This window comes from Argopecten irradians, chromosome 14 (genome assembly GCF_041381155.1).
Source record: "Argopecten irradians isolate NY chromosome 14, Ai_NY, whole genome shotgun sequence".
Taxonomy (NCBI): Eukaryota; Metazoa; Mollusca; class Bivalvia; order Pectinida; family Pectinidae; genus Argopecten; species Argopecten irradians.
The window spans coordinates 11131586-11203674 of record NC_091147.1 but is presented as its reverse complement, the minus strand read 5'-3'; the positions used below and the strand labels follow the sequence as shown (position 1 = coordinate 11203674).

General features: G+C 35.3%; 2 protein-coding genes across 2 annotated transcripts; one reads left to right on the top strand and one right to left on the bottom strand.

Annotated features, from left to right (window-relative positions):
- Positions 1-25916: 25916 nt before the first annotated feature.
- Positions 25917-49467, top strand: LOC138307337 (mucin-22-like). Its single transcript, XM_069248026.1, has 12 exons — positions 25917-26053; positions 27667-27736; positions 29303-29602; positions 30019-30138; positions 31313-31744; positions 31902-32366; positions 33204-33323; positions 33719-34996; positions 35328-37752; positions 42625-44672; positions 45470-45577; positions 47104-49467. Exons 2-12 carry the CDS (start codon positions 27679-27681, stop codon positions 48081-48083), a joined length of 8334 nt encoding a protein of 2777 aa, XP_069104127.1. The 5' UTR covers positions 25917-26053; positions 27667-27678; the 3' UTR covers positions 48084-49467.
- A 5098-nt stretch (positions 49468-54565) lies between these two features.
- LOC138308156 (uncharacterized) lies at positions 54566-62107 on the bottom strand. The gene is made up of 5 exons (XM_069249094.1): positions 61956-62107; positions 61684-61738; positions 57510-57664; positions 56776-56983; positions 54566-56362 (listed from the first exon to the last, which is right to left on the bottom strand). Exons 1-5 carry the CDS (start codon positions 61992-61994, stop codon positions 55212-55214), a joined length of 1608 nt encoding a protein of 535 aa, XP_069105195.1. The 5' UTR covers positions 61995-62107; the 3' UTR covers positions 54566-55211.
- Between the last annotated feature and the right edge of the window lie 9982 nt (positions 62108-72089).

The window sequence follows — 72089 nt, the reverse complement described above, 5'->3', positions numbered from 1 at the left end:
AATTAATACACATATTTGATTAATATATTTGATCTGCATTCATTATTGAATTTAAAAAAAAAAATTAAAAAAAACTTTATAACATAGCAAAGGTACATGGTTTGTCATTTTAATCAAGGGAGATAAATCCGATTTGAAGGATTTTCCACAAAGTGGAAAAGTTAAAGCCGCATAATCCGTATCTTTCAGGGTCCGTAAATCAACAAAAGAAAATTAGGGTACATATATTATAAAAAGTTATCAACTTTCCCTTAATTACACACCCAAAAAGTCCCGAGTTCAAAAGAAATTAATGATTAAAAATTCGATATCCAGAGTGTTTGAATAATTCACTTTCCATGCATTATTCAACCAAAATTTAGACTGGTACATTTCCTGGTCAACATCAATTATAATTTCAACACAAATTTATTAGATGATGTTTCAAGTAATTGTCGAGTATATATACATGAACTTTGACATCTGCCATGGCACAACATGTAATCTTCAATTTATCAATGTTTCACAATCAAAGTCTACTCTAAAGCCTTCTGTTTCAAATGGTGGAAATGAAACCACGATCCGCGGGGGATTTTCCCAATAATGGCACAAAACACGCGTTCTTTGTAGTCAAACGTAGTAAAACAAGTCACGTGATTATACCTCATTCATGCCATTGGCCGAAATAAATATGGAATTGTATTAGTGGGTAACTAGTGGTCATATGAGTGTGTGTTTACTTCCAAATAGAGTGATTTCTCTGACCTGGTATTTATACATAATTAGGCCTTTTGAAGAAGATCTTATTTTCTCTGTGTTATATGTACATGTATATGTTCTGAAACCTAAAGCAGGTAATAATATATATAAATATAATTTTAGAATTCTACGAATTTAGCCGGGAGTAGCCGATCTTCGCTGATCCTAGATTAGACGGTTAGACCTATTGAATTGGTCAATTCGCATTATATCATTTATTTACAAAACGTGAAAATGACAGTTTTATAACTCATTTCAGATCATTATTTATCGTAAAATAATACATATGTGCAAGTCAAAATGATATGCATGCAATATTAATAACATTTTGGAGTCTAAATATTTTCAAATAAATCAATTTCTCCGAAGAAATGGCAAGCAAACTATCACCATATTTGGAAGTAAGCACACAATCACGTGATCACTAGTTACCCATAATACAATTGTATATTACGGCCAATGGCATGAATGAGGTATAAGCACGTGACATTTTTTACTACGTTTTTACTACAAAAAATAGATGCAGATATATCCCGAGTTTGGAGCTAAAACCGCGTCCCGCGGGAGGATTTTTAGCACAAAGGTTGAATCTGGCCATTAAGACCGTAACAAAAATTCGTTGTGCCTTTATATAAGTGTATCGAGGGATGTAAATATTTATGTATATATATGGACAGGGCAAGCTAACAAGTAAAGCTGGTTTCCAAATAGGTATTGCGTATCTGTACTGTGACCTTTTTGGCTTTTAAATTACGTAACTGGTATTTTTCGTGATTCAAAAAAATGAAATCTTGAAAAAATTATTGTAATATAGTATAGTACGGTATGTACCACATGGACTTAGTACGAATGCTAATCCACAAAGCACACACACAGCTTTTAAACAAATTTTCAACCCACGGTTATATATATTAATAAATGATTATTGCCAAGAGGATGGAAATTCGTTGCACAAAGCAGAGTCCTTTTGCACTCTAACTTCCTCAGCTCGGACTAACAGCTACAATGTGTACGTACACGCAGGCTACAGCTGCATGGCCGGGATATGCAGGATCACAATTTTTAATTTTGTAATCAAATATATAAAAACTTTTCTGAATTAACAAAATCAACGTCGAACCCTGCTGTATGGCGCCTTGCTGCATATACACAGTGCCCTATGAAAGGATGGCCTTTGAATTCCACTTTCATGACCAGATGTCGACATCTTTTAGTTTAGATGTCGACATCAATAACTGACAAGTCGGTGTCACACCCGAGCATAAACACGATTAATCGCCTAGTTACCGACTTTCTACATAATTTTCTTGGAATCATTATGTGGGCAGGTTCATGTGGTAAGTCGACATATTCTTCTGTTTATGTCGACATCTTCCGATATGATGTCGACTTAATGCCTTAATTATGTCGACATCATTAAGTCGTAAGTCGGCAACTCGATGGCAGAAATATGCCACCAATATGGTCTATGGTACAAGCACTGACTTCAGTTTTCTATATTCAAAGATAGTGGCTATTTCATATGATTTGCGCATGAGTAACAGGAAGGCGACAAGTCGACAACTCGACAACACGACAACTCGACAACACGACAAGTCGACATTTTACCGCGACAACACGAGATTCTGAACGCGCTAATCAGCGTGTTTGAAATGTCGACTTGTCGTGTTGTCGACTTGTCGTCTTGTCGTGTTGTCGACTTGTCGCGGTTCGAAAACGCGACAAGTCGACATTTTAACTGTTAAATCTCGGGTTGTCGCAGTTTGAGACCGCGACAACTCGACAAGGCGACAACACGACAAGGCGACAACACAACAACACGAGATGGCCGTAATCAGCCACCATAGCTGATTATAAACGATAAAACGTTACAAACTTTGAACACTAAACAGAACGCATGTAACTTCATGATTTTATAAGAAAAATGCTGACAGATAAAACGTACGTTAAATGATTAGAATGTTTTTTGCTAGAATTGCTAACAGAAATTTCAATTTATTAATGACTTTGTATATAAGACATAAGATACAAATCAATTTAGATAAATACAGTGATATTCCTTTTCTTCGGATTTCAGTTTTGAAACTAATTTTCAGGTAGACAGAAAATGTCCTTAGAGTATCTTTTAAATATTGACACACCTTAAACAAGACAAAGTTCATTGGTTCGTTTTCGTGCTTTCCCCAAAGTGTTACATTTTTGAAAAAAAAATCACTTTCCGTTAAAGGTATATAAAAAATGACTCAGATATAATGTACACTGTCTACTGAAATGATCGGGTTGTGTAGTGGTTAAGCCGCTCGCCTTTCACCTAGCCGGTCAGGGTTCGATCCCCTGCACGGACGTGAAAAGATTAGGGGTTATCTGTCCGATCACGTGGGCTTTCTCCGCGTTGCCAGCCACATAGAGGAAAAACCCCTCCACCCACAATAATAAATCAATAATCCGACCCCTCGCGCTTAATCCGGGCCATCGAGAGTGATTTGCATAAGTTGTATAACTTGTTTCCTAATCGATATAAAAGAAATAAAGTTTATATTTACTGAAATGATTTATGAAAAGTAGAAACATTTAGCAAAGGATGTCCCATTTTGGTATGTTTGTGCAGATATTTTTTAATGAAAATGAACACAAAGATTTCAAGCCCTTCGGACATTTTTAAAATAACTAAAACAATAAAAAATGTTATTTTAGAGGGACAACAAGAAGTAATTTCGATATGCAAAGTTTAAAGAAAAATTTGCTGTAGACAGTTTCTATTTAAGCATTAAATTGCCTTCTTGGGGGATTTATGCTAATATAATTCTCCCAGGATTGCAGACAAATTGAATAACGCGTGTTATGCTTATATTTCCGTTTTCTGGTATTTTAAAGCAAACCTGTAATGCACATGGTAATAGATATTTGCCCCCGACAGTGGAGCCCGTTCTTGTAACGTCAGAAGTAACTCCGACGTCATATGAAAAATATGTCCATGGAAATAAACATACAATTATCAGTAGTCTACACTTATAACATTTTAATCAATATGTTCCATACTTAGGATGTCCAACATTTTAAAATCATAACTACAAATGTTTTTGCGAATAATATAGAATAATTGAAAAAATGAAAATTTTCATTGCAGTAGCACGCAAACTCACAAAAATGCGCAAATTGTATTACACGTCTGACGCCGACCAGAACGACGTCACAATACATATGAACATATCACTTCAGGTTATAGGAGAATTATGATCTCATAAATTCCCTTTCTCGTTGGTAAGGTTATACAGTGTCAGTACCGAGCAAATGGAAATATAATGTCGGATTGGATACCACTTTTTCCTAATTTTACACCAAATATTGCTACAAATGTAACTCAAAGCGTTGAATTTGTTCTGCAAATAGTCACACACACATTGTCATAATTCATTATTAATTAAATCATATTTTATTTCTATAGCGACATTGTGTATATATTATTAAAAGAAAGAAAGAAAAAAAAAAACACATTGATTTCTGCTCACAACAAAAAAGTGACTTTTTATTGAACCGTACTTTCTGTACGAATTACTTCCCTTCTGAAAGGCGTACATGTAGATATATACCATGTTTGTATGTCGATAGGTTCGGGGCCTATTTCTGGCACTAAATAGCCATGCCAGTATGATGCATTTTATTTTTATTTCATTAACGTCTCATTCTCTACCACATTACATACAATCTATCAGATTAAACAGATGTATATCATAGACCATCCATATAGATCATATCATTTCAATTATAAGATCCATTCAATAAATGAATTATTAAGAGACGACGAGTGCAGACAATCAACAAATTGTTATATCAGTAAAAGAAATCAAAACTATCACATTATTAAATACTAATAGTATCTTTAAACAAACATTAGATAACTTTAATATATATATATCAATAATCTACTTAGTATTTTATTAATAGGCATTAGAATACTTTAAAAATAAATCTATTTATCAAAAATCTACCAAGTATCTAATAAATAATAATTAGAATACTTTAAAAAATATATGGAGGATCTTACATGAATGGCTATGTAATATGAAATTTATCAAACGAGTTCAATAAATTGATATGCCACGAGCTTTTATGCAAGTGGCTATCAAATTATTTAACGAGTTTCGTAAATTTCATATAACATACTGAAGAGTGTAAGATTCTATTTATCACATAACTTTATTAATTGAAATATAAGTGAAACTTTTTAATTTTGTCTCTATATAAAACAGTAGAAATCCGTGTCGAAGGTAACTTTTCCGTCTACTGAGACAATCATTATGTCCTTATTATAAAGAATATGGCGTCAAAACTACAGGTGACGTAATAATAGTGTTATTACACATGTGTCTTACGATATGGATGATATGGCCGTATGACATGGCTAGACGGGCCCGTTATTTGTGATAAATATATTTCATTTAATTTATAGATAATTTACTTAGATTAAGTATGTTTGTTAGTGTCTATAGAAGGTAAGTAAATACTATCATCGTTTGTTTGATTTTACCATTAATACAATCATTCCTTTTGGCTCTGGAGTGCAAATGTATTGTAAATTACATCACACAGATATGGCAAACATGGAGGCGTTTTAATTGATGCAATTGTACATTTGTACCTTGTGCATATACACTGCTCTAATGATATAAAGGTAACATTGTCTAGTTCACATTCAACACAAAGGTTGACAAAACATTGAGTATGCATACATATAAAATACATGAGTTATTTCATGAAACGGGTTTTGTATATCATAAATAATATATCATGTTATGTAGATATAAGTCAAATTCATACAAGGTCACAAGATTTTACAGAAGTAAAGAAAATAGCTGTAAAATATCTAATGATGAACTAGATTGAAGAAAGATAAATAAATAGACAAATAAATAGGTAAATAAATAAAAACTTATAATAATAGATAAAATACCCCAAAAAACGGCCACTGCCGATATGTAGATTGCTAATGTGCTCCAGTAAATCCCACACTGATGCGAGGATTTTGAAAATGTCATATACATCGTGCGATGCTTTCAGTTAACACATTAAACAATCTGCAATCTAATTATTAAAGAACTACTATAAACTATGGCGGGGTAACACTTTACTGACAAACTTAAGTCGACTTACACGGATCCCGTTAGAAAATGAAAAGAAGAAAACATTTGAAATATTAACACGAGGGTACTACTTGTCTCAGGTATAGTTATATAACAACTTCAAAATATTCATTAAAGATGTCTGTCGCCTACGTAAAGCAAGAAGGATCTTAAAACATCGCTGTGAATAATGTTAAACCGACTGGTATCTAGTTTAGTTTTCAGTCCTAATGATGACGGCGTTATCTAGGTACAGACGAGCCGGTGTGAGATGTGGACTGTAAATGCCAGTCAAACTTCGGTAAGTAGGACCCAGAGGAAGCAGGTGATTAATACAACATAAATATAATTATTCCTGTGCCCGTCCCCCATTATGTCCGTTTCATATATCATTTGTATAAATTAGATCTGCATAATTCTTTATGTAGGCTGCCCTTGTATAAGTATATTGTACTAAGTCTACTTTTATCGTCCTGGTGTCCCAGATAGAACCATTCATCACGCCTAGACTACTAGCGCTACAGTAGTCTCACATCAGAAATGGTTATCATAATATATATATATATAGTGAATGTTACTTATTTATAATGCATTAAGGAGGAAATAGCTAGAGGTACATTCCCGCCATGACTGCTGCACGCTTCATGCAAATTCAATCACGATTTAGACATCATGTTGCTTACATATTGTTTTAACTTCAACGGGATATTTATTAGGGACGCTTCAACTACGAATATGTTTGTATAGATGTTTCAAGTTTCGGCATAAGTGCATAACATACGACAGACAAATGTACTAGGAACATGACATCCGACAAGCCACAGTCATAGAGGGTATGTTTGCATGCCTTGTCAACAAGTGAAAATTGACTTTAGTTTTGGGATTAGTGGACTTGGCCTATCTAATGTTTGTTTTCTAGGAAATAACGAATTTATTTCTAATTTTGAAGAAATCACAAAAATCAACTACATTGTAACTAGATGAAATAAATAAATAAAGGATAAACAAATACGATGAACTGAAATTCTGTAATAATCTGATCACATAATGGTAGGAGTACCCTTTACATTTCAAAATTGACCGGGTTCTTTAGTCCACACACACATCTCGAAATGAGAATTCTTTTTACGCTAAACGATGAAAGATTTATTAAACGAGATGAAATCTATGTCACTACTAATGTTAATAAATGGATAAAAGTATTGTAATAATATGACGATTAGCATATGAATAGTCTTAATAGGATGATAAATTACCCCCAACAGAATGAACCAATATATCAAAATCTATAAAAAAAGTCCCAACCTTTTTCATAGCCAAATTGACAAGATAGTGCTAAATGCAATACATTGTATATTGTATTGTAAATTGTATATGTCAGGAAACACAATAAGATCACACCAAATTTCTGCATAGCCATAAGGTTTTACCAAAGACTTCTTTTCACCTTCGCGATTATTTGTTTATAGTTTGAAGGTCAAATTTGTATTCTTGTTTAAAAAAAATGTATTTTGATTTATTAAGACGACATATTCTAGATCGAAAATGTTATATCGCTTTTGTGCTTCAGTATTAATACACATTGGTCTAAGATATGTAATATTGGTTTTATAAAGCCTGTCTTACAAAGCAGCTGGGCATGGCTTATTTCCATATTCATTTTTGTTTCATCTCTACACCTTAATTTCAATTTCAGTTCATTTCTACCCTATTGTTCGATGGTCTTTGCACCACTGTGTAGTTCCGGATGGACGAGGCATTTTAATGGTGGTCCATCAAAATACGCACTTTTGTTTCTTGACGATTGTACTGGGGTTAAGCATGCACTAAACTTACCTTTCTGACATGAGACTGTTACAAAGTACTGATGACTCGATGGTGTTAACCTTTAACATAACATAGCCTTTGATAACATCCCTGACTATTAATAAGTTGTAAAATAAAACCCGAACCCACACCACCGTAGAGTTTTGATATACTATATAATGTAAAAATGATTAAAACATGGCTGTAATGTCATCTATTGTTATAGCTTGAGGTATAGTCGGAGCAAAGTCTTCTATTATCACCTTCTACTGTGGAATAGTTACCTTTTGCTGTGGAATAGTTTTTGAACTATTTCACGGGAAAAGGTGACTATTCCACAGTTGAAGGTGAATGAAGCGACTGGTAAACATAGCCTAACATGTAGTCAGAAATATATCCTCATTCATTAAATCCTCGGAGAAATGGATTAAAGATTAACCCATGTACTCGTCAACGTTATTGTGATGTATTTGTGAACTTATTTTCACAATACTGATATAAATATATATATGTATAGAATTTCCATCACTTCATTCCAAAATAAATTTCATCAATTCTTTCACAGCCATTGTATCTATAACCCAGAAAAGAATTCACTTGAACACATTCAGAAGTGAGAAGATTAAATCCCATGAGACAAATGCTGAATTATCTGGCAAAATGAAATTACAGATGCTTGACATGCTTTTTTCCCATATTTTGTATATCCAAATCACTTCATATTCTGTAAAAGTGGCATCAATCAAACAAATTTACATCTCAACACCTTTCAAGAAGGAATACTTAAAAAAACACCCTTTTCCTACATGATTTCACTATTTTGTGTATATATGCAAAAACATTGGGGAATATTTTGTTGTTTTTCCTTCCAAGGCCTGTGCTGCATGAAAAAAGATTTTTGCCAAAGTCATCTCAAAATTTATATAAAAAAAATCAACACTACTGCATATACAGAGCTACATATTTATGGTCCTCCATGTTGAACAGTGAAAACAAAACTGAGTAAATGAATCAGTGTGAGTACCATATAGTACCTGTGCATGGATATTTAAAAAAAATCATGCAAATCATGATTCTTGTTCGCAGACTGAGGTAAATAAAAGAATCACAAATAGGTCTCAAGGTTTAAATAGGTAGTAAGGATTTACCTGGAGCTGTGGAATAGTTAAACAATACCAGTGTAATAGTTGAGAGTGACAGTGACATTCAGTGCCTACATGTACAATGTTTAGTCAAATAACGAAAACTATATTATACCATGTACTATATATAAAACATCTCTGTTGCTTTTCGTTCCGAAATATATCATTGCATTCTCCCGTTACAGTAAACATTATGATAAATAGTCTTTTTGTTACTAATTGGCTCTTCCCTGATTATTGAATGATGGGTCTAAGTTTTAACGATCGAATATGGAATTTTGGCATGGATTTATTTTTTGGGAATTTCGGTACTATTCTCCCTCGATATTTTGGTCATCTGCATCACTTTCTAGACACAAAAGAACTTTTTTTATTAACTTTGTGCAATTTTTTCCAATAAACTAATTTTGAATTATATAATTATCATAGTTACTCTCCCTCCTTTTTCCGTCATCTCTCCCACGTCTGCGAACGAAGGCTAGAAAATGACGAGCGGATCCGATTGTATTGAAGGAGTGAAACGAAGGGAAGTAACACTGAACATGTCAGAATGCAATAATCAATATAATTAGTATCAAATAATCACGGGATGTTGGTTTAATATTTCTTTTACAATGTCATGCACGGTGTTAAACATGCATAAACCCTACGTTATTGCCGTATTAGGAAACGATAATCCATACCGAACGTGATGAAGCTTTTAATAGAACATAAACTGTCTATCAGAAAACAAAACCCCTTTATTGTTGTTCGCATAAGTTGATTGACAAGCTGACTAAATTATTCTGAATCATTTCTGAGGCGTGTTATAAATATTGCTATTTTGATAGAAGGTGGCGTAGGGGCTGTAAAATTAAGGATCAGCATGTAACTGTTTTCTTTAAATATATGATAAACATAATTTTAAACTAACTTAGAGAGATTTTAAGTTCTATTTAGCATATATTTAGAGACAAACGATACATGCTGCTCCTTTACATAACAGCTGAAAACTGTATATACAATTCATGAGCCATTAAAATTATTTCCTGTCCTTTTTACTAACTAGAAGGTAGTCAATAGCATTTGCATAATTGTATGCCATTTTTAATATAAAAATGATTTGCATGTATCCTAATTTGATACAGAAATAACAGTAAGATGAATGACATTGTTAAAATGGAAGAGGTCTAGATCAGCTGATTACCGTCACTTCATCAGGAGCAAATGTATAACAGAAACTACTTAAGTCTACTGGTAGGTATTGTAATATATATCATGGGAAAGATTTTGAAGGCCTAAAGCCACGTGGGACGCTGAAAAAAAATGATGGTGGTTGGGGAAATTGATGTAGGGTATAAATAAAACACATTGATGCCTTAACTCATTTATTTCTTACGTAATATTCCTATCTTTACATGTTTGAAGCTGTTTTTAGACTCAGATGAGTGAATAAAGTAAATTAGAAATTCACATCCTTTCAAACAGCAAGGACTATGCATTTGAAACATATCTAAATTAAGCAATTGCGTGGCAAAACATAAGATTTCCAACTTATATTAAAATTATGAAGCTCTCTACACGCAACCCATATTACACATTTAGAAAACATACTCGAAAATACGGCGTGCCATATTTCTCTACCACAAACACACTATCGAAAAATAGGCCGCCTTTTTTAATAAGCCCGTACTTGTACATTAGCCTACACTATTTTACTATTAAAGATAACAAGCCGCGAGTTTCTGGGTTATACTGTTTCTGTTCTCGGAATTCCCCTCCTAATCTAGTATGCACTGGAAAGTGACTTTCAGTGTATGGTGCTGATTTCGTCAATTACATTATTGATTTTTTTTTTTTTTTTTTTTAATTTCAATGATTCACGTCATTGCATATTAATGTCATTTCACAATTGATGTCTTCAAAGTGCATATCTTACACACATGTCATAGAATGGCATAAACCAAGTCTGCGTATAACTACGTAATTGTAAGCTATGTTCTTGAGGTAAAATTCGCTGTTACTTCCGAGTATCGTGGAGCTGACGTCAGATATGCAGATGTACTTTACCATCGATCGATCAATCCAGTCTAATCGATACTGTGGACACTACACATGTAACTTATCTTCCCATTTTTTTTATCCGAGTATGAAGCTTTTGATATAATTTAATATGCGTAATCAATCAAAAGCAATTTGCGTTTTTCAAAACATAATCTATATTTCATCCTCCGACTGATTTTTAATTAACTGTCTGAACCGTCAGTCGTGACGTATGGATTACAAGGTATTCAACATTTCAAATGTACTCATCAAAATAAAGATATGAACATGATGCACAAGACACTTGTCAGGCCGAGCGTTCATTACTTTATAATTATTTGTGACATGTTCTCCGTAAAGGTCAGCGTTTTTGTCACGCGCGCCAATGATTTCATAAGTAAATATTAAGATCCGGTGACGCCACGTACAATTGCTACATACCAGAAATAATTATACCTAAGTAGCTATCAAGTATCCCTATAGGTATAAAACTATACTGCTGTTAACACTGATAAATATATCAATCTGGCGTCGTCACCGCTGACCTCGGTCTATATCTAGTAGGAATTATAGGGCGAAGATTAATATATGGTATCCACTGATTCGTTTTTATGATGTTGTCGGAAGAGTATGATTAATTGGCGGGAACTCTGTACCTGGTAGGATACGCCTCTTGGTCTGTAACTGTATATATGTAGTTTGTATAAAACAATGATCAACTAAATACCGGAAATAACATTCCGAATGGCAGGTAGCTACGGTGGGTAAGGCAGTATTGTCATGGCAACACTAGGGATGCCAATGACGACACTACCATAACATCAAAATAACTGTGAAAGTGTACGATAATATAAACTTAATCATCTGGAATTAATTCACAAACATATATCTGGGAATGACGTCGACAGGCACACTGCAACACAACCTCTGATCATCAAATCCAACGCAAACTGATCACTAGGTTTCCTAAAAGTTAACTCACCCTATACAAATACAATATAACATATTTACAAAACGCTTACATGACCCAAACAGATTACTACTCAACGTATGGGACACGTACCACGCATTCAACGCAGAGCAGCACATTATAATTAAAACAAATATCACAATACAAACTCAATTACAGATGAATCTAATGCCCACACTACCACCACTACCAATCTGATTGAAATTCAAATCCTTACAGCCACTCCTTTCAATGAGGATCTGACACCATCCCATTAGGGGTCATGTCCAGATGACCTTTTGAAATGGCTTATCAAATTGCCACTGCCAGAATCTTGAATGTGACTTGAAGGGGACTAAATTGTTTGAAAAAGCTGTCAGAATTATTTTCATGTACGAATTCATCTCGTCCAAACAGCACAACAAAGCTAATTGTATATGTTTACTGGGACGAAATAGCGTTGTCGATTGATATAGCAATGTGTAGAAAATGCATTTAATCAGAAGTACACATGGTACAAAAGTCATCTGAACATGATCCCTTATTGGATGTTGTCAGATCCTCTTATCCAACGCATTGATATTAAGGATATGTATTTTAATCAGATTGCCATCAATACATACACGTAGAATACATTCCAGACTAACAATCATTTTAAAAATCATACACAAACAAGTCTTGAACACCCCAACCAGAACAGACTGCAGAAGCAAACACACACCAATACGAATAGAGATACAGATCTTTCAAATTCAACATACAATAAAAACGTAAAAAAGTCACATACAACGGCCAAAAATCATCGACAGCCTGGTCGAAGCAATAACAAAAGATAACGGAGGTGAAAGCTGGAATTTGCACGAACATACATTGCTTGCCAAGTCCCGTGAACACCCAATCACGAAAAACAACTCCAGTTTTCGACTTCTTTTGTCTCGTCTTCTTTAAAAACATTTATGGTACAATGTATCTTTTATGTACGTTTCCATTTGTTGACATAAACAACGACAGAAATGTATGTTATGCACCGCATGATCACCCAAACTGACAAACACGACTTGTTTACGTTTTGATTTAAGTATATTACTACACATATTGACGGAACCATTTTATAGTACAAACTGACATATAATTACAATCTACTTTACAATCGTAATTAGACCAAATCTCGGGAGACTCACTGATGGCATTATGACATTTATGACTCCAGTGATTGGAAGACATATTTATGATCTTAATAAAGTGGGAATTAATGTTGGAGGTTTAATTCCAATGGTGACCACAATACGCCATGATTTTAACTTTAACGACAAGACGATTGACACATTATTAATAAGTTTGATATGGCAACTTACACAATTTTATATCATTCCCAGGAAATGAATTTTTCTGTTTTTAAGATAAATAACAGGCTAAATTTAGGCTTTACACTGGTGTCCTAATTATAAAAATGTAGAAAGGACTTTTTAACTTATGGAAGTCAACCACGATCTCTCCCTTTGTCCATTTAATGTCTGAGATATTTTCACTATTTGCGCAAAGTGATAGAAATGTGTTATCTCTTCGACAAAATATTTCCATTAAATTAAGTGTGATCAGTTTGTTAAATCTTAGATGCAGTAGAAAGCGTTAACGTGAACTGCTTGACGTTTCGTGATGAAGAAGAGTGATCAATTTGATCAATGTATTCTTAGTGGGTGTAAATAGCGTAGGTGGGGTTGATTAAATTAAGCAGGATTAGACACAGTGGGTTTGAGGTTTTGTGTTAAAATTAACTAAGGGCTTTTCATAAGACGTTCCGTGTTGAAATAGGTGTTTGTCTAACTAATCTGACCTTTTTAGGAGCCGTTGTGGCCGAGTGGTTAAGATGTCCTGACATATTACTACAAACCCTCAACCTCTGGGTTCCGTGTTCGAATCCCATGTAGGACAGTAATGAGGTATTGACCGCTGGTCAATGGTTTTTCTTCGGCAATTCCAGTTTTCCTCCACCAACAAACCTGGCACGTCCTTAAATTACCCTGGTTGTTAATAGAACGTCAAACTAATAAAACCAAAACCAAACCTTTGGGTAGATATTTACTTTATCTGGCTCCGATTTCGCGAAACAAAATTGCAGAATTAAGTCAAACTTAAAGTTTTCTCCTTATTTAACTTATGTGACAAAAATTCACATAAGTCCGTACGTTTTTGACTTTTAAAACATCTGGGCCAGCTATCAGACGGGCAGGCTAGGCTTTACATTGCTTTAGAAATAATGATACATTGTATATGGTAATAAACGTCGTCTGCTCCTCTGTAAGACGTAGTCCTGATAGTTAGTCTCCTGGACGTTGGATACACATATTATTATTTCGGGTACATGCGTATTTAAGTAAATTGTTTTGGTTAGAGGAAATAATTGATGTTGTTATTCTAGCATCGATGTGTTTGACCTTTTCCTCTTTAGGCAAAGACAATTTTTTTATTTAACGAATTCTATTTTCTCATTTCTATATCCTGATACTTATAGGAAAAAAGGTGTCAACTTCCGCGTTTAAAAATAGTCCCTCAGCCTAATTATGTTGACAAGCAATAAATGTCCCCTTAGTTTGTGACAGTTACTGAGTGAGGTACACAGAACCCTGTCACCATCTGATTATCATGTCGGGGTCATAAGTCTCTACTGATACCATTTCACCATCGGAAGTATAATCATCCACTTCACGGAAATACACGTTCCACATCAGCGGATATATGAATACATAGCTCTATTATTAAATAAGATAATCGTTCCCCATTTCACGATCCAGGAACAATGTCATCAGGAAAAAGCGGAAGCCCGTTGACATTAATACTGGGAACAGACACGTACAGAAAGAACGGGAAGCCGGAAGTTCATGAATGAAATAAAATTACAAAATAAAAACAATACTTATATATGAAATACTAATAAGATATTAATATGTAATATCTTATTGTTATAAATTACTAAGCTACAAGATACATAAAATCCAGAAAGCAAAACATTATCACAGACAGCTAACACACGGGGAATTAAATCCTAAGCAAATGGAACAAATTGTATCAGTATGTTCATTGATCAATTGGCAGGATTTCCAATCAACATGTTGGCTGTTCCGAAAGCCTGTCAGAGCCAAACGATATAACGAAAAAGTTAAGATGGTAAATATAAGGATTAAGATTTCTCCAATACTTGACAGGGTTATCCCGCGGTTGCTAACTCTGTCGTTTACCGAGGTAGGGAAAAGACAGCTGGTCAATGACGTGACGTCAGCGATACATGCGGAAAATATTGTCAAGGACGTTATCAAATTCGACGCATTGAGACGTTTCTGTGTGTCCAATTGAAGTATGGGAGAAAAATAATCAACATTGCAACAACCCTCGGGTTGACCAGCCATAATCTTTCACCCGGCTTGTGATATCCCAGTCCACTTGACAGACGTATGTAAGATTCTTTAGTCTTTACCTCGAGGTCCATTCCGAATATCGATACCCCACTGAACCCTATCATTCGATAGAAACACCAGAAAGATATTTCAGTCCTTAAAAAGTCTAGCAGAAGAATAAATAAACCAGAACAAAACAATTCACATAATTAATAACATGAGAGTGTTAATTAACAATTTTGGGCAGAATTTTAATAGTGAATTCGCTTGTTATACCAAAGTTAACTTTCCTCGCTAGCACACAATTACAAAAGAACAGATACGAGAACTTCAATGTATGATTTATGATTTTATATGGCATGAAAAGAGGGCAAAAAGTAAAGAGAAACATCGTGATTGGAAACTATGAGCATGGAGGACTCAAGGTTAGAGATATAGAATCCCATATCGATATGTTAAGACTAAGTTAGATAAAGAGATTGAACGATGGAAATTCCGCTAATTGGAAATCATTACCAAAATTAATGTATGAAGAATATGGAAAAGATCTTTCAATTTTCAAAAAGAATTTAGGAGACTTAAAAAATATATCAGGCATTAAAAATTGTATCTCAGAGTTTTCTTATGATATATTAGAAGCGTGGGTAAAAATTAAACCTACAACTGTAATTAAAAATGGGTATATTGATATACGTAAATCATTACTATGGGGAAATAAAGACATTCAACTTAAAAAGTCGTTGATAAATAAATCGTGGTCAGATAGTGATATACTTTTTATAGATGACATATTGCATGAACGAGGTGAAATTGATGAAGAAATTATATATAATAAATTAAACAATGAAAGAGATTGGATCATTGAAACACTGAAAATAAAAAAAGCAGTTCCAAAGAAATGGCAGGATATTTTACAGAGTGATGAATCATGTAAAGCAAAAGTTAGAAAAGATAGATGCATAAAGTTATACATAAATAAAACTATTGAAAGCAAATGCCTTGCAGATTGCAATAACACAGATTTTTATAACATCGCGGTTAACAAAAAGATTAAACAGAGTTACTGCGAACATTTGTGGCAAGATCAATTCAAATCAGACTTAAACATGTGTAAAACTGAAAAACATGAAATCGAAAAAGCATAAATCCAGAATGCTAAACGCATTCAGTGCGGAGACTGCTCAATTGTACCGACTGCTTACGTAGATGTGGATAGAGTTGATATGCCCAACACTCACACCTAGCTCTTGGTATAAACGACAGTCTATCTGTAACTGGTATGATTTGTTTTATCAACTTTGAATTGTTTTTAGTTTCTTTAATACTTCCATACATGTAAGTGTATAATTGAGAAGAACTATAACAATAACATATTAAACATGAATGTGAATAAAAAGAAAATAAATCATTGTGAAGCACAATGATGAGGAAAAACAGGTACGTCAGTAATACAAATTCGAACTGAAAAAAACCATGAATTCGAAAAGAACATAAATCGAGAATGCTAAACGCATTCATACAATGGTTTGAATGATGTTTGGTTTGAGTGCGGAGACTGGTCAATGGTACCGACTGTTTACGTAGATGTGGATAGAGTTGATATGACCAACACTGACACATAGCCCTCGGTAAAATTGACCAGTCTATCGGTAACTGTTATGATTTTTTTTTATCAACATTTAAATTGTTTTAGTTTTGTTAACACTATATATGTAACTGTATAATTGAACAGAACAATAGCAATAACATATTAAACATGAATGGCGAATAAAAAGAAATATTGTGAAACACAATGATGAGAAAAAAGAGAAAGTTATGGAAATCGGCAAAAGTAGAAATAAAAGTTGGTAAGGCGAGTTTATGCAAATTTAACGGTAACGAACAATTCCATTAGAAATTGAAGAAAAAAAAGAAAAAAGGAAATGCCTAGTCATATTCTCCACCTCTGAGTGTAAAAAAAAAACCCAACATGATAGTGTAAATTAATAGAAAGCAATTATGTAGAAAGTTAAATTTAAAAACATAGATATAGGGCTTTAAGAAATATGTCGTTGGTAATATACAAAGTAAATAAATATCAAGTCACACGTGAAACTGAAGTCTTTTCGCAGCATAACATTGCTGTAAAATGTAACTTAATTCATTTGTACGGAAACACACGGAATTAGTGACAAGGAGATAACCGAATGAAATTATAAGTTGACAAAGGATTAATCAAACATGGTAGTAGGTATCCAGTTTTTAACAGAAAGGGATAAATCGTATAAAGAATTGACAGTTAATATATCAATAGAACAATCAGGTGACTATTATATAGTATAACTAAAAGTGAATTTTGATTTTTCCGAAATTCGATCGCACAATGAACCATATACCTGTAAGCCTGTTACTTTTTTACAGAATCACTTACTGCGTAATAGATAATTAACAAACAAACACTTATTTATAATCATTACTAAACCTCATTTACATACATTAGGGCTATCAAAGAAATGTATGTAAATATGTGACCCCATACGCCCATCACGATATTGATATTTTTTATTTGCTAATTTCATAATAACATAGGTTTACTTACTGTTCTCTGTTAACATTCATTAGATCTTTGTTGAATTGTATATAGATATTCATATCAAAATCCATCTAATGCTGGAAGACGACCACTCAAAATATACAACAGTCTCACAACAGGATAGTGTATTCATTTGATTATGTCTGACATTACTTATCTTTTTCAATAATATTTGTATCGTAAAAGCGTTCCTTATGAAATCAGTTTAAAATAATACGTGCCAAAAAATGGGCGAATATTTATCTTCAGTAATTTATTGAAAATCAAACACGTGTTTTATAAACATCTGCATCAACACATAACGCATGCACAGTAATATGCATTGTTGCTATACTTTTGGTGCAGTTTTAGATGTAATAATATATACTTTTTAGACACTTTATAATTACTTATATCCATCTAAAATGTTAATGACAGACCAAAGCTTGACTTTTTTGGTTAAACCATGCGTGCTCATTTTACTGTGCTGCTGACATAGATATCATGAGATTTGGCAGTACTGGTAACATTCACGTTGTAAAATTATAACCTATGCATTGCATGTATTGTAATTTTCAAAACGTTGGAAAATTTGTTGGTGAATAATATATCAAATAAAGAAATCAAACAAAAACATCTATTCATTTGAATTTTGTTTGTAATATTCCGACTAATATAATACACTAGCCACTAGCACCAATATTGAACAAAAAGAATTATAACAAAGTGGTATTTGTGGATATTGTGTGCTAACGATAACTCAATTAGCTTTATTCCATTGAAAATCGATCGTATCGTTTTGTGAGGTAATGAAAGTCTATAATGATTTGCCATTTTTAATTGTAACATGAATTAGTTAACATTGATACCTTATCCTATTTCCTCATACAAATCAGATGATTTTTCTGTTTTTTTTTTAAAACTGTTATTATTTGATGAAAGTGATCTAATTGTCTTCTTATTTCTCATTTTTACTATGTAAATTATATAACATGAAAATGTATTGTAGATTTTCCACGTGAGGTAAGACTAATGCATAGTTGACCGATGACTTGATGAACGTTGGTGTTTAGTCTAGCATTTGTACATTTTATTAAATTGATTCATATTCGAAATCACTATTTGTCTAACGAATTCCTTGTTGATCATTACTGATAATTGGAAAAAATACACCCACCTGAATATGCCTAGTAACTTAAATATTTTCAAAATGGAAAAATATGAGAACGCTCAACAGCAAATTCTGTTTTAGTTAAACACAAAATAGGAAAGGTTCTTCTGGACGATTAAAAAAAGGCATTAAGTGTAAACATCACACAAAATATATTTTTGTTTTTGTCTTTAAATATTTATAATAGTTATTTATCTTAAATGGGTGCTTTATTCAGCATTTGGTTTTTAATAAATTAAATATGGAACAATGTTTTTTTCCGATACGAACATTTGTACATGTACATTGTATGTCCCATAGGAATGTCTTAACTCCAGTGTTCTATCGGGAAATACGGTATCAACGCTAATGTGCAATAATGAAAATTTGACATAGTTATGACATAATAAACGTGGCACAAACACAGTCATTAAAACGCTCTGAAACTTTTGATTTTACATGTCAAACATACGTATTGAAATTTTAAGTTATTAAATTAAGGAAGTAATATCAACATGTAATCGCACAATAATAATGATGACAGAATGTTAATTATACGTGACAGGTGCTCATCAATAGGCATTCATATACATCTGGTTGTTAAAGTGGAAAATCTTCGTTTGAAAGAGATATTAGGCAAGAAACTTAAAAGTGAATGGGGCACTTGTCTCTGGCCGAACATAGAAAAGTATAACCTTTACATGAATAATGCAATGATACATTCAGGTTGATATGTTTTTAAGCGTATCATGCATCCAAACATTGTTAAGTAGACTAGTATCCTGAATTACCGAACAAAGCGAGGATCACTTGAATAAAAAGTTACTGATTCTCCGCCGCGGACAGAGCATAAATGATACTCGTCATTTGAACAATAATCGGTCTTTAATCGTGTACACATATGTCTAATTAACACAAAAATAACATAAAATAATGTATTTAGCTATCGGTGCATGCGCAATCAGTTTTTCATTCAATATAAGGACATAGTGCCATGGATTTTTTTTCGGGATGCAATAAATTATTTTCAACATTTTTATCTTGAAGAAAAATTAGAAGCTCAAACTTTCCAATGGTGGTTATGGTGTAAAGTAGGTAACTTTTGTAACTGAAGAAAAAACAAAATCGTCTGCTCCTGTTTTTGATAGGGAAAATATAATTTGTCAGCGATGGAGCATCTTAAATAAATGCAGGACTTCAGATATTGACTGTGATCTGGGAGTTTGGTATTGCCGTATTACCCAATAGTACCATTCATTCACGTGATATTGTGAAATTGCATTCATTTTTCATTAGTGAAAAATTCCAAATGAGGTCATGACGACCTTTTGCAGAATGGATTCCATGAATAAAACATATATCCATATATAATCCTAATCACTTTAAAGCAGACGAATGCCAAGTTTCACCTGACACTGGCCTTGTACAATTAATATGGCATTGTGAAATCGCGTGGTTTATTTGCTTTGTAATCAACAAAGCATGAACATTACATCGAATGTGTCTTGATGAGCTTCGCTTTTGACAGTGCGTGTGGTTCACTAATGATTTGAGAATTGACATCACCAGACACAACTGTACATCAAACTTAACTTCCAATTTCATACATTTTAAAATAATCAAGGTTACTTTTAGACATACAATCTGTGTACGCGATGTATCATAAATTAAACTAATGCTGGGTTTATAATGCTATTACCAGCTTACAACAAATACATGATTATCACGTAGCCATGATCATTTTCCGTCTAGGTTGCTATAATATGTCTGTAATACTTGTATGTGTATTACAAAATACGCTTACAACGAAGTGCGTTTGTTGGTCCCTAGATGTTAGTTACAACCGTACCTAACTGTTATTATATGATATACATTGTATATGCAAATCATTGATAGTACATCTGATAGCGAATGCCATGTAGCTATAAATAAAATGTGTACTATAACACCAGTGACACATTACAAATGGACATCATTATACTGTAACACCAGTGACACATTACATATGGACATCATTTTACTGTAACACCAGTGACACATTACATATGGACATCATTTTACTGTAACACCAGTGACACATTACATATGGACATCATTTTACTGTAACACCAGTGACACATTACATATGGACATCATTTTACTGTAACACCAGTGGCACATTACACATGGACATCATTTTACTGTAACACCAGTGGCATATTACATATGGACATCATTTTACTGTTACACCAGTGACACATTACATATGGACATCATTTTACTGTAACACCAGTGACACATTACATATGGACATCATTTTACTGTAACACCAGTGGCACATTACATATGGACATCATTTTACTGTAACACCAGTGGCACATTACATATGGACATCATTTTACTGTAACACCAGTGGCACATTACATATGGACATCATTTTACTGTAACACCAGTGGCACAAATAGACATATTTTACTGTAACACCAGTGGCACATTACATATGACATCATTTTACTGTAACACCAGTGGCACATTACATATGGACATCATTTTACTGTAACACCAGTGGCACATTACATATGGACATCATTTTACTGTAACACCAGTGGCACATTACATATGGACATCATTTTACTGTAACACCAGTGGCACATTACATATGGACATCATTTTACTGTAACACCAGTGGCACATTACATATGGACATCATTTTACTGTAACACCAGTGACACATTACATATGGACATCATTTTACTGTAACTGTAACACCACAGTGGCACATTACATATGGACATCATTTTACTGTAACACCAGTGGCACATTACATATGGACATCATTTTACTGTAACACCAGTGGCACATTACATATGGACATCATTTTACTGTAACACCAGTGGCACATTACATATGGACATCATTTTACTGTAACACCAGTGGCACATTACATATGGACATCATTTTACTGTAACACCAGTGGCACATTACATATGGACATCATTTTACTGTAACACCAGTGGCACATTACATATGGACATCATTTTACTGTAACACCAGTGGCACATTACATATGGACATCATTTTACTGTAACACCAGTGGCACATTACATATGGACATCATTTTACTGTAACACCAGTGGCACATTACATACTGGACATCATTTTACTGTAACACCAGTGGCACATTACATATGGACATCATTTTACTGTAACACCAGTGGCACATTACATATGGACATCATTTTACTGTAACACCAGTGGCACATTACATATGGACATCATTTTACTGTAACACCAGTGGCACATTACATATGGACATCATTTTACTGTAACACCAGTGGCACATTACATATGGACATCATTTTACTGTAACACCAGTGGCACATTACATATGGACATCATTTTACTATAACACCAGTGACACATTACATATGGACATCATTTTACTGTAACACCAGTGGCACATTACATATGGACATCATTTTACTGTAACACCAGTGGCACATTACATATGGACATCATTTTACTGTAACACCAGTGACACATTACATATGGACATCATTTTACTGTAACACCAGTGACACATTACATATGGACATCATTTTACTGTAACACCAGTGGCACATTACACATGGACATCATTTTACTGTAACACCAGTGGCACATTACATATGGACATCATTTTACTGTAACACCAGTGGCACATTACATATGGACATCATTTTACTGTAACACCAGTGGCACACTTCATATGGACAACATTGTACTGTAACACCAGTGGCACATTACATATGGACATCATTTTACTGTAACACCAGTGGCACATTACATATGGACATCATTTTACTGTAACACCAGTGGCACATTACATATGGACATCATTTTACTGTAACACCAGTGGCACATCATCACACAAAACCAGTGGCACATATATTTTTGTTTTTGTCTTTAAATATTTATTATAATAGTTATTTACTGTAACACCAGTTATCTTAAATGGGTGCTTTATTCAGCATCATATTTGGTTTTTAATAAATTAAATATGGAACAATGTTTTTTTCCGATACGAACATTTGTACATGTACATTGTATGTCCCATAGGAATGTCTTAACTCCAGTGTTCTATCGGGAAATACGGTATCAACGCTAATGTGCAATAATGAAAATTTGACATAGTTATGACATAATAAACGTGGCACAAACACAGTCATTAAAACGCTCTGAAACTTTTGATTTTACATGTCAAATATACGTATTGAAATTTTAAGTTATTAAATTAAGGAAGTAATATCAACATGTAATCGCACAATAATAATGATGACAGAATGTTAATTATACGTGACAGGTGCTCATCAATAGGCATTCATATACATCTGGTTGTTAAAGTGGAAAATCTTCGTTTGAAAGAGATATTAGGCAAGAAACTTAAAAGTGAATGGGGCACTTGTCTCTGGCCGAACATAGAAAAGTATAACCTTTACATGAATAATGCAATGATACATTCAGGTTGATATGTTTTTAAGCGTATCATGCATCCAAACATTGTTAAGTAGACTAGTATCCTGAATTACCGAACAAAGCGAGGATCACTTGAATAAAAAGTTACTGATTCTCCGCCGCGGACAGAGCATAAATGATACTTGTCATTTGAACAATAATCGGTCTTTAATCGTGTACACATATGTCTAATTAACACAAAAATAACATAAAATAATGTATTTAGCTATCGGTGCATGCGCAATCAGTTTTTCATTCAATATAGGACATAGTGCCATGGATTTTTTTTCGGGATGCAATAAATTATTTTCAACATTTTTATCTTGAAGAAAAATTAGAAGCTCAAACTTTCCAATGGTGGTTATGGTGTAAAGTAGGTAACTTTTGTAACTGAAGAAAAAACAAAATCGTCTGCTCCTGTTTTTGATAGGGAAAATATAATTTGTCAGCGATGGAGCATCTTAAATAAATGCAGGACTTCAGATATTGACTGTGATCTGGGAGTTTGGTATTGCCGTATTACCCAATAGTACCATTCATTCACGTGATATTGTGAAATTGCATTCATTTTTCATTAGTGAAAAATTCCAAATGAGGTCATGACGACCTTTTGCAGAATGGATTCCATGAATAAAACATATATCCATATATAATCCTAATCACTTTAAAGCAGACGAATGCCAAGTTTCAGCTGACACTTGCCTTGTACAATTAACATGGCATTGTGAAATCGCGTGGTTTATTTGCTTTGTAATCAACAAAGCATGAACATTACATCGAATGTGTCTTGATGAGCTTCGCTTTTGACAGTGCGTGTGGTTCACTAATGATTTGAGAATTAACATCACCAGACACAACTGTACATCAAACTTAACTTCCAATTTCATACATTTTAAAATAATCAAGGTTGCTTTTAGACATACAATCTGTTTACGCGATGTATCATAAATTAAACTAATGCTGGGTTTATAATGCTATTACCAGCTTACAACAAATACATGATTATCACGTAGCCATGATCATTTTCCGTCTAGGTTGCTATAATATGTCTGTAATACTTGTATGTGTATTACAAAATACGCTTACAACGAAGTGCGTTTGTTGGTCCCTAGATGCTAGTTACAACCGTACCTAACTGTTATTATATGATATACATTGTATATGCAAATTATTGATAGTACATCTGATAGCGAATGCCATGTAGCTATAAATAAAATGTGTACTATAACACCAGTGACACATTACATATGGACATCATTATACTGTAACACCAGTGACACATTACATATGGACATCATTTTACTGTAACACCAGTGGCACATTACATATGGACATCATTTTACTGTAGAGGTAGTTAGTTTTCGGAGGTCAATTTTTCGTCGATTTGGGTTTTAAATTAGAAAATGAAATTTCATTGAAGTAAGGTTTTTGCGATTTAACTTAACAGGGTATAATTATGTATAATGCAACAGAACCTTTACATTTCACAGATAAAAAGTTCGCCACTATGGCAATGACACGTGAAAATATCACCCTGCAAAAATAGCCAGTTATAAGGTATCAAAGATGCTTTTTTACTTTTGATTTGTTATACTTATAATTTCATTAACCACATACGCAGCTTGTTTGGTATGCCTTGGCTTCAATTTCTTGTTAGGAATTCATTTTGAATGCCTATCAACTACAATGTATTCTGCGTTTTATGGTTATGCTTAATAAGAAATATGTACGTTGAAAAAATATGGTGAAATGTTACTTTAATGTGATGCTAAACCTTGAGGATTAACTGTTAATATGATTAACATTAATGTCCACCACATTGCAGACGTTTTGAAGAAAGACAAACTCCGATGACGACATATTTCCTACACTGATATCTACATTAACTTATAGGAATAGCAAATTAAGCACCATCCCTTTATATATTACCTTTGTTTTCATATAAAGATATCATGAATTGTATAATTTTACATATTTAATGCATTCATTTAAGTGCCAAACTAAATATGCAAATATCAGTGAAACCTTACAGGTTTTGCATAGTTTTGGCCACTTTCAAGTTTGAACAAAAATGAAAATTTAAAGCATGTTTCTCTATGTTTTACATTAGTAAAACATGTTTAACATACCAAAACATAACTTGGTCAAGTATATACAACAATATTTCAGTATTAATACTTTTTTTTGTGTGGTAGAAACTTAGAATTTGTATTCAAAACGTTCAGAAAAGGGATTCTCAGAGGAATTCTGAAAAGGCTCTTCCGATCAAATTTTCTTTGTTTACATATGAAAATATTATAAATGAAAAGCTGAACCTCAGGATCATGTCTAGGATTCGATGGTTCTATAACTAATAGAACAGAGTTCATGCACGTGAACATTCAATTTTGCACTTACAATTTCATTAGTCCACCTTTACTGCAATTACATTAAGTAATAGACGCACATTTGCATGGAAATAAGATAAATTTCATTTTCGTTTTCAAACTTTTACAAAAAAGCTAATTCAATTACCCAATTAGGCCTGTAAGAAGTCGTTAACGCCGAGCACGATATTGAGTGACGGCTCTTGGTACTGTGGATGTGACGCAACGTGTCAGAGTGGTGATAGATAACCCACCGTCTTCTGACATCTGTGGGCACCATCCAGTTATACACTACACAGCCGGCCCACGACCGGCATCTTCCATAGATCGGCGCACCTGAACAGGTAAGATCGAAATCTTAAGGCGTCGTTCGTTTAATTACGGGATCGATACGTGTTAGAAAGCGATTGTGGATTAGTAAGCTAACAGACATACATTATTTTCAATACAAAAATTGTGTGATGATGGATAACAAAAAACTGTTAGTGCGCAGTTATATTTCCAGTGGATGTAACGCCAACTGCGATGCATGTAGATATGGCTTTATGATCGTATCTTTGTGCTATTTTCTTCTTTATCTGTTTGATATCTCCAATCATCAGCGGGATATATTGTACAAAATTATATTTTGATAGTGAAGTTATTTCAATATCTACAAAGGGAATATTGATAAATATCGTCTAACATATAATTATTTAGAAATTGGAAGCGAATATATAGAAAGGAGCATTTTCGCATTTTCGAGCGGTCTTGTTTGAACGACGATTTTCGTAACACAGGATAATTTTGAATGATGTTCTCCATTTCAAAGTGTTTTACTTCTTGATTTGTTTGGTTACATTTTAACATTGTTATCTATTTCGTAAAACTATTCTTTTAAGTGTGGTAACTTTCTGGTAATCATACTGATCGCTTTCTTGGTTATGATTGAGAATATAGAATTAAAATCGATTGTCTGAGACAAAACCTGGAAAATAATAATTCAAAATGACTGTTCAGTGGTAGAGCCGGATGGTTTGCAATTTAAGACCCGTTAACGGCAAACAATAAATAATTTACTTGATTATGTCTTAATTTTAGGAAAAAATATCAGATATCCAGTGATAGTTCAAAAAGTCATTATCAGTACATCTAGCAATCTGGCACGGATTTCGTAATAAATAATGCACACATAATTATATCAGCAGATACTGTAGAGCCAAATACTTACGCGAACTAAACATTTCGCGTTGTCCGACGCAAAAATGAGAAAAGTGAATTTCAGCAGTTTAAACAGCTCGCGATTTGTCTATGAATGTGTATTTGATTTAACCATTCCACTTTTATCAAATTTTCGTTAAAAATAGGAATGTTACACAAAAGCGCAAAAATATCCCCGCGAAAATAACGAACTTCATATAGCTTTTATTGATATCATTGCGCGCATTCTCGATTTCCTAGTGCTATCTAATAGAATGTCGTTGGTATTGCAAACTCAATTCCTATCTGTTCGTCCTTTCACGAAACCTCGTTTTGCGTTTGCTGTGTTCTCCGCGAAATAGAACGAAAACTGTAATTACAATTTGTTTCTCTGATCGACTTTTAGTTGATTTGTCTCTCTCACAATAGTTTTAATACGGATTCCAAATTCAACTATGCTACAAATCTAAGTCATTTTCTATACCAGCTAATTACCCGATCTTGACGTAAAATACGTAGTTCAGCGATGTTTTTAAAGCTTAAAGCTAATCATAGTTCCAATGTTGTTAACTGTCCTCCTATTGTCCTCTCTTAGCACTAACGGTTTGAGGTATAGTTTCCACTGTCTTATAACATGGATAATTGTTATTTCTGGTAGGTTTGGAAACATGACAAATATGATTTTTATTTAAAATATAAGCCCTATAAAAGATGGTGTATTATTCTGTCATCATCTAAATCTCTTTAATTTTGAATTCGTTTCCTTTCTTTATTTCAGAAACAGTGCGTCATGGCCGTTTCGACATATCCCGTTTTGTGTGTCATAGTTGCTTTGTCCTTTATTCAAGGTAAGTGTTAGCAAATATTGAAATAAAAAAATTCTCATTTTATTTCATATTGAACAATATTTAAGTCAATTTATATGATAAAATATCAAAAGAAATTGAATAAAAATCCTCAAGATATTTGAATATAAGTTTAAAATGATATTAGAAAAGCGAGCTTGCTATTTGCCTTTTCATTATTTATTCTGGCTTCACGTATGACATGCCAACTCTAATGTAATTATATACACTCCGCTATCTACTGTAAAGTGAAGTATATTATCCATTATCTGATCAACTTGACAAAGGATGTCTATGTCAACAGCGTGACGATTTTGTTAGAATTATGTAATAACATGAATAACATTTATACGAAATTAATCTAAAATGTCATATTAAACAACGGAAATGCCGCAAAAACGTAAGGTGAATACATTTCCTAGTTTCGGGGAAAATTTTCAAATGTATACATACAGGCTGCGAACAATAAACGATAGATAATTAATATTCACAATGAGATATTGTTTAAGCTCGTACAGAATGAAAATTTATCACTTGAATTGTCTTTGACATATAAAAAGATGAGTTGTTTTGACAGCTTGTTGATATAATGGCATCATAATGGTCCAAAATCATTTAAATAATTCCGTCACACTGGGCATGTCTCGGGATGAAAAGTATATCATGTATGTGTCACTTGTTTCTTGCCGACACCTAGAGAGGTCAGGTTGTTTGACCAAGTGTACATATTTAAACATACATATCTGTCTGTAAATAACAGCCGTAACCATTTAACTTCTTTAACAAAATTAATCATATTTTAATAAGGAAAACAGCTTTAAGACACTTAATGCCACCATTTGTAAAATATTTTGTATGAGGTTGATGGTATTTTCCTGTTTTCAATGACAGTTTGGCAAAGGAATGGTGCAGTTATTGGATTATACGTAGGAGAGATATAACGACGAATATTTACATGTTAACCAAGTGTGACTTGATATAATGATGCCGTAATGTTCCTTCTTATTGAAATATAATATCACATATATCTGACAGGTGAAACCTTAAAGCTGACACCTACAGACATCTGCCTTAATTACTGATGAATTGCCACATAGTTCCGCCGATATTATTAATCTTTTATCGTGTAATTACTTCCTTCAGTAGATTAACACTTCTTTCATTGTATGTCGAACATGCTAACAAGCAGGGCCAGGATTAGATATTTAAATCAAGGTACATTAAAACTATACGCCTTAAATAATCTCTAACGATGAGAATGTCTTTTGCGATGTAAAGCGAAACCCATTCCCACATTGTGAGATCGTGATATTTTGGGAATGGATTTGAGAATCTCATTGAATCAGAGTAGCCGTGCAGTTATTAAAAGACGCTATCGATATTGTATCATCTGGGAAAGAGATAGGGCTAATAACAGCAGAATTTGTAGATAGGCTTAATAGAATCGAGCCCATCTTCAAAGTATTACCATGGTTGAACTTTTAACATTTTTTTCTGAATAGCATACAAATGTTTTATATGAAGCAGTCACTCAGACAGAACGCTGATAATTTACTTTTCGCATTACAGTTGCACTGTCTCAGAATTTCCACCAAAATAATAAGTTTCAAAGGCAAGACATGAGAAATGTCGGCCCCAGTGGTTTCAACCGCAACCGACAAATGGGAACTCAGAGACAGCCATTGTTGTCTGGCGGTGGCCGCCTCTCTTCTCAGGGTGGACGCCGACCAGGGTCGGGAATGATGAGCCCATACAGTCAGGATGTGGCCATATCAAGTGCAGACTCTGTGCTTTCGCATAGGTCCCTGGGACCCAGTAACCGTCCTCTACAAAACGTTGCTGGGCAATCACCGATGGACCAACCTCAAGGTAAAACGGTTGTTACAGGAAAGGAACTACAGAGAATACATCTAACAGACTGGATCCGATTTCAACATCAATTTAATAGAACACGACGTCTTATCGAATTTGTGCATTTGTGTCGAAGTTTATCTGTGTAGCAGCGATTTCGATATTGTCTTATGCTAATTCCGTTTTTTTATATTCGTTATTGTTTATCAACCACTGTATTGATTTACTTTCCGCATTCCGTTTATGGCATATTGCTATGAAATTTTCGTGATGTAATTTATTATTTGAATAACTTTGTTCTGAAGTACAATAAGTAAGCCTTTCAATGATGATAATAGTGTAAAGAAAGCAAATGTTGTGTAGCACCTTAAAGGTGCTTATTATTGTATTTTAAAACATGTGTGACACACCTTGACCCATTCTGTTCTGTTTAGGCTCATTTTCCCAAGTACAAGACATGGCTATGGGTGGACACAACATGCAGGGCACACCACCTAATCCATGGAACCAACCGGAAGTCCGTGAAACCGGATTCATCCATAGCAATAGCCAAGGTCAGTGTTTAATATTATCATAAAACATAGTAAATATGATGTAAAGTAAATGTCAACATTATGAAAATTATGATTTCTCAATTACCTTGTGAATGTAACCATGTATAGTTACAAGGCGTTGTCATACCATGTGTTTATTCCTCGGTTTGTTTGATATTCTTGAAATAGAATTACTATAAGGGAAGTCTGATTTGATTTGATGATGAATAATATTTATGTGTTAACTCTGCATGATCTGGTATATGTTGTAATATGTGTCTCGTGTGCTTGTATGTGGACGGATGGCAACAGTACAACATAAAAAATCGTGTCCTTCCGTCTGTCCTACTCACTCTAAACTATTCTAATCAACATTCTCCCATAACGCTGCGTAACCGTTAGCGGTTAATAGATAATACATTTTATTGATAAATGATGTTTTAAGACTGGGCGTCTAATCCGATACACAAAATTCAAAAATGAATTTCTTGTCGCTCTGCAAATATTAATGCGTTCGAATCATAATTAAAATCTTTGTTTGGTTATGGGAGAATAAAGTACCCAAACACAATTATATAAGTTGATAACTAACTCGTAATTGATTTTCACAAGTCAGAAGAGCACTCAAGCACGTCAAAAAATAACTAAATATATATACCTATCTACGGCTTGTCCCAATCCGTGTTTGTATGTATTATATATATCTAATACCTATATATTCGTGTAACATGCGCAGTTTGGTCTGATATATACTGCATGGCTGGTCATGTTCATTGTAACACAACCCAACCATATCACCCTTGCGATTTTATTTCCTTCGCACACTATTCGACAATACGTGAAATAGCTGTTTTGGCTTATTTCCTGCACAGCTTATACGTTATAACCCAAATATTCCAATAGTATTTATAAGTTATTTTTCAGGATATTCAATCACCAAGGAACGCTTGACCTTTTCCGTAGAATAAAAACACCTTCCTGCATGGCCTCTTTTTTCATAGCGTATCATACACACACATAAACAAGACACCACACATACAGATAGTAAAGCCGTGACACACATCCACGTTTAGGTTCTCATCACTAACCGATGCGTTTGATCATCAAAATCAAATATTTTAAAGAAGACGTGTTCGCTGCGAATTTAACAGGCAACAGATTCCCCGTATTAATACTGGTCCGTTGACAAATACAGGAGCCACAAGGGTTGACACTGGCGTCTTACGAGGGCAGACAATGCGACATGACCAGAACATGGCATTCAATACAGCTACAAAGCAATTGGACGCACACCTACTCGACGCGCAAGGCCATCATGAGATACTACAACCTTACGGTATAAACACCATCCGTGGGCATAACGCAGGCAATTCAAGGCATGCAGCCCCTTCGTCTTTTCAATCTGTTATGACGGCACCAGACATTCTCCCACCAACACCAAACGTGGAAAGGCGTTTTGACTCACCAGTATCTCTCACAAACCAAGGAGAACTTCACAGTAATTTACAACAAGCCATTGCACAGACCACAGGGTCCAGTAACCAACTATGGGATGTAGCCAGTGTCAACCAGCATCGTGCGCTCGACAACACACATCCGGATATGTTTATGGACACCGCTAAAGATAGTAAGTATTATTTTATTTTAATTAAATTTTGAATTTATTGTATAAATCACGCGTCATTTATACAGTTATTGAATAAGATGATAAGTTCTTTTTTGAACACAGACCACGGAAGCTTGTGGAATCTACCGAGCCAGTGAAATGTAAACTACTTTTTCAGAGCAAAGACATCAGAGACAACCGACTTTGTCAGAGCATATGGCAGGGATAATTTCAGGAGGAGAGAATACCATGGCAGCGGATACTAGTTCCGTTGTTGATCCAAGATTTGGAATTATTTCCTCACCTGATCATATAGCTACGATGGAAGTAGGTTCGAGTCTTGGTGCTCATAGACCGCCACCTGATACTTGGCATGCGAGCATACAACATCGCAAATCGTTGGCCCAGCAAGCGGATAGGAGATCACAAATAATACAAAATCACCCAGGAATGAGTATTGCAACTCCTCCATCACAACACCGTTTTCAAAATGGAATACATTCGCTTGGATTGTTGTCAGACTCTTATGTTGTGTCTGACGGTGGATCATATGTCAACACTGATGCGGAAGTCAAGGTCAGGTCGGGACTGTCGGCTATTGCCCGTCAAACACCACGTCCTCCACCAACACAACCTCCACCAGGTGAGCAACAGATTGTCAACTCGTGACGATGGTCTTTTGTCAAATATTATCTACACGATGAGATAGATTCACCAGTAACATTTCCTTGATACGTAAGAATATCACAAAGGATAAACACCATCAAAGTGTGAGTCGGTAGTTATTAAAAACACTTTGCTTATTCAAAAATAATTTGAAAAGTAGTCTACATCCTAACCTCTGCATTACTTCGTAACACTTTAACAAGTGAAACTCTCTTCTCTGGGAAAAAAAGAAGTAGACTATATGTACTAGGCATTTGTCCATACTATTTTACTGCTTTTGGTTAGTACTGGTCATATATTGCAGTTTTATGGCAATGTTGTAACATTACACTACTTTTAATTTGCAATCTTAAAAAACACGGGTATCGAAAATCAACCAAACGGACGCTAGACCAATAATTTTTCCCGTTAGCGTTATAAATGACAAGCTATGGTCGTTTTCTTATCATGTTTATCATCCACATTTATGGAAGAAAATAATACTTGTCCAAGGAAGTCTCACCCATGATCAACTCAATTTCAATGGTAGAAAATATGTACCACTATAACGTACAACGTTTATAACCTATTCATTTCATTTTCTTAAGGAATATTCGTTCAATTCAATATCAGGAAAATGTAAGACCGATCACTGAATGGTGGGTGAATGAATATAGCGTGTGTGAATACTTCTTATAGTACCTAATTAATGATGTTTCATTTCGGCACCTTAAAAACCAGCTACATGAATGATAATACCTTTAATAAGCTATATGTTCCTAGCTATAGGTTCTTGTTTATAACATACCTGTAATCTATCTCGGTTATTTTTCAGTTGTTACTAAGAAACCTGAGCCGGTTATTGATTTGAAGAGTAGAGGCAAGTCGTGGGAAAATTTCAAAGAGATACCCTGGGGCCAAGAGCAAGGAATATACAAACCTGAAACATCTAAAGGTAGGTCATAATAGAGTTAACGCTAAAGTTTTGATTTTTTTTCTTCAAAGCTTTTACGCCCTAAACGCTTTCCTCAGTATTTCTCAATTATTTGTCTTGAAGAAGAACTATAAAATTATCATAAGATCAGCATTTTTATCAGGTGTATACAATTATAATTTGCTGCTATGTTTTTATTATAACGATTTGACCAAAATATACTAAAATGATGTTTATGGATACATTTATAATAATTATTTTAAAGTTATGTGTACCGACAACTTGAATAATAACATTATCATAATCATAACAGTTTCATTTCTATTATTTTGTTTTTACTAATTTTTGCAACTTGTCCTTTCCTGGAATCAATATAATCAATAAGTTATAGACAAGAATGGTTTTTGCTATTTTAGGTGGAGTGCCTGTTGAACAAGAAGTGCGTCCTCCTGACCAGCGGCATACCGCTAAAACACAACAACATTCACAGACAGATGGACGACCATTTGGTCAGCGTCCACCTCAAGCAGATACACGCGCACCTCAGAGGATAGAGGCGAAACCACCTGCTAGACCGGCAGTGAAGCATGCATTGGATAACCTTATGATATATATTGATACAGTCAATAGGAACCTCAAAGAAAAGACCACACAAGCGCAGCCAGTAAATGCTGTAACACAGCAAGGCAGGACCCAAGTAAAAACCACTACTAAAGCAGATACGAAGACGCAGCCAAATGTGCAACATAGAGGGATTATTCAGCAATCAGATAAATATAAAACAGAGGCATTGAAAAAAACGCCGCCAATGGCACCGATTTCACTACTGCAGAATACCGGTGTAACCCCACAAACGGTGGTACAGCAACCTAGACAGTCGAAAGAAAGTGTTCTTCAGCAAACGACAAAGTCTAAAGGTGGGCTGCTGCATAAGCCTGGCACACCGAAAGGAAACGCATTGATGAAGAGTAATGTCCCTAAAGGAAGCAGTTTGTTGCAGTCTGGTAAAACCCGTGGCAGTCCACTACAGGGTGGAAAATCACTTGGTGGTCCTTTGAAGTCTGGTAAACCACAAGGTGGTCCCTTACAACAAGGCAAACTTCAAGGTGGTGCGTTAAAATCCGGTAAACAGCAAGGTGGTCCGCTACAGTCTATCAAACAGAACCAAGTAAGGCCGTTACAGAAAGGACAAGCTGAAAAGGTTAAACAGGTTGAAAAGGTTAAAACAGGTCCATTACAGAAAGCAGGAGGCTTACAACAACAAACTAGTAAACCACACGCACGTCCTAAAGACAGATTGTCCCAAAATGTTATCAAGAAAGTGGATCCGAAAACATCAGAATCTGTACCAAAGCCATGGGAAAACGACAAATTATCTGGAATTGCAAAGCCAATGTCTGTGAGCCGACCATCTGGCAAGATGCCAATATCAGTTGCTGGTGATATCAAGAAGACGACGCAAGCAAGCGCTGCGACAAATGTAGTTGTGAAGCAGACTGATAAGGCTAGCGCTGCGAATGTGAATAAAGAAAGCAAAACTGGAATGCGCGACTCAGCCAAATCACAGACATATGAGTCTATTATGCTTAGCAAGCCAATTTATAGAGTCAAATCTGAGCAGCCTACTGTCGAACCAATATATGGCTCTGTTGTTGGTACTACACCTGCCACCAAAGTCGATACGCGAAAATCGGGTGAGAAAACATTTATCATTTCCATTGACTTTCCTTTATATACTGATAAAGTTCTCAATATAATGCCTTTTTGGTTAGGCCATCATATTCTGAGTTTAAAAGGAGTAATGGCCCTACAGAATGAGACGTACTATTTGAAACGTTAACATCAATGATTTCTTTTACTATTATTTGCACGATAATTGATTGGCACTGAGTTATAAAGCTAATATTCGATGATAAAAGCTGCTATCGGCATTATACGAATACTAACTCTATATAGCAAAGTGAACCGCATTAATGATAACGCATTGATTTCATCTCTGAACTACATAAGGCTTTCTTATTTCAGGTGATCAATTATCAACTTCATCATCAACAAGTGCCAAGGTTGATAAAAGCAAAGTCCATGTTCCAAAGTCCTTTGGCTGGCCACAACCTACTCCACCTTTGTCAACAAGCAAACAAGCCTCGAGTGGCTTCCAGGCAGAATCTGTCACCGAACCAATGGTGCCTAAAGACCCTGTAGTTATATTAACTACAAAACCAAGCACTACCTTGTCAACTACTACTACAACCAAACCAAAAACAACCACTACTACAACAGCTACAACTACAACAGCAAAACCAACCACCACTACTACCACCACCACAGAACCGCCGACAACTACGACTGCGGCAACGACAACAACTACTAAAGCTACGACAACCACTACCACGCCAACCACTACTACTAAAGCAACTACAACCACTACCAAGGCTACCACCACTACTACCAAAGCAACGACAACCACTACCAAGGCAACCACCACTACTACCAAGGCACCGACAACAACCACCACCACCACTACTCAGCCAACTACCACGACGACCACCACAACTGAACCTACTACAACCACCACCACCACCACCACCACTGTACCAACGACGACCACCACCACTACCACTACAACTACGCCAACTACAACGACGACTACCACTGAAGCACCAACGACCACCACTACCACCAAACCCACAACCACTACCACTACTGAACCGACAACGACCACCACTGAACGCAAGACGACCACCACTGAGCCTACCACCACCACCACCACTACTAAGCCTACCACCACTACTACTGTCACAACTACCAAGATTACGAAGAAACCGTCGACGAAAATCAGTGTCAAATCAACGACTATTACAGTCCCTCGAGCTGATAATTGGATTGGTTCATTTGTAACAGGAAAACCTGTAATGCAACATATGAAACACACGACAAATGCAACTTCCCAATCGACAACAGGTCGCGCGCACAATCAAACCCCCCACAGTACGCGTACACAATCCATACCGGAAAGTACTGCAGCGAGCGAAACGGTTCAAGCTAAGCAAGCTTCTACTTTTGGCCAAACACAGGCTTCGACTTCTCATGCATCCACGCTCCAAGATACAGCTGCATCAACTCCAACAAAATTATCTCCGACATCTACGCGTCATTCTTCAACTCAGACTGTTATTACTATTAAAAATAAAATCACCCCAACAGACGCAATGTCAACGTCACATTCGTCTGTTAGTCCAACAGATGAAACAATGATGACGTCCGATTATAATGTGATAGAGTCAACAGCAGCAGTCAGTTCTGGTGATATCCAAGGACAAACACAGTTATCATCGGATCCGACGTTCATGCCGTCGCCCTCTTCAATGCAATATGACATAAGTCAGCAAACGACGAAAGACATAGAACTATCCACCTTTTTGGATTCACCATCCTCTACAATCCAAGGAACAAGGGCATCTTCGGTTGCGTATGAAAATGCATACTCGACCTCACTACCCGAGCTATATTCAACGGCAGTGACTGATCAAGGTACTACTAATACAAATAACGAACTAACAACTAATGTAAAAGCACCATTTAAAAAGGGATCCACAGTCGCAGAAACTCGACCAACAGTATCAGAGCCTCTTAAACTTGACCATTTGTACATGGCATTTGTCCAAGCAGAAACTACAACACAACCTCCAACAACTACAACAGAAACAACACCTACGACTACAGAAACGCCTACAACTACGACTACCACAGAAGCGCCCACAACAACGACAACAACCGAAGAACCTACAACTACAACAACCACCGAAGCTCCTACAACCACGACTACGACAGACGCGCCGACAACTACAACAACCACGGAAGAGCCTACAACCACGACTACGACAGAAGCGCCGACAACTACAACAACCACGGAAGAGCCTACAACCACGACTACGACAGAAGCGCCGACAACAACGACAACCACAGAAGAGCCTACAACTACAACAACCACCGAAGCTCCTACAACCACGACTACGACAGAAGCGCCGACAACCACAACGACCACGAAAGAGCCTACAACCACGACTACGACAGAAGCGCCTACAACCACAACGACCACGGAAGAGCCTACAACCACGACTACGACAGAAGCGCCTACAACCACAACGACCACGGAAGAGCCTACAACCACGACTACGACAGAAGCGCCTACAACCACGACTACGACAGAAGCGCCTACAACCACTACCACGGAAGAGCCGACAACCACTACCACGGAAGAGCCGACAACCACTACCACGGAAGAGCCTACAACCACGACTACGACAGACGCGCTGACAACTACAACAACCACGGAAGAGCCGACAACCACTACCACGGAAGAGCCCACTACTACTACTACTACAGAAGAGCCTAGTACTACCACAGAAAAACCTACAACGACAACCACTGAATCGCCAACAACTACCAGATCCGCAGAAGCACCTACAACTACAACAACCACCGAACCGCCAAGAACAACTACCACAATACCCTCAACGGAGGCAGCAATAAAAGCAGAAACGAAAACTGAACCAAAAACAACAGAAATATCAAAACCCAATAAGCAAACGACATCAAACGATATTCCGTCTATGCATCCAACTGTTTTTAATGCGCATTCTGCTATAGCGTCGACTGCAGCTGCACCTAAAATGTCTGGTATCCTAACGTACTCAACTGGTTCTAATAGTATTGCTTCTAGACCAGTAGTGGAAGGGTCAAATACACTTCTATCTACTAAAGACCAAAGACAAGTATCATTATTAACAACATCATCAAATCAAGTATCAGATGCTTTCAAAGGGAATGCACCTATTTTCAGTAGGACACTAACTATAAAGCCAAATTCTATTACTAACAAGGGTAATACGATTAGGATGCATTCTGCTGGCTTAGCGTTCCCGACCAGGTCGTCTCCTCCGGCTTCCGTAACCGGATACTCCACATTGGGAAAAATCTCCACCATTGGAAACGGTGAGTTGTATGAGTTGTCTTCTACACCAGGTGGGGATGGCATTCCTCACGAAACGATTACACCCGAACATGACGTAATACCCACTAATTTCAATATTGCAGGCACGGGAACAGCAGAAACGCCAAATCCATATACCCTAGAGGAATCCACTCCATCAAGTTCCAATGATGCTATGGCAATAGGGTCTACAGCCGCAGACCAAGCGGAAGCCTCAGTATCGTTATCAAACCAACAGAATGGAAATACACAGCAGACTTTAGGCAACTCCTTTAACACATACAATACACAAACTACAGCTGACAGTCAATTAGCACAGACATCACAAATAGCCAGTCACAACATAATGCATACAACAAACGATCAGACACCACAGTTAGCATCAACATCTCAAACAGTTAGTGTTACTAACATCGACCCAACAACTATAAACTTAGGTGGAAATGTGTTTAGCTCTAGTGTGCCGGCAACAAAACCAGATGAAATATTTTCTAGAACAAATGAACTTTTAGCAAAACGTACTTATGTTAATTTACCCGGTCATCAATTGAATGCGAAACAATCATCCAAACTCTCGAATGATAAGTCACAAAATGTTCAAGGGATTCCAGAATTCACTGGTCCAAACAATGACGTTCAAAATAACTTGTTTGATTCTCGAACTGCTGATATAGATACAAAACCCCTTAAATCACATAAGTCAGAAAACGTTTCACCCATGCGAGAAACAATTGATTCCTTGAATGTTGATTCTAACACGGGATTTCCTAATCACCAAATAAATTCCAATTATCCGGAGACGGTCTTCCAAAAAGCACACGACAGTCGCTATCAAATTGATAGTGATATTGCCATTGTTCCGAAAATTAGTTTCGTTGATCCTCAAATGAGTGAACATATCAGTAGGTTATCCAATGGAGACCAATCAGGAACAAACACATTTAACGGTCCATTCATTGCTGCTAACAAAATCAAAGGAGACGTAACCTCCGAAAACCACAACGTATTTTCAAACAGTATACCCTCTGATTCAGGATCGCAATCGATTATCGATAATCAGTCATCTAGTCAAAAACTCCAATTTTCTGATCCAAAGATTTCTGCACATGTAACTGCATTATTGAAAAAGCTATCAAGTAGATATACTGCTCAAAAAAAATCAACAGGGTCTAATCTCAATTTTGTTGATCCTCAATATCTTACTCCTATCTATCAGGCTTTAATGGAAAATCGCCGTAAACAGCAGTTCCTTTCCTCTTCAGCATCCTCAGTGCCACCAGACAATAGAATGAAAATGAAATTTTCTTTGGACCCCATTGCAAATGCTCACCAAAAGCAAACTGCACAAAAGACAATAAATGTTCATGAATCAGCCAGTTTTAACTATAATAGTCCTGTTGTAACAGCAGAGGTTCCACCTCATCTCGCTAAACACAAATTACGACTCTCTAATGGAACACAAACTTTACATTCTGCTGTTCAAAAAGGCAAATCTGCTGCAACATTAGGCGGTGGTTTGCAACAGTTAAAGACATCTGAAAGTCCCACCGTTGGTCCCTTACGCCGTCTAGACAAATCAAGGTATAATTTTTTGTCGGGAAAGGCTAACCGCAAGGCACCACCCAGACATTATCAAGCGCAAGGTCATATATCAGATTCCAATGGTAAGCAAGTGAATGTATCGTTTGTAGAAGGATACAAATCACTAGGTAAAGTGATAGATTATCATCATCTTGATGACCCAACTGCTGTATTCAGAACCCGCGATCAGTTTATTGCGGGAAGTTTCGACCGCAGTCCGACTACTGAAAGTCCAGGGTTTGGGCCTAGATCCGACGCGGTTTTACCAACTGCTGGTGTGTTAACTGAATCGGATACCCCAGTTGAGCATCAGCAACAACCCAAACACCTTCCCCTTTTCGCACAAGGTCATTATCTATTTAGACGCCAAAGAAAACCCATGGAATTGAGCTATGATCTTTTACAGTACTTATTCAAAAATATGGTTTCAAGTGGCAAAACCAAAAACATTGATCTAGAGGCATTGAAATCGCAATCTAAGTTTCCTGTTCGAATGCGATATGTAGATAGAAGTGGTTTAAGAATGCAGAAAACACGTATTCACTCCCCATTAGTCGCTTTGGCTGGTATACAGCATCCTATAAATAATAAAAAGGAAGAGGTCTCCCCAGTACTATCTTACACTAGAAAGCGACACCACAAGCTATTAGAATCAAGTAGATCTATATCAGATTTAATGAATAAAAGCAAATCTGTAAGTCCTAGTGAAATCAATAGGGAATCTGAAGTTAGCTCGGCTACTGCATCCCTTATGGGCAAAGATAATCAAAGAGGATACGACATTGGTAACGGAAAAGTAAGTCGTGTAACCTTAACAAAAGGCGAAATGAAGGGGGGTAGACATTTTGTTGACCTTAAACATCCCGCAATGCCGACTTTCATAGACGGCGAGCAACCCACTTTTGATATAGATAACGCAAATCAAAACATAGATTCAGGTTTCGGGGATGTACAATCAAAACAAACTTCTTCAAGCAGCAAACCACAACGTGTGTCCAGTACTGTTACAAGTTCGGATGCCTCGACATCACGAAAATTGCTGCCTGCCATCACAACAAGTGTGAGTTCATCACGTGTAGACCAACTCCCTATCAGTTCAGGTACAACACAGGATGCAGCTAGCTTAGCAATGAAGATGCATTTACCAATGGTAGATAACCCAGCTTCAACTCAGACATATAGATTGATAATGCATGAAAATGCTGGAATAGGCAGAGGCAACTCAATCAATGAAAATGATATGAGCGGGTTCAACTCAAACTACCAAAATGAAATTATGGTCACCGAACACACACCGACTGGTTTTGATAGTAGGTTTGACCATTTTGATCACCCTGGAACCAATAACATGGCGTTTGATAATATTCACTCTGAACTAGACTCAAGACATCCTAATTATAGGTCTTTTCCCTCTAATATGATGACAAATGAAGGTAGAAATATTAACATAGTACCAAGTAAGCAGCCTTTGCCATCTCACAGTAATAACTTTCAACACTTATCCTCAGATACTAACACATTCCAACAACATACTAATATACAGTCTACTCACCCAGCACAAACAATATACCCAACCACTGGTACAGATACACAAGGTCAAACAATATATGATCAATTAAGCTTTGTAAACGAAAATGTAGAACCAACGGTAGCGTCACAGACAAATAATGAACATACATTTACACAACAAACTCAAAACAAACTAACCCAAACACCATTGAATGAGTTGAATTCTGAAACGTCTATCAATCGGAGTTCTACCTCACCTATAAGTAAAAAGATGAATAGTATGCAAAGTGAAGCCACACACACTATTCAAAGAGGTACAACTGATAGGCAACATGTGAATATTGTAAAGAGTGGAATGCAATCTACAATAGACAGTCGTAGTAGAACGGAAATGGCTACGACACAACAGAAAAAGATGACTTCACAAGGTAGCACGCAAGGCGAAACGTTAAGTACAGCGAAAGAGATGAGTAGTACGCAAAAGGGAATGACGAGCACGACTGAAGATATGACAAGTACACAAGAGAGAATGACGAGTACACACGAACCAATAACAACAACACAAGATGAAACGACGAGTACAACAGAAGAGATGAAAACTACGACGAGCATTTACGAAGAAATTACAACAACACCAGCGGAAAAGACGAGTACACAGGGAGAAATTATTACAACGCAAGGTGAAATAGCAAGTACACCCGAGGAAACAACATTTGCAGTCAGTGGTTTAGCTAGTTCGCCAGACAAAACTATGGAATTACCTTCTACAGACACCGTTGATAAAGTGATTAATCCACAAGATAAAATGTTCAGTTTTCCATTAGACACTAATACAGGGAATGAAATTGCTGGAAAGAAAGAAATTAGTATCCAGGCCGGCTTGCAGGCAGTTTCCGGATCCGATCCTAATACACAAAGAAGTTCCGATAATGTAATATATGATCAAGGACACAGTGATACTGTGATGCTGTTTAATGATATCCCTAACTTTGTTAAGAAAACAATTGAAAATGTCGATCACGCACCTGCATCTCGTACAAATAATGATTTGATTAAACTTAAAGATTCTAATGCATTGCCGTCTAGTTCTACTGAACCACCGACAACTACAACCACTGAAACAACAACAACAGAAGCAACATCTACAACATCCACCGAATCTTCCACCACCACAACGACTGAACCAACAACAATAACAACCACTGAACCTATGACAACTACTACCGAAATTACGACAACTACCACTGTACCTACGACAACGACCACTGAACCGACAACTACCACTGAACCTACAACTACAACAACTGAACCTACCACAACGACCACTGAACCCACAACAACTACCACTGAACCTACAACTACAACAACTGAACCTACCACAACGACCACTGAACCCACAACAACTACCACTGAACCTACTACAACGACCACTGAACCCAAAACAACGACCACTGAACCTACAACTACAACAACTGAACCTACAACTACAACGACTGAACCCACAACAACAACAACTGAACCAACAACAACTACCACTGAACCTACCACAACGACCACTGAACCTACCACAACGACCACTGAACCTACCACAACGACCACTGAACCTACCACAACGACCACTGAACCAACAACAACAACTGAACCCACAACTACAACGACTGAACCCACAACTACAACGACTGAGCCCACAACAACAACTGAACCTACAACAACAACGACAGAACCACCAGAACCTCTACGTTTTGATCATTTATTTATGAAAACTATAACGACAACTGAACTGCCTACAACAACCACAACAACAACTGAAGCTACCACAACAACTGAGCCTACGACAACAACAACTACTGAAGCTACCACGACAACAACTACTGAACCCGATACAACAACAACAACTGAACCTACAACAACTACTACTGAACCCACAACAACAACCACTGAACCAACAACAACTACTACTGAACCTACAACGACAACAACAACTGAACCTACAACAACTACAACTCCAGTTCCGACGCCGCCACCTGAACCTCTTCGATTTGACCACCTTTTTATGGCCATTGTGACGACAACAGAACCTACAACAACAACTGAACCCACAACGACAACGACTACCCCAACAACCACTACAACGACAGAGGAGCCAACTACTACTGCGACGGAACCATCTACGACAACAACAGAAGAACCAAGCACGAGTTCAATGGCTGTACCAGGAAGTGATTTCTCCACGAGCAGTTTCGTTTCGAGTGGAGAAGGCTTAGCAATGGTACATGATAGTATGAGTCATATCGTGATGGGTCCTACGATCAACGCTAACCTTAACGGATTGCCAAACTTAAATAGCATCAATGAAAAGGAATCGTCCGCGATAGTATATCCATCTGTTGAGAGACAAAAACAAATGTTTGGATTAAATCGGGTACCTAGTCTTTTTATGAAACCTAGAGTGAATATGGTTTTAGATCAGACATCGCCACCTAACTCGCCATTTGCAGTTTCTAAAGAACCAGAACCTATACGATTTGATCATTTGTATATGGATTTAGTAACAACTACAGAGCCAACCACTACTACCACTACACCAACCACAACAACAACGCCCACAACGACCACAACCACGCCCACAACGACTACAACTACGCCCACAACGACCACAACCATGCCGACAACAACCACGCCCACAACGACTACAACCACGCCCACAACGACTACAACCACACCCAAAACGACTACAACCACGCCCACAACGACCACGCCGACAACGACTACACCACCACCAACAACAACTATGGATATGCCAATAACAACGAACTTCCCTGAAACCGACATTCCAACAACATCGATGATACCAACAACACCAACAACTTCAGCCATGCCTACAACAACCACGCCTTCAACAACATCCTCTACTATGGTAGTGCCGATCACTATGTCTACTACTGACATATTTACACAAACAATAGATACAAACTCCCCTTCCACTTTTATAGACGCATACACAACAACGAATAACATTGAAACTATAATGCCAGAGTCCACGACGACTCCAACGCATACACTAGAAGAAAGCACTAAAGCACGTATTATAATTAGCGGTTCATTTAGACGACTCCGTCCCTCTAGTAATCTAATCAGCCTATCGAACGGACCAAGGAGTAAACAGATAGGAGGTCGGCATAACCGGCTTCTGGCTGCATCCACACTGCCATCCAAATTGGAAAGTGTTAAACTTTCAGCAACATCTAATGTGAACAAGGATGTTCCAACAAGCAATACTCTCACTGGTGATTATCTTTTAACTAGTGTTGTTCACTTCTCTATGTATACAAGATACAATAACATGTCATACAGTCATTAAACTTTAACACCAATCTACCTCATGCCAGCATGCAAGGGTACTCATCTAAGTAACGCTGCCTTAATACAAAGCAGGCTATTGGTGCTTGTATATTTTTACTGATGTTCTTCTAATTTTAGACGCTTTCTATTACCAAACCTTTTGAAGATTCCCATGTTTTGCTTAGCTTTAAGTTATCATTATTTATGATCAACATCTTTGGATTATCTGCGATATATATATATATATATTGGTAACGCTCAGAAGTGAAATGTTTCGTATTAAAAGTGACATTATGAATTACGTATCAAGAAGTGATAATTCATTATTGTTGCTGATCGTGAACTCGTAATATTCATCACACTAGATACACGTCCTGTTCTGAGATTTGATGCTTTGCATATGCCTAATATTCAGGATATATATGCACTGTAAGCGGTTCTGACATTGTACATAAACTACAAAATATTCAACTTAAGAAACAATAAATGGATCTGTGTTGCTGAAACTGTAGAGAAATCTACAGCTAACCGACTTGTTTTATCTCAATATTGTAATCAAATAAGTAAGTATTACAGAAAACACTTTGTGAAGCTATTTGTTGTGAGCAACTGTGCCGTTGTAACTAGTCGTTTATGAATATATGTCTTCACGAAATGCACAAACAGCACCGTAGTCTTTTAACACTAACAGTTATGTTTGGAATGGTGATTGAATATTTATGCAATTTCCCATATATTGCAGGTCCCCTAGTCGCTAGTCCTATAGGCGGTGCCCTTTTAGACACCGTCCAAGCCAGCGGATCATCTCTACCCCTTAACAAGATGGTCATGCCCTCCGTGGTACCAACCGGTGAGTGGTTTGTTTATTAAGTATATTGTAAATACAGATGTAAGTAGCTGTTTGGAAGTTTTTAATTATCAGGCTCAGTTGTTCAAAAGGATATCAGCGTAATCACTTAATTAGTGAAATTTTATGTCTCATTTGTTACAAAATCTGTTATCAAACCGTCACTGTAATGAGAAGGTAAAAATTGGAATACTTCAGAATTTTATAAAAAAAAAATTGTCGTTATCATGTGACTAGCCTTAATTATCTTTTGAACAATTGGGCACAGCGTATAGATACAACTTATTTGTCCGAATTTTAAATGTAAAGTGTAAAAGTGTGTTGTTGTCCATTGAGTCTGTGTCTTTAACATTTTATCGTTAAGTCTGAATATGTAGCCCCAGTTGAATTAAGATTTTATCAAATTGGAGTAGTTCTTAATCGATACTTATATAAGTTATGTATCTAATTTCACTCATATTTCCAATACTTCACTTTTAAAATTATTTAACTCAAAGTTTCAAGACAACTCTTGGATGGCAAATACAATAACGGCAATGATAGCACTTAATATGTCTGCAATCAGTATTAGGTGTTATAGTGGTTTCATTTTATAAAATAGTTTATCAATGTTTTATTAACATAATATCAAAATCATTTTTAAAGTATTACCTATATATACGTAGCAGATTTTTCATTAAATTATGAAAAAATATATCAAGATATCTATTTTAAAAATGTGTCTTGATTCTTGATTTTTCTTAACATTTTGAAACCCTCTTTAAAGTAACATTAATTGATAAGCCATTTAATAAAAGTACTATGGTATTATTTACATATACGTAACAGTTTTTTGTCTTGAAAAGTAAATCGAGATACATGTAAAAGGAAACATAATCTGTAAAATAAAAATGCTTTACTTTAACGATATTATAAGACATACATAACTGATCGATCGCCGGGCTGGTTCAGAGCTCTAAGCGTAGATGTGCTACATACACGTAGACGAACGCGCAAAAATTAAAACACGTGCTAGTGATAAATTGGGAGCTGTACTTTATTGGATTACAAAATATATCGAAACGTGCCTAAACATGAGAACTTTCACGGTGCAAATTTTTTATGTTATAACTAGTGTTTATAAGGCATGGTACATTTTGCCAGTGGATGGTTTTCACAATTCAATTCGCGGTTTTCAATAGATTACCGAAGAAAAAAACCCATGTCAAAATGTTCAGTCTGTTACGGCACACACATATCATATAAGATACCACTCATGTACGTTTGTCTATTATTGGTTACTTTAAGAATGAACTGTCTGCTTTAAAAAAGATAATCTTCTGAACATCAGAAACAAGCCGTTTTATTCCACATATTGCTCTACTCTAGTTGAAAGTAACCAAGCATCTTTTGATATCAAACTTCAGGCGTGATGCGTTGTGGACATTTTAATATTTTATATCTTTAAAACTCTACATTTTATTTTAATATTTGATTGTTTATTTTAATATGTATTTGTTTGTTCTTTATGATGTTGTTGCTCATTACAGTTGCTGCACAACCAAGATTGACCGAACCATTGGTACCAGCCAACATGGGTCAACCGAGAGGCCCGCTGAGTCAGAGACCACTCTCAAAGCAGTGGCCTTCAGAGGCTCCACTCGTTAAAAACACACCAGGAGATCAGGGCACTGTGTGGACCCAGGGCACCAATCAGCCACTGGCTACAATGCCACAATCTATTATGATTGGTAGCGAGCCTACCACTTCTCTGTTAGCCTCTTCAAAACCAGGTTACCAGCCAGTGGCGCCCATTGTTTCTGTCAAACAGAAACCTTTTGTAAATAAGAATAAAGATGCACCTGCTGATGTTAACACAGGCTCAAACACATTTGCTGGTGAGCAAGCTCCGTTAGGAAAACAATTTAACAATCCACCTGATGTTCAAATGATGAAAAACAACAAAAACGTCATGGCTGACTATTCCATCGTAAAGGAGACTGGTCCTTTGGGTCCATTACTGCCAGGCTCACCAGCTCCACCAACAGATCCAAGACAGCTGTACAAAGCTACCCCAATACTTAACGTTCGTCAACAAACCAATCCTCAGTTCACAGTGAGTATGCCGCCGACCGATATGGCTTACCAAACAAGTGACCCCATTCTCACTGGAGCTCCATCTACCCACTATGTGACAGACGCTTGGACAACTGTGCCTACAACGGCGCCACCTGTCATAACAACAACACCCACTCAACCACCGACAACAACGACAACTCTACCAACAACAACTAACGTATACACCAGGCTATCAGCCATCATCGCACAAGAGAAACTAAAGAAAGAGAAGGAAAAAGAGCTGACCGCTTTGAGGGTAGCTTTAAAGGCAATCGGTATCTCGAATAGTAGTGGCCTATATCAACGATTGGAGACGCTCTCTGCTGCTGCCAGAAAAAGTATTCTGAAGAGAGCCAGCGATATACAGAAGCAGAAAAAAAGTCGTACTAGACCCAACCGCAGAACTGGTTAAATCGTCATGATTTAAGACATTGCCAGGAAACCGCTCGACAAATATTGGTATGAATGCGTTTAGAAACCGCTTTCCGTCGCTCCCCTTAGTACAACATATCTTATTTCTCTTTATTACATTGATAAGAATCAGATTCGAGCGGGCGCATCTTCATAAGTAAATTGTATTTATATTTTATTTTTGTATTTTTGAAAAGATATCAGTCTAAAACTATCCCCAAAGAAAGAGATAAAATATTCGTGTTTTGAAGTTCAAATGAATATTTGTAACGATTCGTTCGTGTTTGTGTTATATATCTTGTTATATTCAGCATATTGAATTTTCTAACTGAACTTTTACAACAAATATCTGAACTAGTTTTGAAATAGTTAAATAGAACCAGCGCTAATAAGGGGAAACAAGAAATATTAATTTGAACCCCGCCCAAAAGAAAGTTTTTTCATCAGTGAGAATAATATGCTTACTCTTTAAACTGGTTAAAAACCAAAATATCAGACTCTGCTATCTTAAGTAGAAGGAAGAGACAAAGGCCGCGACATTGTGGTGGATTGTTTCTGCAGGTCAGAAACTGGAGGTCATTTTAACTTTCATAAGGTTACCTTTACATAATTGTCCAGTGTCCATTAATTATGCAATTAAAGTCAGAACAAAAATTCACTTGAATCTCATTAAGTTTAATAACTATAGCATGACAACGAACTAGCCGCAGGGCCCATGTCTACTTATCACGTGACCGCGATAATGAAATGTACATGTAATTGAAGTCTTAAACAATACACGCATGGTTTTTGACGTTCTCAAGTATAGCGATTAATTAATTATCTTGTGTATATATTATTTAAATATTCATCATCCATTACTTCCGTGACACGGAGGATCGTATGACAAGATACGTTACGTTTTTATAACTTTCTTGGACAACGTATTTGTATAATATTCAACATCGTGTCTAGCCTTAACGAGCTCGCGTCTATGATATAGCATCCGTTATATATAACTAGAAGTCGTTATTTTTTGTCTTTTTCTTCAATTAACGTAACATTTAATGAAATAATAACAAAGGTTTTCCGTAAAAAGAAAATGCTTTATAATGTTCTTCCAATTCAATTCAAATCGGAGTTTATTGAGTTAGTCAATGTAAGAAAATTTAATAAATCGTTGTTATGTGATTTAGTTATGTTTTGTTACTATATATAGAAGCCGGTCTTACAATAAATATGGTGGTATTACGTATGTATTTATTTGCCCCATTGCAGTAGCCTTGTGACGTAGGAGTCAGTAGTGTTCCTCGATAGGGTACGTCATCATACATTAATTGTACATAGTCATTTGTATCAGATGCAACGTCAAAGTGTCGCCAAAATAAATAAAAACAGAAATAATACACTTTCTTTGAATTTTATGTATTTTCTCTCTTAACTGGTTTGTCCCTTCTGTTGCAATTTAATTGGTGGTTCGAGAGTGATAAGTTAACTAATGGTTGACGTTTATTGAGGAAAACATTCTAAAACGTGGGTTGTTTTGAGTATTTCAATCACTTGTCAAGTATTTATAATATCACCTCAACATAGCTATTCTCACTACAAAACACCTTACACACAAGGCGCGTGTAATGGCACACTAAAATAATACAGACATCAAACCACTTCTTAAGGAACACAAACTGATCTATATTGACTTTACTAGCTAGTGACAACTTAAAACACTGTACAGTATATATAATTCCATTGTTAACCACAATTTGTGAGACAAATGTTAGACATTATACAAAATGGTCGTATATCATCACAGTGAAATAGGTAAAAAACCATTACACATTCATGTTACAACTAACATTCTACATGTTACAACTAACATTCTACATGTTACAACTAACATTCTACATGTTACAACTAACATTCTACATGTTACAACTATCATAACAAGTTTACAAACACGCACAGTACAGCGAACGGATACAGACTCCTTATGGAGAACACAGCAGATTACATGGCCCATGCATCTGAGGTAGGTATCACTTAATGTCGATACACTATTGTAAACCTACAAATTTTCACGTGCGATTGGAATTTACGCATTCGCAGCAGACAAACATCGTGAGGATTAGGTACAAAATAACCTTAGAATATAAATAGTGACTTAAAAGCGTCACCATTACATGTACCATTATTGATTTGTATTTCCAACTTAATTTACAGACACAAAATGAATGACAAAAAATAAGAAATGTCATTAAATAAATAGAATTTAGTATGCAAGACAATAGACTCGACCCATCTACGTGGAATGAGTTTAGGCGGTGTATTTCATTTAGTTGTTAGTAGGTAGCCATGGTAATGGGATATAAATTCCTTTGAAAATACATTGGTTTACACTATCTTACATAACAACATCGGATAAATACTCGCAATGTAAATCATATAATGAGTTACCATTTCATATAGGCGGGCTTACTGCAACACACACAACAACACTACTTCGGATCACTCAGTAATATATTAATACTGACATCACTGTACCATATGATATATTCTCTGAGAACCGAGAACTATATCGTCTTGTGATAGATGGAGATCTACAATCGACGTTAAAGTCAAATCATTAATTAAAAAAACCCCGTATGAATGCATGGTGACGTATTTGGATATCACGACGATTAGCAAACAGTATGGCTATTCACGATCGCTTTAGTGTACATCACAGAAACTGCAATAACAAACCATAGCGTGGATGTTGGCAGAGTGAAGGTTAAAACAGTTGCTAAATGCATGGCAAGATGAAAACAAAAGTATAAAACAAACTCGTAGATTACCTAATATGGGCTACGGAGAAAGTAATCTAATGCTATAATCCTAGGATGACAAACGACCTTATTACTTAGAATCGATTTATATGTTGCATTTATTAATAAAGTTTCAACACGCTAATTGTGTCATCGTAAAGAACAAGAACTGTTAGGATATTGTAAACCGCCATGATCGTAGTTTTCAACAGAATCATCAACAACTTTTTAATTTCATAAATTATGCAAATTGACGAAAGATAACTTGACCTAGTCCTCATACCTTTAGATAACATATTGTAATGAGTGGTAGGTTTTCTGATTATTAATGTTCCTTGTAGCTCTGTTGACGTACAGACATTGTATATTTATCACATTGAGACTTTGTCTATGCCAGTAAAATACCTTCTATAAACACCATCCAATTACATAAAGTAAAGACGAAGTTTTGATATGCTTACATAAAAACTCCTAAAAAGAGAAAGGAGGAGTGGTAGAGAAGAATAAGCGTTCTCTATATCATCATCAACATTTGTTATATTTGGATTGTTTATGTTTGACTGGTTCAAAGGTTTTGGTCTTTAAGAAGGTGAAGGAAAACCGGAAAGTCCGATAAAAACCGCCTGAAATTCAATTTAACGATCCTGAGGTAGGGGGCTTGTGGTAAGTTTTATCGGGACATATTTACCACTTGACCTCTGATGGCCCGTTATACTTTACGAGCATTCAAACAACGCATAGGAGAACAGAGAAATGTAAACAAACTGTGTAAGACTGATACTATTTATTAAACAAAAACATGCGAAATGGGCATCCATTGGAATGGATTACTCATCAACAAGCTCTATGCTTTAGTTAAAATTATGGTCGGGTTATATATTTAATTAGTGCATATGACAACATCGCTTAAACGTAAACAATGTGTTATATATGACACATATTGTTTATAAAGCAAAAAACACATACATCCGTCAGAATTTATTACGCCCATCTTTTCAATGCTGTCTGTAGACTATATATGATTTTGTAGCTCTAAATAACCTCTGTCTCATAAATTCATTTCTCCGTTTTTTAAAAGAATGCAATTAGACATCCGTTTTTCTTGTTTATGAAATACTGACTGCTGTATTTAATCCAAAAAAAAGAAAGATCAATGTAATACAATTAATTCAATTCTAATTCAAACCTGTAGAAATGTAAAGACAAACATAAACACGCTAGTGTAAACAGGAAAAGGAAACTACATCCAAATGGTTCTGAATAGTAAACCTCCACAGACAAGTCGACTTAAATTGACATTCAAACCCTGGTCGAAATCTTCGTTGCTGTAAACTCCAATAAAAAATCAGTTGGAAACATATTAAATGAATATTTAACCTTACGTTCGGGTTCAGCTAGTTAATTTATATTGGTATATTATCAATAGCATGTCGAACACAAAAACTACTCAAATCGATTTATTTGTTATAATGGACAGGAAGTGTCATTTTTAATATGCTTTCTCCAATTATTAATTACAAAAGTATAGTACCTATTAAAAATACAATTTAAATGATAATCATATTCCAATTGTTATTATTATGACGTTGTTTCTGATAATACATCTTGGACAATATCATTGGACAGTTAGGCTTAAATATGTTATGCCACTTTTCGTCTTGATTTGGATATATTATATTTGATATTCCCTATTTTAAAACCGTAACCGCGAGTAGCATACTTTCAATCGGTCTGTGACAATTCGTGATAACCAGATTTCGAATATTCTAAAACAGATATTTTAATTAAGTGTATAATGAGCATTGTTAATCATATTCCAATTAATGAATTGTACATGCTATGTCTCCAACAGTGTAACCAAACCGTCCAGATATGTAACATAATCCATTATCATTAGCATAAATTATGTAAAATTTCATTAAGCGCGCCTTAAATGACCGCAACTAGTGCAAAATGAATAAAGCATATACTAAAAATAGGACAAACACCTATCAATTATAAATCAAACAAAATAACCATAAATAACAAGATGTTTATACTTAAACCACAAATATGTATCATCTGAATAGTAAGCGATGATTTAATACTGATCTCATCATCGATAACAATATCAAATTATATGAATAGATCCTTAAGTTACATGGTCGCCTTGATAGGACCTAAACTGTAAAAAAAATATAGGTAAATACATGGAAAAACATAGACATAAAAATGATATCAATTAATTGAATTATTATTACAAAGATGCCTCTTATGACGGGAAATTGACAATAACAATATACCATATACATTTGTCCATCGAATTCAACATTTTTTTATCCAAAATGTAGAAATTACTTATTTACGTCTTTATGTAAATTATTGCAAGTAATCAGTATATTGTGTTCATGTTATTGTATTGCATTGTATATTGAAGACACACAGTATTATCGGAATTACACTCGTTGATGATACTTGAAAACCACATCTGTCCATACTGATAATTATCACGTGACGGTCACATGATGCCCCGCTATGACCGACATGTTGCCCTCACTAGTTTGACGCGTCACTTCATCATATCCATTTAGAGTATTCATTATTTATATAAACGTTATAAATGACATCTCGGATTATATTAGTAAACATCACAAATAAGGCCACACATATCAGTGACGTTTTAGGTAAAGAGAGACACCAAATGTCGTTTCTAAATGTCAACGTGTTCTTAGACTATGAATAGATAATGAAAACAAACGACACATTTTAGATAACAACAGGTGGAACCTTGTAAACAGTGTTACGACTTCTCAAACAATAACAAAAAAAATAATCAGATCAATAATAGAATATCAATATAGAAACAAAATCGCCATTTAAAGCAGTAACATAAGTCAAACCTGTCTAAAAGGACACTGCGGTAACAAAACAATATTGCCCTTTATAGACAGGTGCCCTTTATGCAGAGGGTTATTATATAGTCAATTATATTGTCAGTTATATTGTAAAGCATTTCAATGTTGCTATATAGAAACGTTCGTTGTTTCCAAGGTTGCCATGGATTCATAAATAAAACAACAATATTCATTTTACACATTATTTGTTTCTTGATCTTGACAAGAATATTTCTACCCATGAAATAATTAAAAAGCCCAAAATGAATTACCCAAATTACTTCATTTTATTCAGTGTACGAAGACACCACTTCAAGCAGATTAAAGCCACGAAACAATTTAAACCTAATATTACGAACGGGAAAGCATTGCTCGTCACCGGTATATAATCAATATCTTGTCGGGCCATTGCTTTAAAACCTGATTGTCTCGAAAGTGAATGAATGAATATCTGTAATAATATTCCCTGTGTTTCGAAAGTGAATGAATGAATATCTGTAATAATATTCCCTGTGTTTCAACAAAACTTAGTTTACTAACAAACGAAAACTTATGCAATACAATACCTACAGAATGATTAATTGAATTTTGCTATTGCAACCTCAATAATGTCATTATAGCTGACGATGGAAGGCATATATCTTTCGTGTGAAGATAAAAGATTTTTGAAAATAGTATAATTTTCCAAAGCCTTGGTGGTAATGCCCCCTGTTATATAATGATAGTGGACCAGGTGCTGTAGACAAGAGATAATGTTCAATGCTGAAATGGTAACCGGTTAGACAGGTTTTGTACCCTTTGACTTTATATTAATATCCAAGTAAGGTCACACAAAAATTCGTTGTAGTTCAGGCGGTGATTTAAAAGATTTAGTCACAAGTTCACAAGATTTTTTTTATTTCGTGGGCCTGACGACCCATGGGCAAACATGCATACATCTTTACATTATACATTACATGATAAAGGAAAGGAATTGTTAAACTTTGCATAATAAAGCTTAAACTGAAATTATGACAACAACGTGTATGTATATATACATGTATAACAAGCATATGTGATACTTGAACCGACACTGGCTTGATGTACAATCCCTTTCAAATTATTTAATCACTACAAATAATGTTTTACTAATGAGTGATTTAGTTTATTTAAAGATTTTATAGGATTTTAATACAGAATTATTAATATTGTGTCATAAGAGATTCCCTGAAATCATACATATGTATTATATGATCCCGTTTTCAAAGGTAAATATTGAATTTAACTATTTGAATACTACAAACGTACTATTTCACTCCTCTGCTATATTTGTACATACATTACTTTAACAGATTCTGAATTATTATTACCATTATTGTTAGATCGTATTTTTTGCAATACATTGGTTAGATATAAAAAAAACAACTAGAGATCGAATCAGTAAGGTGATTTTAACCAGTTCTAAAGAAACAGCAAAGTCTACCCTGAGTAATACTAAGATCTTTTAACATTATTTTTGAAGTACTGAAGAACAAGATTATTGTAATCTACGACACTGCTCAGCGAATCAAAACAGACAGATGAGCCTAAATACCAAGTATTTTTGTGTCCTTGGAGTGTAAAGATGTCCCATAAAACGCCTGTCGAAACATCTGTGGGATTAAATCGTGGGAAAAAGTTCCATGTCCTTCTTGCTTGAACTAACCCGTGTGTTATTTCATATAAATTTGCATGATTCAAAAATCCCGTGTTTATGTCTTCATTCGACGGGAATGAGTCCCCATGTTGTCGAACAACAATGGATTGGTACAGTTCGCCATCGTGACCTCCTGGTATTACTCCGCTACTGTATTTTGGTCCCCCAATGTTGTTTAAAATGCTGTACGAATCTTCATGATACAACACAGAGTGGTCTGCTCCTGATTTTGTGTTATACATATAGTATGCTCTCGGCATAGGTCCGCGCTTCCCAAAGTTGGTATCAATAAGTGATGACGTCATAAATGATGGCGTAAGATGACTAAAGATTTGGCGTTCGATCCATGAGGTATCCAGAATCCCCAGGATTTTACTCATATCCTTCGCAATCATAAGGAAGTCATACGTTTCCATAGTGTTTGTATCCTCCGTGTTATTATAGTAAATATTGACATTATCAGGAGTTCGTATAATGAAAGAAATATTCTGGTTGAGTCTTAAATGAAGATTAGCTTTGCTGACGATTTCTGACCATAGCTGTGAAAAGCCTCGCTCGAGAACATATTTATCCCCCATGTTTGTTGGATCAACTAGTGACTCTATCAATCTGAAAAGTCGTTTAGGCGTTACAAACATCAGGCCATACAACGCCGCAGTTTTATCCAGACGTCCGTATCCCTCCGCGGTAAATAACACGCGAAATAATGCCTCTAATATCTCAAAGTCGTTACTCGTCAAGAAATCCTGAATTGTACCGTTTATCCTCAGCATTTCATTTGTATTTGGACGCCGCATTAGTACTCCTTCGTAGTCACCGAATATATCTCTGTGGACGCTGATGTACCTGAGAATGGCGTCTGACAGTAGACTTAGGGTAACGACAGGGTTAGATATATTCGTCCTATGGCTGGCATCAATCAGTAGATATCGCAAAATATCATCTGGACCTGAAACAGGGTATTGCAACATACAGAATATAGATAAAAAAGAATCAGTTAATTAACATGTTTACGTAACATTAGAATGCTAAACATCTTTTTAATGTAATGCAGATTAAATAATGTCTTATTGGTTAATTTTTTTCGACAGTTTAGGACTTGATATGATACGGTCGTGATATGCTACCTCCTTTAGATATACGCCCGTAGTAATAACTCCTAATAATAATTTGTAATAAAAATCGAAAAGGAATGCGTGGTAATTTATCCATAATATCTTATTGTTTATAGTATTACGTTTATCGCATGATTTTTGGTATATGATGTTGTAATATATAATATTGGAATCGAATAAAGATACACTACTTTGAGGTAGTTGTAGTTTGAATTACACTACACTGCTAACTGCATGCAATACCTACGTTCACTGTCCGGCCACAGGGAGAATCCTCCCAAAGGCTGGACTGGACCCATCCGGAAGTCCTCAATGATTGACAGGAAGTCAGCATTCTCGACCCGGAAATGACCTATCCCGAGTTCATGCCTTACCCCTCTATGGTGGACAGTCAGGGTTTCCCCACCAATGTGGTCTGTAGTCTCCAAAATCACAACGTTAGTGAAGCCCAGTTTCTATAAAACATAGTAACAAACGTCTTAACTATCAAAGAACATGAACCACTTCTATTCTTTTTTTTTTATCCTTTTTGATGCCTCGTTATTTTTTATCGTTATTATATGTATAATGTGACAGGGCTGAGATGCTGCGTAGTGCACATACATGTATATATAATATTATCGAATAAACAAGAATTCTGCCTTTGCACCGTGGGAAAACGTCACCCTAACCCACAAATGAACTCGTGATATCTGTTTGCACCAAACACAGGTTAAGCAGTCCTCTGTGATAAACTTGATAAACTGCAATGCTGAGACATAAAGTATAAACCTACCGAAACAAACAAATGAACATCTGTTGAAAGAACTTGTCATGTTGTGTGAGGAAAATTAAAGTTGGGGTTGATACAAACACAAACATTTTTGTAAAATGATATCATTTTATTTTGTTTATATCATTCAAATCTTACGTCATCAATGCTTGGGCCTAGCCGTTTCGTGGTATTGACACCTGGTTTCATTGACCTATGGACCAACAAACCTTGAGTTTATACGCCATGTGGATACCGGCCGGGTCTGCTCCCAGGATTGCTATCCTGGCTTCTACAGATGACGGACCTGTGACGTTAGGGAAATCATAACCTCTTGGACTTATGGGATACGACAGTAGACGCCGGAACTCTGATAGCTGTAGGGCTGTAATGTAAGGGTTTTTGTTTAAATGTCTGCTTTAACATTTAGCTAGCGCGCTTCATGGAATTTGCCTCTGTCCAGTTGTCATTCATATTGGCTATGAATGCCAACTTAAAGACGTTCAATGCTTATATTTACATTTGGCTACAATTTTATTTTGAAATACCAAAAATTTTGCATCTATAGTGAATTAATCATTCGTTATCGTCAAGGATGGAACAGCTATTTGAACAGCCGTTTTCCGTGATCGATGGCACGACAATTGTGACGTCACAATTATAATGATGCCATCATAAGCGGTTAAAGTTCATAGTATGTATCACTGCCAACTGCGCTTACATAGTTGAACTATAATGAAAATGTAAATATAAAGTAGTAATTCCAATAGTGTGAACAACACTTGATCTATCCCTTCACCAAACCACAAAATATACAAATAAAATTTGTATGTCAAGGATGGTCCTTGATATTAACTTTGTTGGTCCTTTTTGTGTCATGATAAAGGGACAGATCACCTCTAATTATCTTTGATTTCTCTTGTTCATAATGATCTATGTCCCTTAGTTGTTGGCGTTACTTCCCCTCCTACGTATTATCAAGTTTTTATTTTGATTACCAGACCGAAGATTGGGCCCATTAAAACGTCTACCACGCACATTACAGTGAATAAACAAAAAACAAGGGGTATACTTGAATTATTGAAAGTCGAATTGTAAGGTTTTATGTGTGAATTTTCACAGTAAGGGATCAAGAAGATGTCAATTTTTTCGCTTAGTTATGACATATATATATATATATATAATAATATATATAATGATGATATTTTAATTTATGAATAGATTTTTTTTAAAATGAATATGGAGCAAAGTCCACCAACAATTATATAGAGATTGCGTTAAAGGTGTAATGAACGCAATGAGATATCTGTATTCTATTGAGTTCATACTACCTTCAACGCAATCAAAACACGGTTCAATCTATATATTTACATAAATAAGTCTATTTTTACATGTTCGTGATCAAATTTAGAACTATGTTAGTTGCTAAGCTGGGTAACTACGGTAGTCAGGATGACGGAAGATATAGTTCCGATTGTTGAATGTTATAGCTGCAGTTTGGTTTGAAATATAACAATGACAGATTTCAATTATTTTTTAAAATATTTTTTTTTAATTTACCATAATCAATAATGTCTATTACGAATACAAATTCAGATAACAAAGGCGGAACACCTACCGGTATGTATCGTTGTCAGGGTAGCGATGCGGTCATACGCCATATTTGATTTTCAACCGAGGAAAGTTTCTGTGCTAAAGCCTATTGATGGTATAACCGTTAAGCTGCTAAAAATTAGTCATGTATGTATCGGAACGCTATATAGACTAAATTCTTCATAGTATATTTAGGCAAGATGATTGACCATACACACATACTGACGTAATGATGTAACTATGGAATTTCCCGAATATTTCCGAGGAAAGTCCCCCGGTTGAAGCCCCGAACAGCGATTCATTTTGTTGTTTATTACCGTTACAATGCTTGAACACATCTTTTGTTTTGATGTCAAATACATATTTAATTGGACCTAATGAAAACTCTTTTTTGTTTATTTCCGTCAACTGATGACGCAATATCTTATCGAGGCGTCAACTAGAAGTAGTCCGAATATGTACTGCGTTTGTATACATACATCATTGCGATTACGCTTATTTGAACGCAACTCCCCTACCGTTGACTCTATAGGGGCATATATAAATTTCTTTCATACCTTCGGTTGTAATACTGGCTGGTCTAGGGCAATACACTCATGCCGCCTGAGTCTGTATTGCATGGCTACCCATGCAATAAAGCCTCGTGACGTTACGGCGTCAACAAAATTTCTATTTCCTCGGTAAAATTTTAAAAACATTTTTTACACAAACTTGACTGGTTTTACTATAAAAGATGCAAACAACGGATTTTTTTATGAAAATATCGCGTAATCTTTCATGTATGAAAAATTTACTTTCAACCGTGAATTTCTTCTTATTTGTTTTTAATGGCGGGGATATTATACGTCGAGGTATGAAAGAAAATTATTATACGTCGAGATATGAAAGAAAAATACTCTTTCATAAGTGGATATGAAGGATAGGGATATTCTACTCTCGGGATCACAAAATGTTGCAAAACCCTCGGCAAGCCTCGGGTTTTACTACATTTTGTGACCCTCGGGTAGAATATCCCTATCCTTCATATCCACATATGAAATAGTCTTATAATAATGCATTAGTACACATTGTGTAAGGTATGGCCGGTTAATTTAGTTTCACTGATCAGCCAAATCAGAGACATTCGTTACAAATTATAAAAAGATGTACCACTAGACAGGTATCATAAAATATTTACTCAATATATAAATATAACTAAGATCATGAATTATTCTTATGAATTATAGCACAATTTAGGTTTATGTTAGAAATAACCGTTGGGTACAAGTATGATGACTTTTAAAGGCCCACTACCTTTCCGAAACGGCTTTTAATTTTTAAAAGAGAATGTAAAACGAGATTGATACTTTTGTAGAGTTGCAGAAGTTATTACGTTACCGTTAATATTACACGTATCATCACATTCTGAACAAATTAATTAATATAGATATAATATCAATTCTTATAACGCGGGTTATCTGATGTTCCCTGCCGTCGTCATATTTACCGCACGTTAGTTGACTACGCCAGACGGCAAAATAGCGAAATTAATTTTCACTGTTAACAAAGATTATAGAGGGGATCTTACATTTACATGTATTTGTATTTGGTGTATAAGGCCATCAATAGACATTGACTTATGTCATTGCTGGCTTTAAAAAACTTTATGTTTTGTTGCGGAAAATTAGTGGGCCTTTAAGAAAAAAATCCATTAATACTAGGATTGTTACAATCAATACATGTATGCCAATTTGTAAGAAATCATCGTGCATACATCAGCCACACAGCGCGCATGATATGTTAATAAGGAAAAGTTAACGTCTGGTGATTCATATACATCAAACAGGTTCAAACTTCCTCATAGATTAATGACACATGCAGAAATTACCATGCGTAATCTTATAACATTTCTAATGTAATTTTAATTTTGCGTAAATCAAAAACCTCTTCATATGAATATTATTTATTATGAAGTTCGTTTTTATTACACAATAGTATCTAACAATTGTTGTCCATGAATTATTGTTTGTGTCGGTTGTATCTAAGTAATTTCCATGCCATAATTTTGGCATGATGAACGACATACACGTTAATTTTGAAAGCGATTATTTATGGTTCATGCATGGCGTTACCCTTCTATAAGATACCATATTGTCGGCTATTTTCGCATGTGTAATATTGTCGCTATCTCTCGGGACGTTGCTATGATCGAGAAAATTTGACCTTCGGAAATAACAGGTTATATGGTATACAATTTGAAAATGTCTTTGAATATGCCTGTATGGACTCGAACAATTTTTAACGCTCACTTAATTTGTAAAACATACTTATACTCAATCCATCAAGAAATCTGCATACATAATGGAACAAATATATTTGTTTAGGCAACGCTAAATATCATGCATTACGTTCCGCAATGGAACCATTTACTTTGATCACATCAGAACCCTATATATGTCTGTACATAAGTTAGCCTGCCTGAACCATGTAAATGGATGGTATGTCAATTTCGATTTTTAATTGCCAAATATTATATTGACGAACATATGTTAGCTGTCAACAAGACATCACTCCTAGTCTATTTTAGACCTTATACAGGTGGTATGATATGTCATCGAGCAGTGTCCATTGAAAACAGGCGGGTTTCGTCAAGATTTTATCGTTTCTAAAAATTGTTTTATGCATGCTTCACTAAAATGTTTCATCAAGGCATTTATCAAATAGCATTAGGAGTGCACGATGGGGAAGATTATATCTATCTACCATCTAACAGATTTAGTTCAAAACATTGATCATGGCGGGGATGACATAGCATAAATCATAGTTACATACCTTCCTCGAGCAACACTTCTTGAGAAATTGAAACTTTAAATACACAACAGCACACCTACAAAATATGACAGGCAGTATTACATAAATATGGTGCGACGTCAACTCAGACATGTTTTTGAGTTATACTGTAAACAAAAATTATTTTGAATGATAAATGACAAATTATTACAAAGAATTATTTACATGTTATTTAGGTATCATCGTCAGTACAAACATGACAATAAACGTCAGGTAGGTAAACAATTAACACTTATTATAAAATACATACGTACCACAATAATGAAAACGTTCGCTGGATTTCGAAACAACATGGCGGACAATGTAGGTGGAATACGAGAGCCCTGTTTCCAGGACACTAGTGGATAAAAGAAAGCGTCCAGAGCTTGAGCTAATATCCGGTCCACTTTAACATAGAACACTACCTACAAACGTAAACATAAATTTCAATGAGCATGAGATTGACAGACTGCATGTACAGTCAGTCTGAACGTAAAATGGAAGATGGAAGTGAGATGATGTATGGTCGTCATTGTACATTATTGATGGTAGGTGTGTATTTAACAACAGTACAATGTTCGTATCGGGATCACGATCTTCACCTTATTTGATTCATTGGGACGAATAATAATTAGGAAATGCATATCCAGTTAATGATATATACAAAGTAGGATAGATATATCATATCATAGCATAAAAACGACAAAATATCATTTCTAGTTTTTATAGTTTCAAAATTTGAAATACTGTAAGGTTATTGTATCTTAGTGGTGATTTTTTCCTTACCTTATTCAGGTAAGAAGACATTGTGGAATATGAATAATTAACTAGTCATTAGTTAATTATTTTGTTTACGATTCTCCTATATGCATGGAAACCTTGAAGATTAATAAAAAATGTTCCTCCTTTTTGTAAAATGGTAATTTCAGCAGTTTGTCATCTGTCAATTTGCTTACGAGATGTTATCAATTATATATGTCTCTGTTTGATAAGGGTTGGTGGCGGGTTAAGTGTTTGTAATGTACAGTATTTAGGAGTGTGTTTTAAAATAATAATTGCAAAAATTATTTGGTTTTTCTATGACCCCCATCTTAGGTGACACAAACCGACAATGCTAGGAATACCATTTTTTTGCAAATGTTTAATGTGAAAATAAAGTTTTAAATGAATTACTTAGACGACACATTCAGCTTTGTAAATTGAATTATTTTACCAGCCATCACATGTTGATAACCTATGAACCCATACACATAACGTTATTTGGCAACCTCAGTTTCACACCTATTTGATCGAAGAAGAACGACAACTCGAAGGCATATTTTTGTAAACTTACGGTAAAGCATCAAGTGATAACTTAGAGACACTAGTCCTAATTCTGTCAGATACCAAGGCATGATCTGGTCATCTTGACGACATGTCCATGTCCGCTTAATTACATATCCATTGCTTCATTTCAAGATTAATGATTCGACCTAACGATTACATTTTCTGTTATATGAAAAGTAGTAAATGTTTAGATATGGAATTAGAAATTGATTTAAGAAGCATTCCTAGTTATTGTATGTTAAGAGTGCTGGTAAGAAGTTAATGTTGTTTATATCATTTTAAAAATGAAAGTTGTAAATATAGATACAACATAATTGTATAATATGTATATCGATATAAGACAAAATAACAAATGCCCTGTGAGAACTCAGATATCAAAATATGAACAATGCCCAACAGTAATGGAGAGGTTGAGTGTTGCAGCAAGTTATCAGAATGGCGGTTAAATATGAGGCATTCAACAATGACTGGATGAGCGTGTTATCGCGGTTTATGGTCTTTTCTTTTAATGCAGTGGTCGTTCAAATAGTTATGATCTGAAACGGAAAGCAGTTACATGCTTAGATATTATATGTAGTCTTCTAAAACAAATGATCGATTCTCTGATTGTTCTTGATGCTATGGCATTCAAAGGAATTACTTCCCTTTGTTCACCAAAATTATACAAAGAACTTATTGCACCAGCATAAGTTTCCAACCAAAGTGTTACAACCAAATAAAGCCTAATGATACTTCAATGACCGATACATCGAGGAGATATTTCAATTGTATTCTACCAAATTATATAACAGCAAATGCGTGTGCAATGTTAATTTGAATTCAAATGTATCAGCTTAGATACTTGATACATTCAATAGTCACGACTTTCATATCCATTAGAACAAAAAACAACAACATTTCTTCTACATTGTGTTTGTGGATAACACAAAACGGTTCAACACCGTGACGGAAAGAAAGCGTTGATGATTTAGACGATTTTTTCTCAACTACCATCACAACAATGTTTGAAAAGACTGATTGTCTTATCTTCCCGAGAGAGGCTTAAATGGTATTTCTATGATTTTAAAACAGATTTGTGTCATGAACTATTTTTGTAAAGGGTCCATTGTTCCCGTCAGGTGTCTGACCTATCTGTCCTTAAACCTACTGGACTTTGTTTAGGGTGATCACGGATAGCCCACGTGGGCTTTCCTAGCTAGTGGGAGAAGGTCCAAAGTATACCCGTATCATGTCCCTGTATCGTGTTAAACTAAATCTCATTTGAACTTGGTAATAGATCTACTAGTGTGGCTCCGTAAAGCGGCGAGGAAGGAATTCAAAATAACGGTAACAAGTGAGGATTAACAAGACTGTGAGTCTAAACTGGATATTCTACAGATGTCTCAGTGTGTGTTATGGGTTTATGTGAGAAAACAACATTAACAATCAATACAAATATTGAAGTTATGTAATTCTATATTATAATCTATATAAAAACGAACAAAGTATTCTAAAAATATAACTGGCAAACCAATTCCAAACGTCAAGAGTTTTGATGAGAATTGTAATAAAGAAAGAAATATAAACATTAATGTCAATAATTAATATATAAAAATCATGAAGGATACACTGTGAATCGGGAAATGCAAACTAAAGTGGCTTATGGAATGATTCTGAAACATTGGTTGTAAACACGCAAATAAATATTTATGTAATCCATTTATGATATAACCAAACGTTATTAGGAATAATATGAATTGTTTACATACAATGTATATTAGCTTTATATTGTTATCAATGAACATATTTTGCCCTTCAATCATTATCAAGGGCACTTTTCAAACATAATGCAATGTGCTGAGGATTTTTGCAACATTATATGAATAATATTGCATCATTTCTTACCAACATGCATATGGCTGACATATACGAGAGTTATCGCTCTTCTCTCAGTCGGGATTTAAAGAGTGTGATTGCATCAGCAATGCTTGCCTTTCACGCATCACTGACGATACAGAATTGTTCTTACCAGTAAACGTGGTGTCCTTGTGGGAGCTTCCAGGTTTAATTTCTATGTTTGGATGTATTTATCTTGTGGCAGTGTTGCTCTATGGATATTTCTACAATGTGAATTCCAACTAATGGATCTTATCGTGAAAGCTGGTATTTCATTCGGATATACTCGGATTTATTTAACCAGGTGGAGGAATATCAAACGGAACTAAGGAACTAGGAATGAAAATACAAAGGAGGTATTTTTGGTTAGTAGTATTGATGTATGTATACTTAATGCTATCTGTTATTAAAATGTGTTTTCAGTCACCAGTTGTTCTTTCACACTAAACTTTTAAACATAACATTGTTAAGATTTCCCCTTTAGCAAAGGGGAACAGGATTAGTTACCCTGATCCAACATGGCGACGGTACAAAATACTAGGTTTGTTCACAGAATAGACGGCTATTGTCTGCCATAACCGCTGTAGATCGTATATTGTAACAATATTAGCAGAATTGTAAGAGTAAGTCCTATGTACAGAGATCCACATATGTTGGAATCGAGCATGTTTTAACATTGCGTATGATTGGGGTAACTGAATTTTGCCCTGATTAGGGTAACTAACTGCAACATTATGATTATGGTAACTAACTGATATACTCTTGAATAGCAAAACTTATACAATATTCTAGTTGCCTTTGCGATTAAGCTTCCCAACTGCACGTACCTTTAATGTCGTAAACAATCTCAATATTGATATTTGGAACGGTTAATTCCCTGCTTTGCTGGTGTTGATAGGACCATTGGTCAAATTTTACTCCTTATATATTAAACCTGACTCGAATCCAAAATCAACAGTTTGATCATTTTGATACTGTAGTTAGAGTCAATACATATTTGAAGGTTTAAAAAAGAAAAAAAAAACCATGAAAAATCAAGTAATACCACAGGGTGTGATAATGAATGAAGGATGTTATTTCACTGGGAGAAGAAAGATATGTAGAATAAAACATGGATGTGTACAGTATATAACTATCTAATAAATGACATTTTCTAGGCCTATTTCTTTTTATTTAAAAAAAATCAATGAAAGTGTTTCAGATGGTCTGTAAATGATCATCAATGTTGCGTTTATACCTGTTCATACAAGGATATTGATCCTAAAAACATTTTTCCGATTGTTGTATAAACGTACTTTCAGAAATAATATTTAAACTTTCAAAAACAAAATGATTCGCTTTTAATTAGAAATGGCTCACTATAACAACCACCTCACTATGATACCTGGAAATTAATCCTTATGACTACAGGTTTGTCCGCTATACCTACTGTGCCTGTTGAAGCCTCTTTTAAACAATTATGATAATAAAAAAGAATATAATATTTTTGTCGGGTATTATAATTGTTGATATCCACAGCATATTAGATATGATTATCATTATTACGCAGGTATTTACAGTCAACTCGACAAATAACATTGTTTTGTTGGGTCAATAAGTGTAACAGAAACTGTAGGAGATAAATATTTACGTTTAGCAATTTTGGTACACGTGTATTAGAACTTCCTGTCAACAATTTTAATCAATAGGTCTGTTGATTCATCTGATATCAACAATATGAATGTGTACATTATGTATGAGTATGGAGTGTTATTGTGTTAACACACAAGTAGTACTGGTTGGTAGGTAGGCTTGTTATCTAGTTGGCTGCATTTGTTTAACGTCCAGTAAATAGCTTTGTTCGTGTACGGATAGCCTCTCTGCATTTTGATTGTGTTTTTGGAGGCTGCGGTACATTCATGGTGTGTTTCCTTGTAATAGTGTGGTTTATGAGGCTGCGGTATATTCATATTGTGTCTCCTTGTGATAGTGTTTTTGGAGGCTACTGTATATTCGTGTTGTATCTCCTTGTGATTATGTGTTTTATGAGACTGTGGTATGTTAGTATTGTGTCTTCTTGTGATAGTGTGTTTTATGAGGCTGCGGTATATTCATGTTGTGTCTCCTTGTGATATTGTATTTTATGAGGCACCAGTATATTCATTTTGTGTATCCTTGTGACAGTATTTTTGGAGGCTGCTATATATTATTGTTTTTTTCTCTTGTGATAGTTATTTTGGCGACTGCGGTATATTCATGTTGTGTCTCCTTGTGATGGTGGAAACTCTTACACATTTTATAGAGCTATCGCTGAACTAAATACATCAAACATCATATTCACCAGGTAAAATTATACCGCCATCGCCATGTTGTTTTCTGAATATCTTATCGGATCACCCACTGATGCTGCAATGGTGGAGGGTGATGAAATAAGGAAAGAATGCAGAGAAGCACATGTAAAGAAAATAATTACCGATTATTAACCCAGTCCACAGATAATACACTGACACCAGTTGTTGCCTTTGGTGGAGAAAAACACAGGGAATAAACCATTGTACAAACTCAACAGACACCGTACATGTCGGGTCCAGACAGAAGATTGACTATTTCTGATATTTCATGTCAGCGCATTATAGCGATCACGGCACGGTTGACTTATGAATCTCTGTTCATTTTTGCGAATTTTGCTTATTCTTCCCGTTTGCAGTAGACTCCTATTTTTGATAAGAACCTGATATAATGTCAGATTTTCTTCGTTGAAACCTGCAAACCACGATTTAAAAAGGTGGCAGGTCTAGGTGACAACTACAATTAATGCAGTATAACACATAAGTCTAATCTGATCTTATAATGACAATTGAAGAAATAGTATCATCTCAAAAGAGAATATGGTATGCACATTCATTTCATTAATATTTCATTTCTTGAATCTGTCAAAATTCATATTGTTCTCAAATATATTTTAGGGGCGGCATGGCGAAACATGGAATTTGATTTTTTTTTTTTAATTTGCAATTGCTTTAGAATTATTACCTTGCAGTACTCACTTAAATAAAGTGTTTATATTCAGCTGTCGTGCCAGGTATTGCAAAAGCAATTAAAATCTCCTAAATCATTATCTGTTATGACAAAAGACGTTTATTTTTGCTAATTTTGTACTATTCAATGAATTGTTAATAATTACGGAAGGTGAAGGTGACAGACAGCCTAGGCTCTTACATTTCGGATGGGAAATAATAGACTTTTTACTGTGTAGTAATTATAGCTTTCTCAACGAATCATACCACAAATATACAAAACAAAAATCAACCGAGCTGTCACAGTACATAGTAGTCAATCAGACGCATGGTCACGTAATAAAGCTATCACGAGTACAGAAACTACCTGTGTTAAATAGATGTACTCTTATGTCTCATCAGGAGACATAGTACCAAATACATTATCAATATCCAGTATTACGTGGTGGCATTATGTAAGTCATAAATGTATGTGTGGCATATATCATAATGTGGTAAAAACGGTATAAAGCTAGTATATTTTTAAATAATCCGAAATAAAAGGCCAAAATAAATTCAAAGTAAAACCAAAAATCATTTCTATGGAATATTTATTCCGCCACTATAGGGACTATCTTGGAAATATTTAAATTTATTGTTTTAAGACATACCCGTTAAACAGGCACTGATAAGGATACCTTTGATATCTCGTGACATCTACCTGTGACACCTGCTGATTAGCACCTGTATGACGACTTGCCTGACCGGATAGTAAATCATACCTGGTCTTTGTCTACTAGTTAGTTCTGTTCTGTATCATCTGCGTAGCCACCTAGAAAAACGCTGGTTGTGCGAAAATAAAAGTCTTAATAATAATTGTTTAACGCATATAAATAAGTATTACTGTGTGTATTTGCAAGTATATTTGTTTATAAAGCAGTACTTGCTAATATGATTTTTATGGCCACTTTTCTCGCTGCTAAAATCGCTTTGCGTTTTATTTGAATGTACTGAACTTACTATTGAACTATTGTCCGTGGTATCGTTTGTAGGTGACCTTGAAGAAAGAACACATGTTTGAAATATCGGTAAGTTATTTAAACTGACAAAGATTAAAACCATCTGTAGAGACTGCCTTGAAATGACCTTTTCAACTTCAAACGCAAAAAATATTACAGCGTAGACTACCAGAGTTTTTATTAATAGAAAAAAGATGTCCTAAATCTTTACGCGTGAATAACCAATATGTTTATCCATGATGGTGCTGTTGTCACCTCAGTAATCGGCGGGAGAATCACTGACAGAGGTCAGGAGAGGTTAGGATCGAGGTCAGTGACGTCTCACGCCTCGGTGACCAATCACCAGCTCTGTTATATACTGGTAAACTGCCTCACTGAATTCTCTATGTGTTTTCCAATATAACTATTCAAATGCCAGCTGTAAATCATCAGGATCTAAACAGACACGAATAAAAACATGTTAACTATCTATAACTGATAAGAGCTGTTGTCCACGGACAAAATATCATGGCAGGTACAGTTTGTAAAGAAAATAACTTAATTTAAAAACATGCAGCAGGATTTCGCAGGGAAGTATGGCCGCTGCTATTTTAAAACAATCTTTGATACATAAATATTTCATGAAAACGCAGATCGATATAAAGCAAAATGATCTTAATAGTGATTTTGTGTAAATAGAAATGTAACGTTTTGCGTGGATTCGTTTCTTCATCGTTTATGATTTAATCAAAATAAAGACAAAAATCAATGTTTTTAGTCAAGACAATGCTTAAACAATAAAATAAATAATTCTGATGTAAATATTGATATTTAATGTTTGCTAATAGTTGTGAATCATCTAAACTATTTTAGAAATATTTAATCAAAAATAACATTTACAAATCCTCTAAAGTGAATAGTCTAGCAAAGACAGACAGTCCAAATGCGACTCATTGGCCTTCCCTTTTCCTACCATTCACTTTAATATGTCCTTAATATGACATTTACTTTGATATATTGTGTTTTTAGTAATAACTGGCCTAATTTTATTGGCGTTTGGTAAAGTCAAGCTCTATGTTGCATTTCAGTAGTTTTCCGTCATTAATTCTGGATGATCGCGACGGTAAGCAAGACTTTCTTTATCATTATTGTGACATATTGAATAATATAGCGTTTCGCTTACGTGAGTTTGCACTATAAAGAAGAAAACATGTCTCTATCACAAGGAGACTATTTACGAATAGAACAGATACGAAGTCATTAAACACAACACAAGGTCGTCCGAAAATGAGGTTATTTCTAATGATAAACTAAATCTCACCAAACACTGGGTTTGATGTTCAACTCGCTGGTGTTTCATTCACTTATTTCAACAGAGACCTTCGCATTGTGTACCCTTATTCACACGTCATAATACGTCATTTTGAACTATATTTAGAATAAATGAGAAACGTGACACATTTGTTGTTTAACAGATGTCTAAGGGAGATATGTATGTATTGCATAAATAACAAATGTTTTATCAATATATGAGGCAACTAAGCCTTATCTTAAAACACCAATTGGTAAATAATTCGACCTCTTTCTGCAATAACAGACTAGTTATAGGTATCAAGGGTATGTTGCAAATTGTATTCAAAAATGTTTCTCTGTGTTTATTCTCATGAACTTAAACATGAAACGATAAATGACATTATCCAGAAAATAATCATATTGTTGGAATAATGTAAAATTGCAAGGTCATGTCGCTCTCTGCTGCACGTCAATTCAAAAGAAAAAGGTGTTTGATTCAACACGATGTGCCTTGTCCATATTATCGCCACATCGTTTACAGGTTGTATGGAGAAAGATAATATCTCCTATTATTCCTAAACCGTCTCTGTGTGGATGTACTTTTCAAGGCCAACACGATTGTACAAGCGCCGGGCAGTTCTGTAATGTGTTATGTCATCGATAGTATCTGAAGCTGTTTACCCAGTGTGCATGCAAGGCAGACTGTTCGTGTCTGCCCTGTGCACTTCTGGCACTAGGTTTTATCCACAGCAATAGCAAATAACGAGTATTCTGATGAACTGATGAACACCCGAGAAACCCAATTCATGGCGATATCTTATTATTTCTATGGTACGAGAAACGGGTTCAAAGGTTATCACATGGTAGAAAACTTTGGTATAGAATATAAAACTTTTCCAAACTTTATTTTTCACTTCATTATTTTTTTAATTGATATATTTTTTCTCTGAATTTTCGACAAACGAATTTAATTTGCTTCGACAACTACAAAGAAATTATATCAGGTATAAATGACTATATTTCTTTGTAGACCAATTGCGAAATTTCTTGCCTACCTACACACAATGTAATCCTTGTTATATTCTGCCTAAAGAAGGGTGAGGTGCATAGCCTCGACCGATTGGTCACGATCGTGTAATAAACATGTTTGTCAACAGTTAGATATTTTTATGGTATTAAGTCGATGTATTCATGTCACGTGTCTAGTAGAAACGTTTGCTAATATCGGTTACCTTAACCATGTATAGCCTTGACCTATATAGGTTACCGACGCACTTAAATTTTTTTACGGAGATGTGTTTAAAGATAAGACATAGTGATTAATATTTAAATTTTCTCGCATCCATTTCTTAATGTTTGACTTAATACCGACTCCGTGCGATTAATGTTTAATATATGTGTTACAATGATATACCTTAAAGGTTTAAAGAATATTATCAATCACATGAATATCATTGAACAAATCTAAAGCTAGTGACGTCATAAATCGAAATTATTGATGACATGGAATATCATTTAAAAAGAAGGCGGTTCTGAATAATTTAAAATGATTAACTCGATCTTAGTCCTGATTGTTACATTAAAATGTTTTTTAATCTGAATTTTCCCCCATTTTATTCTTGCTATTCATTAACATATACACATGTTTTCAATTTAAGGTTATTATTCAATATTTTCTACCATATTATTTGCTGCAATTCCTCCCGCAGTTTAGGGCGTTTTTAATTGCACGATCCAAAAGGCAATTGCAACGACTGTTTTTGTAAAACTAATGTAATGTGTTCGTGACATTGCACCAAACTTAAACTGTGTTGATCAGTATGGTTAAACATGTAATTATGCACGGGAAAAAGTTTTCCAAAGGCTTCCAAAATTGCAACCGCCATGTAACAATGATGAATAAAGTGATTGTGTGATGTAGTAATTCCTTTCACCTAGTCGG

Excerpts from the sequence above, each read along its gene's own strand:
- LOC138308156 (XM_069249094.1), bottom strand. The coding sequence starts at position 61,994 with ATGTTGTTTCGAAATCCAGCGAACGTTTTCATTATTGTG. Across the intron at positions 57,665-61,683 it reads AGAAGTGTTGCTCGAGGAAG|CCCTACAGCTATCAGAGTTC; the intron begins GTATGTAACTAT and ends CTTACATTACAG. Across the intron at positions 56,984-57,509 it reads ACATGGCGTATAAACTCAAG|AAACTGGGCTTCACTAACGT; the intron begins GTTTGTTGGTCC and ends TATGTTTTATAG.
- LOC138307337 (XM_069248026.1), top strand. The coding sequence starts at position 27,679 with ATGGCCGTTTCGACATATCCCGTTTTGTGTGTCATAGTTGCTTTGTCC. Across the intron at positions 34,997-35,327 it reads AGTCGATACGCGAAAATCGG|GTGATCAATTATCAACTTCA; the intron begins GTGAGAAAACAT and ends TTCTTATTTCAG. Across the intron at positions 45,578-47,103 it reads GCCCTCCGTGGTACCAACCG|TTGCTGCACAACCAAGATTG; the intron begins GTGAGTGGTTTG and ends TGCTCATTACAG.